This window comes from Spermophilus citellus (genome assembly GCF_964194105.1).
Source record: "Spermophilus citellus genome assembly, chromosome: 14".
Lineage (NCBI taxonomy): Eukaryota > Metazoa > Chordata > Mammalia > Rodentia > Sciuridae > Spermophilus > Spermophilus citellus.
The window spans coordinates 83247976-83320064 of NC_138194.1; the positions used below are offsets into that span (position 1 = coordinate 83247976).

Consider the following 72089-nt stretch of genomic DNA (forward strand, 5'->3'; position numbering starts at 1 on the left):
TCTTCAATAAATAGAGTTGGAAAAAATTGATGAGCACATACAGAATAATGAAATTGGACCTTTATCTTATACACAAAATCCAACTCAAAATATATTCAAGGCCTAAACATAAGAATTGAAGCTGTAGATTACTAGAAGAAAATACAAGGGAAACTCTTCATAATATTGATCTTGGCATTGATTTCTTGAATATGACACCAAAGGCATAGGCAACAAAACAAAAATTGAACAAACTAAACTACATAAATTGAAAATCCTCTGAATAATAAAGGACAATAGTCAAAAGAATGAAAAGGCCACCTATGGTACTCCCTACTATCATCACATTGTTGATTGGGTTTGCAGATACGAACTTTGGGAAGAAACAGTCAAACTTGTAACACCTATTATATCCTACAATATAGATAAGTCTTAAGAACATCATGTTAAGTGAAATAACCTGGTCTCAAAATGACAACTACTGCATCATTCCACTTGTATGATATATCTAAAATAGATCCATAGAAGCAGAAAGTAGAGTAAGTTACTAGGAGCTATGATTGGGGGGGAAATGGTGCTATGGTTTGATTGGATGTTGTTTGTTCCTCAAAGGTTCTTCTATTGGAAACCAGGTCTCCTGCCTGGTGATGTTGAGAAGTGTTGGGAGCTTCAAGAGGTGGGGCCTAGTGGGGCTTGTTATTGTATCATTAGGAGTGTTGTCCTTGGAAGAGATTAAGGGAGTTTCTTATGGGGCTGTGAGTTTATTCCTGTGAGAGGGGTTGCTATGAAAGAGCAAAGTCCTGGACTTTGGCTTTGTGTCTCATCACATGATCCCTTTTCCACATGTGCCTCCACCTTGATGTCACCCACCATGATGGAAGCAGCCAGGGGGCCCCTCACCAGAGCTGGCAACATCCTGTTTGGACTATCAATCTCTAAAACAGTGAGTTAAATAGAACTTTTCTCTTCATACTTTATCTAGCCTCAGGTTTTTGTTATAGTAAATAGAAAACAGAGTAATACAAATTTCCATTTAAACTTAAACTTCCATTTAAGTAAAATTAATATGTTCTAGAAGTCTGATGTCCAATATTGTGCTTATACTTATCAATACTATCCACTTAAAAAACTTAAGGAGGTAGATCTCATGTTATGTGTTCTTGCCAAAATGAAACAAAAAGATGAAATGTAAGGTGTTCTTAAAGTATCATCTATGATGTGTAGAATTTTACTGAAATCAAAACCAGGATATTAGAGTGATAATTTACAACTGATACTGTTTTACTGGATATTTACAGTCAAGCTAATTACTTATTAGTAACTAGAGCTTAGAAGCAATGATAACGGTGGATTTTGCATGGCCTATAGAAACTTACTGTAATTGGTTTACAGTAGGAATTTATGTGGGAATATGAGATTAAGAGATCTACTTGCAGCTGTAATGATTAGGCCTGACATCCTTAGTAATGTTAACATGTCTTGATAGCTTGTGGAGTGTTAAGCAATATTCTAAGCATGGTTCATATGTTGCATGTAATAATTACAACAATCCAGTACATTAGATATTATTACAATTGTCTACCTTTTGTACATAAGGAAATTAAACAAGACACTTTCCAAAGTTACCTACTCATAAATAGCAGAGTTCAGATTCAAGCCCAGACCATCTTTCCCCAAGGTTTGTACTCTTAACCACAAGCATATGTCTCATTATTTAAACTCTACAGTTTCCAACAGCTGAACTCACCATCTAATGTGGCCTCAGACGATCCCATAGTTGAAGCAATTTTAAACATGTTCACACTCTCTTTTGGTTGTACCTGGGAATGGGCTCTACACCATACAGAAGATCTCCCCCATTGAGATCTATGTTTCTTTTCTTGCAAGTAAGGATCTTATGGCCTCTTTTTGTCTCCTTGTTGATCACCATGTGCTTTCTTTATTTTACAGAGTATGTCAGTCTCTGCTTTGCTGTCTGTTTTTGCTTCTCTTTTTAGAAATCCTTGAGTCAGTTGCTCCCCAAGTCACGTTAGAGCTTGTTGTGGTCTGTGACACTGAACTGGACATTCCCTGTACCATTAGTCTATATACCCCAGTGGAGGGAATCCTGTTAGATTTATCAACCATTGTTGCTTCAGCACCAAGCATGTTGCTCAGCACAGAGTAGCATTCAGCCAATGTGCATTGAGTGAATTAATCCAAAGTTTCTCCATCCTAAGGAGGGCAGACTTCAGGCCAGTCTTCATTTCCCTCACCTGCACTATTTGCTCTTTGCCACTGGGAAATTAAACAGCCTCTTCTGGGCCCAAGTTTTAATATATAACAACAGACAGGCTGTGCCAACATTTAAACTTTCTCATTTACTCAGATGACACAGACTAAAGGTGTATTCCCTGACCAGAAGAGTTCATGTTTTAAAAATGTGACCTAGCTGATTTGATGCAATGCATGAAGAGACTTCAGAATAAGACTAATGGATGACATTTGCATAAACAGGCTATCAATATTAAAATAACATGATGGAAACTTTAAATGTAACATTAATTAGAAACCTGAACTAATTTCATTATTAGCCATTAATACCCTTGGAACATGATCACATTTCTTGAAGTACTGAAATGAAAGTTTATTTGGCATCTTTTATGTGCAGCATAATGTGACGATTTCATAACATAAAGCAATATTTTATTTTAAAATTTGTACTTTGTTTTTAAAGCACATTTCACATTGCCATTTTTATAGCTTTATTCAGGTATAATTTACATACAACAAAAGTTCCCTTGTTTTAAGGGTACAATCCAATGATTTTTAGTAAATTCACAGAATTGTGCAGTATCACCACATTATAATTTTAGAACATAAGGTGTTATTCCTGATGTGCTTCACATACAAGGTTCTTACTTACCTTAATTTCTCAATTCATTAATGAGCCACAGAAAGGACCCTGAGATATTAGGTATCACTGATGAGGAAATTGAACAAAGAACTTTCATTTGGTATTGGCTGATACAACTAGCTGTGAGGAAACCTCAATTCTCACACCTGTTGGGTGCACATCTTCATTATATTCTTGACAAGCAAGTGCCTGGTTAATTTCAGCTTGATAGAAAATGTTCAAGGTAGAGGCAAAGCCATGGAGGGATAGGGATGGGTGTAAAGACCAACTGGTTCTCATGAGCACATTTCCCCACAATGGTGTCTTTGCAGGCACTGAGACTCACAGAGAACATTGTCAGAGGATAGACCTGATTTGAATACTCACTTCCCTTACAGTAAGGTCTGGTATAAGAGGGAATTGCAATCTTTGGCCACAAGATGAGCAGAGAAAGGGATTGTGCTAATCTTTTACCATAAAAATATCATATTAGTTAGGAGAGGCTAGTTCAGATCTCAGATGCTTACATCAATAAAGATTTGCTCTCTCTCATGTTAGGTCAGTGAAGAGATATCATTGATATCATTCAGGTACCCAGGCTGATGCTGGCTCAGTTTCTACTTATAGCAAGGGGGTCTCAAATTGATATTTAAATACCTCAACCAGAAAGTAATTTATGTGACTTTCATTTCTAAAACCACTGGGCAGAATTAGCACCATGATCATATCCAATGTCCAATCTCAAGGAGGCAGAAAATTTTTCCTGTGTTCATAAAGAAAAGAAAAAAAAGAATTGAAAATCAGTAAATAATTGTAAAGATTGCCATATATGTAGCACTATTTAATGAAACGAGGAAAATAATAAATCGGGATAACAACATTCTAATGTCAGAATTGTTTTTAGTGAGAGAATTCTTCATTTGAGAAACTACCTTGATAGACATCTCAATGAGAGTTTTGAGAACTAACACACAGGGCAACAGAAGATTATCAAGAAATTATTCCAAGGATCTAAGTTTAAAATTTTGTTATGGTTTTTAGAGGGAGAAAAGAGAAGAAAATAAAAAGAATAAAGGAGTAGAAGTTGGCAAGATGGCAAGACTAAGATAAGCTGAGTGTGAACCTTAAATGTATTAATAAAAATGACTGAAATGCTTTTCCAAAATAGTGATGTCACATGGTTGCAATCTTACCCCTCATTGGTTTTTGCTCCCAGCCTTTGGTAAGTCGGCTTCATTCACCAACACACTGTGTGCATAGACTTCTGTTGTGAAGATATGAAGAAGAGTTTCTTTCTGGCACAATCTAATGCTAAATGAAGGTAACTTACATAAAATTGGACCCTGGAAGCAGGCAAATTCCTTCCTCTTCTGCCCCTTTTTATTCTCCATGAAAGTTGCAAAGATACAGGAAAAGCAAGATTTCCACAGGCTCTGGAATTTAAAGTTAAAACCTGGTGTCTTGAGGAGCTAGGAGGTCATTAGATGGTTTAATAAGACTACATCCAGGATTTTTATGAATTTTTGTTCTTTTCTTTTTAACTTCCCTGTGCTTTTTAAATTTTTTTTACCATTCTTTCTATATTCATATGAATAGACACCAGCCCAGATTTGCATGACTCTAATGTTGTGAGTGGAGGAGGAATCAGGCAATGATGCCACCAATTTCAGACAACGTGTGAATTTTGGGAATATTTTTTCAGTTTAAGGAAAAAAATCTATGAAATGCTTTGAATGGAAGTGTGCATGGGAAATATGCTATCATTGGGAGTGGCACTGGGGAGAATAAAGCTCTTTATCAGCAACTGTTCTTGAGGCTTAGAAAATCAATGTGGCCAGGCTGCTGGGAAATGAAAGCCCTCCCACTTCATATTTTGCCAGGTGATTGTGCCCTTTTTACTAATTTCAACTGCAATTATAAGGACGATAAAATGGAAAAATAAATATTTGTGCAATGACTGAGAAAAGACAATTAGTTTTGCACCAATGAGGAAAACTGCAGAACTTTTGGTGTCCTATAATATTGGCTTTCTCCACATGTATCTTAAAATGCATGCTTACTGCACAAATGTACTTAGAAATTAAAGCAGCACAGTGTAAAGTAACAGAAATGAGACCACAAAACATCAGTATTTCAAGAATAAAAAAAAATTAAATAAGATCTGGTGTGTAATAATTTCTCTAGTAAATATCAGAGTTGTTGTTTTTGTTTTTCCAAACAAAAATATCTCTAGTAAATATCAGAGTTGTTGTTTTTGTTTTTCATCCGCTTCAGCTATCTTCTCTCCTGAGCTGTCTCTTTCCTGCCTCAAGGTGAGCATGAGTTTTGAGTAGGCAGTGCAATTTCAGGCTTAATATCCCTGACACTTCCAAATATTATTACTTTTTCAGAGACATGAAAGTCCTGTCTGGGTAGCTTTTTTCCCATGTTACTGGTCTTGACAACTGGAGCTGAAAGTACCTTTGATGATGATGATGATGATGATATAACAGACCACTTGATGTATTAATTTTAATAGCTTTTATTTATTGATCAATGACTATGAGTTTTATATGTGATATGTACTTTGTATAAATTATAGCATTTAATTTTTATAACAGAGAAATTAGGGTCAGAGAAAAATCTACTTATCCCCATTTTGCCGATAAAAAAAAAACAGGTTCAGAAAGATGACAATTCAGCTGGTGATGCTAAGTCAACCTGACTTCGAAGTCTTTACTCTCAATCACCATGTAATACATTCTTAGCAGTATATTCCCTCCATCCATCATCAATCCATTCATTGATTCATATATATATATATATATATATATATATATATATATATATATGCTATTCCCCCACGGTGTGCTAGATACTCTACAGGTACCAAGAACAGGTGATAACTAGTATGAAAAGAGCCCAAACAAGCAGACAAACAGAACCAGAGAAGACCTCAGAAAGAGCAATGAGGGCTCTGAAAAGAAGCAAAGTACAGAATGAGACAGAAATAGGGAGGTGGCCAAGATCACGCTGCCCTTCACAGGGAGATCTGAGAAGGGCTCTGTGAGGAAGTGCTGACTGGCAGGATGAGAAGACACCATCCAAGTGCATAGAAAGGCAACTGGTCCAGGCAGAGAAGGCATTCAGGGTCTAACAGGACCATTTACACATAAATGAAGCTCACTCTTTGGAGTGCTAATTTTAAAAACAAGGCAACCAATGGAAATCATCTACAATTAATGATACATTATATATTTATATATATATATATATATATATATATATATATATATATATATATATATATATATATAAGCAAGGCCACTGGGGACGGGGCTGTAGCTTGGTGGTAGGGCACTTATCAAGCATGTACAAGGCATTGAACATGGGTTCAATCCCCAGCACCACAGATAAATAAATAAATAAATAAATAAATAAATAAATAAATAAATAAATAAATAAAATAAAAAAGAGGCTACCAGACATGTCCTTGGGTTTTTGTTAAATACACTGAGGTCACTATTATATCCACAGGTGCCATTTTAGCTCGGTAACTCTGAAGTCTAATTACTATGTGCAACATATTTGTTTTTGAAACTTAGGAAAGCAAATCTCATGCAAAAGTTCTTTCTGGGAAAGTGATGGGCAACCCATACTTCTAAGGAGTCTTTTCAGATTTTTTAATGTCTTAGTTAAGTTTCTCTTTTGGTAGCCTTCCCATTTCCTCTCATCTGCTGAATAATAAGTTGCTGAGTGTTTGTAAACACCATGCTGAAGAGTAATAACTGAAACTCTGTATGCAAAAGAATCTGCAATGCAGAGCGACAGGATAATTTTGCCCTTAGGGTGTTGGAAGAGATATTATTTTTTTGTGCACTGTCATCATTCCCACAATTAAACTAAGCCAGAAAGATTCACCTTCTTGTGACATTTCTCAGCAAGACAGGAAAATATTTGCATGCAAGTGACAAAGTAAATGTTTCATTTAAAACATCTAACTGTTCAGAACAATAAGTTTCACTGTCTGTAATTCGGGGTCTAGAGAATGAGTTTTTATTTTAAGCCACGAGAAACTACAAGATCATATGTGATGTGTAATATTGTTTTTGACTGACAGAGTCAGCCCCAATAATCCAAGAAGAATCCTTTTCCTAATTTTCATTGTTGACACTGAGGGTGACTGGGAGAACAATATTCACTTTTGTTCTTCCTTATTTTTTGTCCAGGCTTTGCTAATAAATATTACAGAATTTAAGGATAAACTATTGGCAGTGCTGGTTTGTGGGTTTGTTATTGCTATGGCCTATCGCCCACTACCAAGAGTATTGGTCTTCAAGGGCAGTTCTTTCTTGCATTATAAATTCTCAGAGAGCAGAAGTTACAGCTGTCTAAATTGCAAAAGCTCAGCATGGACTTGGAGCTTCATCATGAGACATGGGGGTTGGGAGGAAGAGGAGGATGGAGCTGAGATGGTAGTCATTGGGAGAGCACTGAGCTCAGTTGTCTCCCAAGGCTCCTTGCTCTCACCCTTCACTTTTGTCCAGTGAAAAGCAACTTCTGTGCACTTCAGCCTTTTCCTTTGCTAGTAAACAAGACAGGAGGTGGGAAGTAGCATTGTCCTTGCTAATTCACAGGGTGTTATGGAATAGCAGCCACAAGCATCAAACCTCCCTGTCCCAGGGGGTAGAGGACAGACCTGGAAGTCTCTCAGAAACAGCCACAGTATAATTAATATGCACCAATAAAAGCTGTTCATATTGTTTATCACATTGACTTCTTTTGCATAAATAACACTTAAAATAGGATAACATTGTCATTGTGTCTTGGGGTTTTTTGTGGTAGCTTAATATGAACATTCATAATGATTAAAATGAAACTTTCATTTCTTGAATGATGAAGTATCCCATCTCTGGTGAAGACACAGAATAATATGACTCTGGATGTTCAAAGGGAATATTATTCTAGGCACATGAAGCTTTTAAGAAATCTATTGCTAAATACAATATTTTCAACGAAGTTTTGTGTTTGCCATGATTAAATATTTGTTCTCTTTCAGAGTTAACTGACTGCAAAGAAAATGCAAGCCCTGTCATCTGTTGCCTGGCCAACATCTGGGTGATTGGGTGGAGAGCTTAGGTTTGCACTAGGTAATATAACGCCTCACTTGTCTTCGCTGGATGCAAACTCAAAGAATCACGCTTTGCTGATGGTGGTGATTTACTACAATTGGATTAACAGCATTTTCAAATGTACACTCACTGGAAGCAAATTCACTAATATCAAAAGAAGACATGAATTAGTTGCAATGCCTTATGGTTGTGCTTCCAAGCAGAAAAGACAGCTGCTGTCCCTTGCTGCATTTTGGATTCCATGTGACAAGCAGTCTTTCAAGGGGAAAACTCTGAGGAGGCTTTTGTCTTGTCTCAGGGACTATCTCCTGAGAGGCAGTCCTGTCAGCCAGGAGTCAAATAAATTCAGGCTTCGAGACTCAGAGGAGGAGATGAGCTGTGCATTTGCTCTCTTGGCACGCATCCTGGGCTCTCTGTGAAGATCTTTCTCCTTAAGACAAATTATGGGCCCCTAAGACCTTTCACTAAAGGAAACATTACTCATGCAAATTTAATAGTGCATTCTAGATGGGGTGAGAGGTCTCTATTACTAGTATTTTTTTTTTTAATTTAGGAACTTAGGCCTTGAGTTTTCAGTGAAGCTCTGTGCTATTTATAGACTATAGAGCTGGAATATTAGACACTATGCATTTGTCTACCTTTTGCATTCCAATGCTTTGTAATCACGGTTTAGGTCTTTGTAATCCTTGCCTGCTGATATAAATAAGAGAGACAGACGCTGTTATGAGATTGTGAACAAAAACCCTGTTGCATTAAAGTTTGTAAGACATATTCAACCATGTCTAGCCTAATGAGTGATTTTTAAGGGTTAATTAGTTCAAATTTACAGAGTGCTTGGAAAAGAAAGTGTGGTATACAGAAACTAATTAATAAAATATACACTTCATAAACATGTCAACCATCTCACCCTAATCTTCCCCTCTCCAAAATATTGCTAGTTTATTTTTGTATTATGTATTTGCCTTTATGAGACCCAATAAAATATTTCTCTTATTGTTTCAATATCAATATTTTATCAAGTATTTCTTTTCTCAATAAATACAAATTGCACTTTCTTGGAATATTTCTACAGCTCAATCTCTTTAAAAATAAAAATGGTAAAATGAAAAGTTATATAGTCCTCATTAATCAAGAAGAAAATAAAATCAGATGGCTTTCAGTCCATTTTCCAGTAATGTATGAAATATTGGAAATGGTGGGTGTTTTATATATGTTTACTTTAGATTTAAATGAAATTTTTATAGTGCTGTCTAAAATACAACCCAATTAAATTTCCAATGTCTTTGTTTTCACATGTCTGAATAAAACATTTGAAAAACTTATTCTGTAGTAGTACAATCACCTTGCTAAGGAAATTCTGCAGGAGTTGGAAATGGTATCTTTCTTGTCTGTGTGGGGGTACATAAGTCTAGACTCTTTAGTAGAGAGTTGCTCTGGTTGAGTTTGAAATTCTTCCCCTGTTCTCCCAATGGCACTCTACAGGTAAGGGGGTGTTATGGACAGGCGTAGAGCTATCATTTCAGAAAGTTGAATCCAGAGAATTTGAGAGAGCTACTTAAACCATGCAGCCAATGGTAGGTTAAAGTTCCCAGGACTTCTTTTCTATAACCTCTACTTCATTAATGGATAGTTCCATTCATGGGTAATTATGGGTAATTCTTAGCTTTTTTGCCAAGACTGGGGACAATTTCTCAGAAGCAGCCAAGATAATTTACTTAGACATAGCAACACAGCTATGTAAAGGTGACTACAGGAGAGACTAGACTAAGACCAGTTTGTACATATCACCTCCTTTCTCTTCACAGGAACTCTGGAAGATTCTGTTACAGCTTACATTTTATAGATGGGAAATTGAATAACTCAGAGGTCACTTAACTTATATCTAGGAAGTTGTCAAACCACAAAAGGGGGAAAGAAGTAAATGGGATGAAAGTCCACATTGTTATTTTAAAACAGGCATACTTTGTGTCTCTTTTGATAAGAGTCGTAGGCAAACAGTGGCATCAAGAAACATTTTTGAAATGTGGGTTTAAGTTTTCGAAGCATGAATAGTAAGAACTTGGCACTCATGTCTAGGGATGATCACAGTCGCTTTGCATAAATACATACATCCTTTCTGCCAGTGAAATATAGAACAATGCTTAAGACACTTGGGCAAATTATTTTCACCCAAGTATTAGCTACTGTTTATAAAATCCTGTGAAGACACCGTTGCTGACAAGAGTTAGCACTGGGGAGCCAAACCGGTCCTTCCCTTATGTCAGTGATGTTCTTGTGGCTGACAGAATACTTATTCCTGGAGGTAACTGTTCTAAATTGTGCTTTGCCCCTTCCATTGTTACAAACTTGTGATGGAGAGTGGGTGGGAAGGACAACCTGTAATTCAGGGTGGTTTGGAAGCCAGTTGCCTAGGAAACTGAGATGAGCAGCATAATGCTCACCCAAACCAACTGTCAACAAAAGAGGGGATTTTCTGATTTGATCCAAGCTGCTTTCCAAATATATATACCTTGTGCCTCTTGTGGAGCCTATAGGGTCGTTGGCCCTTGGTGAGCATGCGGGAGTGGGCCACAAGCTAGTGGATAGGAAATTTTTCATCAACTGTGCTGACAAAATATTTGGGAGGGGGCATTATGCTGCCCTTAAAATGAGTTTGTAAGAGGATAAGGTGATCAAGTGAAGAAGAATTTACATAGCATAACATACAGGCAATTGGTGATCATAACTTATGTGCATCCACATTTATAGCAGCAATGCTTACCTTTTTTTTAACATAAAAGTTTCATTTGCTGCAATCCACTGCTCCCTGCTCTTACGCTACGCACACCAGATGCTTTGGTTTATAGTAATTATCTTCAAGAGTAGCATAAATCCTTGATGAAAGTGGTATCTAATTTCTCAAAACTTTTAAATGATGCATATTTAATTTTTAATCTGGAATGTTATCATACATGTTCACACATATATTTTGTAAGTCTGTATGTACATATTTTAGTTGAACCATTTTAAATTGCTGATATTAGAGACTGTGACAATAATAGCAATTTTGTATAGTTCAACTCATAAATACATAGAAGAAGTTATAGAATAAGATTTTTTAAAGTTTTTTACCCCAATTTTTCATGGATCTCCTAATCCCTCTTTCCCTTCTCTACTTCATACTTCCCTGTATCCTATCCTATCCTACCCTCACTCTCTTTTTGCCCCAGAGACAATCCACATTATGACCAACTATATAACTTCTACACTCATTGTTATAATTTGGGTCTGGAATGTTCCCCAAAGGCTAATGTGTTTAAGACTTTGATGCCCAATGCAACATTACTCAGAGATGGGGCTTTGGGGACGTTGCTGGGTATGAGAGCTCTGATCTCATCAGTGGATTAATCCATTCAAGGATTCATAACTGAATGGATTATTGGGAGGCGGTGGAACCTACCTGGAGGGAGTAGGTCCTTGAGGGCTTACTCTTGGTGACTATGCTTGTCCCTGGCCCCTTCCTTTCTCTCTGTTTCTCTGCTATGTGAAGTGAACAGCCTTCTTCAGCCATGCCCTTCCACCATGATGTTCTGTCTCACTCAGGCTCAAAGCAATGAAGTCAGCCAACCATGTTGAAGCCTCTGAAACTGAGCCAAATAAGGCTTTCCTTCTTTAAGTTGTTTTGTCAGGTACTTTTCACACTGATGGAAAGCTGATTCACACACTCACAGACTCAGATAAATATATGTCTATGTATCCATGTTCATACTAGTGACAAAAACTGTGGTATGGAATCTCTGATTCCCAGATTGATTTGGGGGTTTGTTTGTTTTGCCTGTTATCTATAGCTAGATATTCTTTTTCCTACATATGAATATTGCTCCTCTTTCCTCCTATCCTTAATGGACTTCAGCCTGTTTTTTAAATATTCCCCTTATTGTTTTTTTAACATTAATTCACTTGAATTCTAATTCTCTTATATGTGCTAAAAACTACTTACAAATGATTCAAGCTGTAAAGCATGGTACCATTTCACACAAGTGGGTTCATTCTTCTTTTCTGGTTTCCTAATTTTGCCTCCACAGCGTAACCCATTATTTTGCAAAGTTAAGGATAAGCACTTTGAGAAGGAAATACTTTGGTGGGTCTTCTGTAAAAGACCCAAAATTTCATGCCATTTCCCTCAAGGACAGATGGCCTCCCCAGAGTTATCTCTCTGGTTCCCCACCATCAACAGAAAGTTAAAAGTCAGTTAGGCAATAGGGCCATATGATTACACCTGGTGATTTAGGTCACACGTGATGGTCTTTGAAGCCTTATGATTTGTAAGAGGTGCAGTTCCACCACAGAAGTGACAGGAGCTCTTACATTCTTCCTCTTAGCCAAGGGCAGCTTCTCTTCTCACTGCCAACTTCCATTACGATTGAGCCCCATTCTTCTGATAGGGGATGATATTTATCTTCTTAGGCCATGGTGAGAGATCTTCACTCAACAAGATGGGAAGTTTTCTGTGACACTGGGCCACAGGGTTATTCTGGGACTAAACCACTGTTTTCAACAGAGGGAGAAGGCAAGGAGGGCTCAGGGTCAGGGGCTCACTGCTTTTTCCATTCCGCCCTAACTTACCTCTCTATGCATCTGTGCAAGTCTGTGGTCACATACAAATACCGGCTGTTGACCTAGCGCTTGTCAGTGGGTTATAGCTCCCTCTCCTGTGTGGAAACGAAGCGTTTTGTAATGAAGTAGAATGTCAATTACCAGGAGCTGTGAATCGAAGGTCTCTTGGGAGCAGCTCAGAAAGCTCCGTTCCTGAGAGCTGTGATTGGTATGCCTGATAGGGTTTCCTGGGTGAGTCATTTATCCTCAGTAGTGTGCACCCTGGCCAGGGAGAACACGATTCACTCCAGTTCTCCTGTGAGTGAGGGATGTTATTTACTTGAAAGCAGAGTCTACCCTTCTTCTGCCTGTCAAAGGGTTTCAAAGCTGCTGTACCAGGAACAGGTTCAGCACACAGACTTCAGTAACTAGTGACCCTTGTCCTCCTCTTCAGTAGAAAAAATTCCTAAATAGTCCTAGGGGAAAAGAAGCAAATCCTGACAACTGCTTGCAGATCATCTTAGAACTCAATCCCAGAAGAAGTGTTTTTAGGTAGGAGGAAAGAGTGAGGCAAAAAAAAAAAAAAAAGGAAAATAAAATTTAAAAAGCCAAGAGACTGGTGTACAGAAGGGTAGCTATTTGTAGCTCACTCAGGTGTGCTCTGAAAGTCAAATCCCTATATCAGCATTTAGTAGGAAACCCTTAAGCTTCTCTACCTTTTAGAAAGCACAATTTAATCTCTCCCTCCTCTCTCTCTCTCTCAAACACACACACACACACACACACACACACACACACACACACACACACTTCATATGATCCCACCTGCAAGTCTCCCAGGGAGGCAGTTTGTATGGCCAGGTGATGTTCCAAGGAGGCTGTAATTTCATAAATCTACTAAGAAGATTGACGTGGGAGGCTCCTTAATTTAAGTCCTGGAAGGCTTTTTCTATTTTCCTTGGGAATTGTGTGAATAATTGCAGTGCGGCTTTGCGTCCAAAACTGGACAGTGAATCAAACAACAACGTCGACAACAACAGCTCTTATCCGGGCCACCATGGAGTTTCTTGAACGAACTTCCCTGGTGAATGACAAAGCCCCTAAGATGTACGCCTTCACACTAGACAGGTAACATACATCTCTGTCTGCTTCTTCACTTTCCATGCCTTAAATATTCAACAAATGCCCTGATGCTGTTGCTTCTGAGTGTTTTGCAACTTGGGGGCATTTGGGAACATTTAGAAGCAACTGATTGACTCATATAATACATACTCTGAAAAGTGCAATCCTCTATATAGTTGATTTGATTCCTTAAATATCCATTAAGTGAATGAAGAAAACATTTTTAGTAAAGCATTTTTTTCTCTAGATTTTTTATTTTACAGAAAATAGACATACAATCTAATATGTTTGCTTTTCCTTCTCTCAATTACTCTCCAATTTTAGATCATAAAATGTATTAGTTATATTTAGAAACAATTAAGTCTTTACTACAATGGAGGAAATTATGGTTATATTGGTCATAAAATTAATTATTTTATATCAATAGATATGTTATAGCAAACATTGCAAAATTTAATGTTCTACAGTTTCAACTCCTTTTATTGACTCCCACAGAGCTATATGCAATAGATTTGTTCATTTTTTATACATATTCAACAAATATTGATTGGATATACCTGTGCTAAATTTTGGATGTATGATAGAAAAGAAAATATTCCTGGTCCTAGGTTTCTGTCCTCTTGAAACTTTAGAGTCTATTGTAGAATACACATAATAAAGGGTAAATTAAAAATAGCATGCTGGGGGCATTTGATGAGACTACATCAAGACAATCTAGGTCTTGGTTGAACTTCAGTTTCAGAGAACTTTTTTTTCCTCCAGAAGTTAACAGTCTGAAGATTAGACAATAAAATGGAATTGGAGTAAGTTTGGGGGTCCCTGCATAGAATTCAGGATCAGAGAATGTATATCAGATTGAGACCACGGCACAGTAAAGAGAGAAACATATAAGAAAGAGATCTTGGCGTGTTTGGGAAGATCAATCAGAATGGGGACTTACGAGACACACTCAGTATATACAAATAAATGAATTAACATCTGAAATGAATTCACCTTGGGAACAGAATTTAAGAGAATACTTATTCATAAATAGCATATGTAAATATGTAATGCTTTTGTTTGTTTCCTGGAACCAAATTAATATTATAAAGAATAGCAATATATGTTTGATAGCATCAAATATTTTAGTAACTGCAAAGCAATTTTTTTCTAAAGGACATTTATAAGTTTGCTTTTTAAAAAACTATATAACAAAGAATCTAGCACTTGTATTATCTCATATTGGAAGAGCTATTTCTTAGACAATAAGATGAGATGTAATTTATTTTGGTCATGAACACCAAAAACAAAGCCTTACGTTAAGTCAGGTAGAAATTTTGGGTGACAAATTTTTAACACTAAGGACATTGCTAACAGAGCATCTCTATGTCATTGAAACCACAGTATTTCTTTTCTTGTTAAAATAGACTATTAGCACTCTGTGGCATGCACGTGCGCACACATACATACACACACACTCACACAGCCATTTATTGTTATAGTTCTCATTCACCTCATCAATGGGCATGGTTTTCAAGACATAGTATTTTTTGAAGTCATCTTTATTTGCTGGTCAAATAAAAAGATTAAATCTGGAGATGATTTACCCTGCTCCTTCTTTTTACTAGGTAGGCAATGAGTACCAGAGATAGCAAATGCTTTGTTTAAGGTCAGATGGTTCAGTCTGGCACAGCTGAGATGCAGACCCAGGCCTTCTGTTTGTCAGCCCAGGACTCCCCTTTCATCTGCACCTGCACCTCCATCACGTGCCCTCTGCATCCTTCACCTAGCTCCTCCTGAGGTCATGTACACCTCAGTTCCTCTGCTCATTTCCTTTCTATACCTCCTCCATTTCCTTTGTCGTATATTTTGCCCTGTCTCTATTTCATAAATGACTTTGTTCCTTCATATTCCTTCTCTTTTCTCCTCCATTTCTTTTCTTCTACTCCTCACTAGATTGCTATTTAAAGTTTTACCTACTGTTAATTAATCTGGAGGAAACCTTACCCTGTAATTCCACAAAGGGAGTGTTTCATGTATCTGTTGTTATCCAACAAACTATTCCCAAACATCGTGGCTTGAGCAACATTTCATTTTACTACTCATGATTCTGTAGTTTGGAATCTGGGTGGGACTCTATGTGGAATCTCTTGGCTTTGCCCAGGAGGCTGCATTCTACTGGTGTCTGAGCTGGGCAGCAAGGTCCAAGATGGCTCCACCTGCATGCCTGGGGTCTAGGTGCTGGCCTTTGCCTATGGTCTTGTTCTTCTTCCCATGGCTTCTTTCTCTTTATGGTGACTCATTTTATCAGGTTAGCCTGGAATTCTTTATATGGCAGTGCAGGGTAGCAAGAAAGCAGCTGTGGACACTGACAGCTCTCAGATAGGCTAAGCCCAACCCTGGCAGAGCATCATTTTTGCCACCCTTAATAGATTAGAGCAAGTCTCAAGATTCAGATTCCAGAGGTGGGGCAAAAGATTCCAACTATTGATGGCATGTATAGATAGGATGAAAAGTCATTGGAGTTCATTTTATACACATTTTTACTACAAGAAATCTTAATAGTGGGCCCTGTAGGTACCATGACCACTATTGTGCACTCTTCACTTTCTTCTCAATTCCTGTTTCAGTAATGGGATTCATGGTAGCAAAATGATATTTGTGTAAAATTGACATACACAATTGATATGTTTTCTTGGCCCTGGGTGCCAAGAAAGCAATGCAAGGAAGCTAGGGCAGGGACAGCTGGTAGGGATGAACTGCTGGAATCTTTTCAACAATGATTTAACTGGTAAATATTCACATCATTTATCTGTCTTATTTATCTATCTTAAAGACATGCAGAAAATTGAATATTACTTATTCAAGAAAACCCACCAAGTCTCAGTGAGAAGTGAGTCAGGGCCATTTAAGTCGAGACCTGTCTATTACCTCCTCCCTTCCAAAAGTGCATGTGATGGTAGCTGTGCTTTGAATAGTTGTAGCCAAAAGACAGAGATACCTCTCCTCCCAGCTTCTAATTGAAGGCTATAGTTCATTCTTGCTGGAAAAAGCATTTTGAATCACTTATTGCTCAAGATTCATGTTTCAGAACGTCTGTGCAACATGTATGTGGCAAAAAGGAAGAAGCTTCCCTTTCTTCACCCAACCCACACTCATAGGGTAAAATGTCTACTCAGTAAGGTTCAGAATACTCCTGTCCCAGCTTGCTCATAAAATAGAAGTTCTGTTTTAGGCAGAACAAGCAAAGAAAACCAGGGGTTAACATCTTCATTTAGCACTCTACTTACAGAGTAAGTGTCACTCCAGGAGAACGAGGTCACTCTCCAACCCATCTGCTCTTGGTGAATGGTGCAAAAATAAGGCACAAGAATAAAGAACCAGGTATCTTTCCATTAGATGATTGATGGTACACAAGTTGAAATAATACTGGAACAAAGAATAGGGATTTTCAAGCATAAGAGTGCTGCTATTGAAAACAACAAAGACTTTTCTGGTGAACAATTATGAATAGGCTGATTGCTCCATTATAGTAACAAGTTAAAGGTAGAAGCGATAGATATTTAACAGAAGTAGATAAGGTAGGACAAAGGTAAGAAGAGCCCTTCTGGACTTGGTGCTAGCCTCAAAAGTTAGCCTCAAATACCCTTAAAATAGTCTGTTATTAACTAAATGTTTAAGCTCTCCCTAAATTCATATGTTGAAGCCTGAATGACCAATGGGACTAAATTGGAGATGGGGCTCCTAAAGAATGGATTAAGGTTAAATAAGGTTGTAAGAGTGGGGCCTTCATCTGAGAAGATTAGTGTTCTTATAAGAAGAGAAACCAGAGAGATCATTTTTTTTCTCTCTGTGCATGTATACTGAGGAAAATCTCTGTTGAGAATATAATCAAAAAGTAGATATCTATAAGCTATCAAGAGATACCTTCTGCAGAAACTGAATTTGCTAGTACCTTGATCATGAGGTTTCAGCATCCAGAACTTTGAGAAAATAAAATAAGTCACCCAATCTATGGTATTTTATTATAGCAGCTCAGGCTGACTAATGCAGGGCACAAATTTATTGGAACATTTTGTGTCTCAAGGCATTGTTGAAAACTGTGGAGTAGTCATCAAGCAATTAAAGAGGCCAGAATCTGAGAATAATACCAATATAGGCAGAGTAATCAGAAGCTTAATATTGAGGCCATGAAAAGAAGCAGTCAAAATGAACACAACCAAAATAGTCTCCATCCTCAAGGGATGAAAGAAGGATAAGGATGACTGCATGTGGTCAACAATGTATCTAAGAGGCATGACAACAGAGTCTGCACATAGAATAAAGCCAGATAAAATAGATTCCACTATACTAGACAAGCCAAGTCACTAAACAAATAAATAAGTAAGCAATAATAAAAAGTCAACAAGGAGGCTGGGGTTGTGGCTCAGTGGTAGAGTACTTGCCTAGCATGTGAGAGGCACTGGGTTTGCTTCTCAGCACCACATATAAATAAATAAAATAAAGGTCCATTGACAACTAAAGAAAATGTTTTAAAAAAGCCATCGAGGAATCAGTATTCAGAATTACCACAACGTACTATATAAAATTTCCAGTTTTCAACAAAATTTCATGAGATGCAAAAAACAGGAAAGAACAACCTATATTTGGTAAAAAGCTAAGCAACAGAAACTGCCTTTAAGGAGGCCCAGATATTAGACTTGGAATTCAATGATTTAAAACAAATATTATAAATACACTAAAACCATTAAAGGAAATAATGTTTAAGGCATTAAAGATAGATGTGATCACAATGTTACATCAAATGGAGGATATCAATTCATAGAATATATTAATTTTAAAAAATATATAAAAATGTAAATTCTAGGATTTACATGTATAATAAATGAAATTTTATAAAATTGATGAAGGGGCCTAACAGTAGAACTCTTCTACTGGCAGGATGCAACAGAGAAAAAGAATCAATAATCTTGAAAATAGAGCAATAGATACTATGCAACAAAGAGAACAAAGAATAAAGATTGAAAAGAAGTTAGTATAAACTCAGGGAAATGTGGTATGGAATCTAACACATTAACATAAGCATAATAGGAATGCAAGAAGGAAAGTGAGAAAGGAGAAGAAAAATATTCAAAGAAATAATGGCTGAAAGCTTTTAAAATTGGGTTATGTCATAGTTTCTTACTACAAATCCAAACCATAGGTGACAACATAAAATTTATACAAATAGGAAAGGATTGAAATAAAATATTTCATTCTACAAATAATACCATCAAGAAAAATCAGCCATGGGTTAGGAGAAAATATTTGTTAATTATCAGATTAAGGCTGTGTATCAGAATAAATAAAAGATTATTATAATTTAATATTTTAAAGATAAATAAATGAACTTAAAAATGCGTGAAGAATTCAGATAGACATTATACATTTATTAAATAAATAAATGTATAATAAGCATGTTAAAACACATTAAATATGCTCAATATCATTAGTCATCAGGGAAATAATAATCAAAATCACAGTGAGATAACTACTTCATAACCACTAGGATGTTTACACTAAAGAAAAAATAAAATAAAACAATAACAAGTGTTGGCAAGGATATGAAAAAATAGGAGTTCTCATATGTTGTGTGTGGGAATGTAAAATGGTACAGTGCTTTGAAAGACAGTCTGGTAGTTTCACAAGGTGTTCAACATAGTTACGTTATGACACAAGAATTCCATCCCTAGGTATTTATTCAAGAGAAATAAATAACTTGCATAAAAATTTCATAGAAGTATTATTCATAATTATTCCCCTGAACCACCAAAGGAAACAATTAACAAATATATGAAATATTATATATACATTCCAGGGAGTATTACTCGGAAATAAAAATAATGAAATATTGATGTAGTGATTTGCTATATCATGGATGAACCATGAACACATTATGCTGAATGAAAGAAGCAATTCACTCCATTTATGTAAAACGCAAATGTATAAAGACAGAATGTAATTAGTGGTTGCCTGAAGAGATGAATGTCAGGAGACTGGAAAATTACTGCTAATGGATAAAGCGTTTCTTCTTTTGGGTGCTGACCATCCAACTCTGAATATGCTAAAAATCATTATGTTATATATATTAAATGGGTCGTTCCTTTGCATGGTAGGTGAATTTTATCTTAATAAAACTGCTAAAAGGTGGATGATTGGTTAATTTCCAGGATAAGAAGTTACATCTAATTATGTGAACATGTCTGTCCCCCTGTTTCCCCTAAACTACTACTTTCTCTCCTCAAACTGCTTCTTTCACATCACTCATTTATTTCACAAACATTAAGTGAGATAGAATCCCAACACATATGTACTGGACATCTACTATGTTTGAGAAAGGCTTCCATGCTCTGAAAATGCAGGATTATCTCAAGGATTATCTCAGGGAAGACAAGGAGAGTAGTTAAACAGGGGAGGCAGAAACCAAGATACGCTAAGGAATTATAGAAATGTTCTCTCCCGCTGTGACATTTATTCTTCTTTAGGAATAGAGAGTCCATCTCCAATCTTGTTGTCACTGGAGTAAGCTAGAATAAAGAGTGCAGTCAAAGGGACAACCAAAAAAGTTTTGTTTTTTGATTATTCAAGGATGTTTGAGTCAGCTTTTTCGCTGCTGTGACTGAAAGAATTGTAGAGGAGGAAAAGTTTATTTGGAGACTCACGGTTTCAGAGGTCCCAGTCCATTGATAACCACCTCCATCCTTAGGGGCTTGAAGTGAGGCAGACAGAACATCACTACAGAAGAGTGTGGTGGAGAGAAGCAGCTCACATGATAATCAGAAAGCAGGGAGATCCCACTTTCCAGATATAAACTATGTACCCCAAAGGCTCGCCCCCAATGCTCCACCTCCTCCAGCTGCATACTTCCTGTCTTCAGTTCCCACTCAGTTAATCCTATCATGGGATTAATTTGTTGATCAGATTAAGGTTCTCATAGCCCAAACACTTCACTTCTAAGTTTTTATGCTTTGTCTCATACATGAGCTTTTTGGGGACCCCTCACATCCAAACTGTAATAAAGGCTTAATTATAAAAGTGCTTATTCCAAAAGTTGTTTTCAAATATACTTTATTCTTTTGGAAGAACAATGGCAATAATAAAATTCAGTTCCATTATTTAAGAACAACTTTAAAAAAATGTGCACTTATCTTGTTCCAGACACATTTGAAGTATTTATATGAACTAGCTACATATCACAGCTACCCTAGATATGCTATCATGAGGAAATTAAAGCACAGAGAGGTTAAGTAATTATCCCACAGTTATAAGATTAGTGAATGGTAAGACTGGATGGGAGTTCATCTTAGGTGATGGGATGCCAGCACCCAAGTCCTCAGCCTCCACACTATTGTCATCTACTTAACCCCATCTCAGGAATCTGTATGCCCATCTTCTTGATGCTCTAAATAGAAACTTATGAGACATCTTTAAGTCCCTCCCTTCTCTTGTTCCCTTTAACTGACATTGTAGATTAGCAAGACCTGTTGATTGTATCTCCTAAATATCACTCAACTATGTCTATTTTGCATTTTCATTGTCTCCACATGGTCTGAACTGCCAGTGTCTGGGCTGTAGTCATCTCCTAAAGGATCTTCATGGTTTGCCCCTCTATACTCCAGCCACCCAAGAAGTACCCTAAAGTGCTTTAGAAATGCAAACCACATAAAGGTACTTCCCTGCTCAAAATTTTCCATTTGGCCTCTTCCCACTTCCCTCTCTCTGCTTCCTGACCACCACAAGCAGAAAAGCATCATTCCATAACACCCTTCTGCCATGATATTCTTCCTCATCTTGGGCCCAGAGCTAAGGTATTGGCTGAACATGACTGAACCTCTGAAACTATGAGCCAAAATAAACTTTTTCTTCTCTATGTTGTTCTTGATAGGTATTTTGGTCATAGTGATGCAAAGGTGACCAATACAATGCTGTAGGAGTCAATGGTGTCTTTTCCTTTCTGTTCAAGCTAACCTTTTGAGCAAGAGAGTATCTTTCTTGCCTTTGTGCATCTGTAGCAATGACACCCTCTTCTGGTGATATTTTTTGTTCACATAAATCTTCTGATCATCCTGTAACTTGCTGATAAGACATCACCTCTATAGAGGGGCCTTTCTTTACCTCTTCTTCTTGAGTAGCTATTGCATGGAAGTTGACTACAGATAACAACCGATAACAACTGTGTAATGTATTTCTAAAAGCTATTAGAAAGGATTTTGAATGTTTTCAACATAAAGAAAGAATAAAAGTTTGAGGAGATAGTTATATTTAACCTGATTTAAACATTATAAAATGTATTCAAGTATCAAAACATCATGTTGGCCCAATAATATGAATAATTTTTTTAATTATAAGTTAAAAATATATTTAATTAAAAAACCAAGTGTCTTCCTCTTCACTCTCCCAGTCCCTGTCCATTATACATAGCCTCTGTTACCATTGATGCAGTTGCTGTTTGTCTCTATTTTCTGGATATAAACTCTTACATCAGAATCTTTGCTTGTTTCATAGGATACAGTATCATCAATCCCTCTGAGAGTGAGGGTGCATCTTAAGCATGCAACAAGAGTCACTGAATGAATGAATGAAGTGTTGGGAAATGCATGGTGAGATCAAGGCCTTTGTTGCCTTTTCTAACAGGAATAGTGATTTGAGGTTCTTGGGAGAAGTATTATGAAAATTAAAAAGCAGGTGTAGTTATATCGCATATTCTCCATATATGGAATGAGAGAGTAAAACATAACATTGCCAACTCCATTTCAGAGATATAAAAGCAAAGGGCTTAACTTCTATCACCAAACAAAATAAAATAAAAAATAAAAATAAAAACATACCTAAGATTATACAAATAAAGCTTCATTTTCTAAATCCCATTTAAACAGATTAATTCAGTTCAAGACTACTTGCATAAAATTTCTAATGTTTCTTTTATCTTTGCTCCTCTATCTTTTCTTCTTGATGCACTTCGGCCTATTATTCCGACTCTTCAAAGTTTTGACCACATTTGAATGCATGAGAATCTATTGGGTTTTATTCATTAATAGCAAATTCATATTTCATTTTTTGATGCCTCATAGCATTTACTATTTTTATAACCCTTTAAAATAATACTTCTTAGAATTCCCATTGTTTTTTAGATCCAGAGCCTGTTCTGCATCTAGAGACATTTAGATCATGTTGCTTTAATGAAGTGATGAGGAATGTATTTTAACTTTGTTTTTTAACTTCTTGTGGGGTCATGGACCCTTTTGGGAACCACTGAAGACTGTTAGCTAGTGTCTCCCAATGAATACACACAGAGACACATATAAATATCATATCCAATGCTAAATCCAACCAGGCTGACTCTGATAGCTGAGAATAGGGTAAATTCTACCCAAAACCACGTGATTGCAACTCAGTGGATATGAATGACAGGATCACAGCAGGATCCTAACAGAGGATCCTGATTCCTAGTTCTACATAGTTACAATCTTATCAGTGTTAAATCTTCTATATCATTACTTTTAACTTTATATTTAATATAGAGTGTCATGTAAAATAAGCTCCTCCTTTCCTTCTCACTCCTACAGTTAGAGACCATGAATTCAAATCTAAACTACTGGTATGATTACCAGCAATTTTTCTCTTGGTTTTGTGCTTTTTTGTGAGTCTAGATTTTCTATAATGAATATGTCTGCCTATCTATCTATCTATCTATCTATTGCTTATTCATTCCAAAAATATGATATAATGTTAGAGACCACATAATAATAATCAGCTAAACTCAAACCATCAGGTTTTTAATGGTAATAAGCCAAATGAAATCACTTCTCAAGCAGAAGCTAATTTATTGCCCTGTTCTTTCTTTCATTTTTCTTTCTCCTTCCTTCCTTCCTTCACTGACCCCCCCCTTCTTTTTTTCCTTTCAGATCTAGAACTGTGAGGTTCTTAATTCCAATAATCTCATTAATATTTTCAAATAAGTTTATTTTAAAATTTAAAAATCTTATTAGTTTAAGATCCTTGGACACTGATATCTCCATGAGTAAAAATGGGTTTTAGGCATACTGATACTGAGATAGGGAAGCAGCACATGGAATGGTAGAAGGACAATGGGTTGGCCTTTCTGCCCTATCATTTCCTCACCATTGAACCTCCACCAGTTACTTAACCTCTCTGAACCTCAGTTACTTCAGCTGAGAAATTCTGCAGTTGGATTAAATGCTGTCTACAATCTTTCTATTTATGAAATTCTAGGATTTCATGAATGGCTCTAAATCACACTTTATGCTCTGGCAGAACTGATACTCACTGCCTACTTTGAGAAGGGTGAGCAGGTTTCACTCTCAGCATGACGTTGATTGGTAGAGTTTGTCTACCAAATAGTGGTGGTAAGAAAGTTTTTGAAGGTCCCTACGGACTCAGAAGGACAAATAGTAACCCGGGCTGTCATGTGCCTGAATCCTCAGTCAAGCTCACATAAACATAGCATGCAATGTCCCCTGGTAGATTTTATTATCGCCCAGTTCCAAGTGAAATAACTGGAGAAGTCTTGCATTAAAGTCGATCTTCCTCTTTTTTCTGCTCTTTGATGTCTCTTAATCATTGGTTGATATGGATAAGAAAATGTTTTCGCTGAAGCACTGTGGATACAGAAGGGAATGCCTTGCTTGCTCCAAACACTCGATACTTTCTTGTAGCGGGATCTGTGAACTAAAACTTCCGGGCTGGTTAGCAAACTTCCTAACAGCAGCTCTGCGAGGGGTTTGCAATGATGCTCACTTCTTGCTTCTGTCAAACCCAACCACAGTGCAGAACTCCAACAGAAACCTGTGAATAAAGATCAATGTCTTGGAGAGAAGCCAGAGGCACCTGAGGCAGGAGGCATTTATCACTGCCACAGTAACTCCAAGGCCACCGAGAGCAGGGTGAAGGAGCAAGCGCACGCCAAGTGGAAACTCTGCGCGGCCTCGGCGATATGCTTCATCTTCATGATTGCGGAGGTCGTGGGTGAGTACTGCCCGGGAATGCTCCCCCGGCTAACCCAGCAAACAAACGGAATCCTGCATCATTAGGGGAGGGTTGCCTAAGTTCTTCCTTAAGCGTAAGATTTAATATTTTCTGTAAGAATAAACTAACAATATGCTTACCACAGATAAGTTGGAAAATAGAAGAAAGCAAAACAAAATCATTATTTAACCCATTTGAGTGTTAACCTCAATAACATTACTGAATATTTTGTGCAAAATATTTTTTTTTTTATGCCTGGCTCACAGGTTGTTTCTTTTACATAATGGAGAGCATATTGAACGCCTTTCACTGTGCTTTCACATACTGCTCCAAAACATTTTTATGCCTGAACAATATTCTATAATATGCTCACTGTAATTTACATAACCATTTCTCTGTTGTTAGACACTTAGGGAGTTTTTTCTTCCTTGTGGACAAGACTGCAATGAAAAATCTTGAATAAACTCTGCCTGCCTTTCTGTTAATCCTTTCAAAGCCATTTCTTGAAGTAGAAATCATTTGTTGAAGGCCATTGTTTTAAATCAGCTTTTTCACTGCTGTGGCCAAAAGACCTGACAAGAATAATGTTGAGGAGGGAAAGTTTATTTGGGGCCCATGGTTTCAGAGGCCTCAGACCACAGATGTTCAATTCATGGTCACTTGGAGCCATCCTTTCCTGGCTTTTCATGAGGCAGAACATCATGGAGGAGAGCACACTGCTTACCTCATGGCAGTTGGGAAGAAGAGAGGAGAGAAAGAGAGAGAATATGAATATGAACAAAATCCACTCTTCAAGGGCTTGCCTCCTGGGATCTATTTCCTCCATCTAGACTCCTCCCCACCAAAATTCTACCACCTCCCAACAGTCCATCAAATTATGAATACTAATCCACTGATAAGGTTAGAACCCTCATGTTCCAATCACTGCCCAAAGGTACCCCCTCTGAACTTTACTGCCTGGGGAACTAAGCCTTCCACACATTAGCTCCTGGAATCAACATGAGATTCCAGATCCAAAGCATAGGTGTCTTTTACCTTTTAATTTTTGCTTTGCCTTCTTAAAGTTTTAAATTTTACATAGGTAGTATATAAAACTTCTCATTCTGATTTCTTTTACTATATTAATGTTTAATAGCCCTTCCCCTTTGATTGAGAAGATAAATGACATGTTTTAATAGTTGTTCAAATTTTAGCATTTAATTTTTAAATCAATGTGAAAGTAAAGTGGATTGAAAATTCTTTTTTTTTTAAATAGCTAACAGTTCTTAGCCTAACATATGGTAAAATAATTTTCCTCATTCATATTTGATTGTTTATTATCTATCAAACTTTTATAAATAATAAAATATATATCTAAGGTCATTCATTTATCTGAGTTCCTATTCTCTCAATAACATAATTGATGTAGAATTTTTATATTATAAGATATGTTGTATCCTCCTATTTTTAAGAGGAAAAAATAACAGCTATTTATTCCTGTTTGTTATTCTAATTAAACATGCATCATTTCTTTCAGTTCTCCCACAAATCTAATTATGATTTTATTGAATATGAGTTAATTTAAGAATACAAATATTAGTTGAATAATTAAAATTTAACTATAGTTTTCTCTTTGTTGTTCTTTTCCTAGGTTTTTAAATTTTAAAATTATGTGTGCTAAAATGGAAAACAATTTTAATAATTTTCCATCCATAAAGAAACCAGACAACTTTCAAAATATTATGGTTATCTCTTTCTTTTTAGATAACACCATATATATATATATATATGTATATATAAATATATGTATTTCATAACTGTGGACAATATTCAATTGCTCATGTAAGAGATGACAAAATGTAAACTAAGCTCCTCCTTTCCTTCTCACTCCTACAGTTAGAGACCATGAATTCAAATCTAACCTACCTAGAGTCAGAAGTTTGTCAGTAGGGGAATGACATGGGTACTGACAATTATCTGGATTTTGAAGGTATTGATATTAAGCTAATTTTCCTAAAACATTGCTCTTATCATATTATTACTGTCTTCAAAATTCTCCAAGTGGCTTCGCTTCGTCTAGTTCAGTGGTTCAGACTTTTCCCTGTTTCCGCAAACAGAGGGAATTTTGCTGAACACTGGCCTAAACTGATAAGGGTGCTTATAGCTGGAACAGACTGGTTTACAAGCTGCCACTGCGTTAGATCTCACTTGGCATACCCAAGTAAAAAGAAATCAATATATTGGAAAGCTCTGGCATCTAGAACAAAATGAAAAATTCTTTCTTTGGTTTCTCAGACATTCTACAATCTTTCTGCCAAACTGAAATATTAATTCTTACCCCATCCTTACCTGACTACTCTGTTTTAGTCAGGGCACGTATTCATTCTCTTCAAAATACCTATAGTACCTTGGAGTCCCAATAGCTTTTGCTTTAGTTGTTGTTGAATGCAAAAAATCCTATTCTTATTCTCTACGGTAGTTGAAATCCTGGTCATAATTCAGGACTTCGATCCACAGTTCACCTCCTCTCCAAAGCTGTTCTTGACCCTATTCGAGAAAGTAATTATTACTTTACAGACCACTTTTGGGAATCCAGGAAGTCTTTCTGCAGGATGTAAGCTTTGAGAAAGCCCTGGGTAGAGACTGAAATGTGGACAAACATAAGATAAGAAGTGTTTTTCAGATGGAAAGGCCTGAATAAACAGTACCCTATTTACTAATGTAGTCTAAGAGGTGATAAATATGAGACCTTACCTTGAAAGATTTCTAGTGGATAGGTGGGAAAGAGGACAGGGAATGATGTGTTAGAAATGTGGGTGCCATTGTTTGAAATAGACCAGCATTTCCAGTTTATCAAGCCTTCTCATCCCCTTTATTCTGGTTGTAATTCTGGTCCTTTTGGCTTGAGTACTTCTTGCTCACAGGAAGGACTGTGGGATGCCAAACTTGCTTAGTCAATCTCTGGGTCTTCATAAAGGAAGGCTGAGTAAAAACTCTCTGCCTTTCTTCTATGACCACTAAGCTAAAGATATAGAGACCTGGAGCTTCCAGAGACCCACCTTTCCCATGGAAAGGGAGGAAGTCTGTCTATTTTAGCACAGTTAAAGGTAACAACTGGAGACAGGGCAGAGTCCTAATGACATATTTTGAATCTTAAGAGATGGCTATATCTGATCTGATCCCACACAGATTTTTTTTCTCATTTAGGTGAGCCAATAATTATGATATCACTGTTTTTTTAAGTTTGTTTGGATTAGCACCTATCTAAAGGCAGTGTTAAGTGCAGTAGTTACTGGAGGGTATAAACAGAATGGTAGTTGGAGGGTCAAGAAAAATTGAGGCCCAGCTGGGGAATGAAATTTATCCTATAAGCCTCAGGGAGAAATTGACATTTAGAACAAGGATAAGTAAGTCATTGAGCTATGTTTAGGAAGATCACTTTCACAGGGTATAAAGCAGAAGGAAGAAAGAACTAAGAAGGGAAGGATTTGAGCATAATATGTCCACTCTTCATGGGCCTTTGAACTTTTTGAGTCAGGGCTGTTTTTGGTTACTTGTAAAATTCCTCACTGTAGAAAAGACATAAGAAGGAGTTATGCTGCAGATGGAAACTCATATCTCTAAAAAGATGAACACCCAGGCACTGAGAACTCAGAAAAATAACCTCAAGTATGTCATTGCTGGAAAAAAAATGAGGATGGTCAGGGAGAGGCGTCAGAAGCAGGCCTATTCAGGGCTGAACAGGGTAGAGAAAACAAGAGATAACATGACAGGAATACAGAGCTGAGAGCATGCTGGGGAAGATGATAAGTATCTGAGAGCAAAAAAATTTCTCACTTACTAAGAGAAAGATATAGCTGGGTGGGATGAGAAACAACATGCTTTTGGATAAGGGTACAGCCAGGGTGTCTCAGTGGCTCAGGTCACAAATATTTTTCAGGGTTCTTAAAAACTTAAGAAATGTTAAAACATGGCTATAAAATCTGTGGTAGATTTTAAATACTTGTTAAACAATAACTCAATGAGATTTTGATATAGTATATTATATAGTACAGTATAATACTTCTATCCATAAGATAATTAAAATAGATTTTAAAATGTCAATTAATAGTATGCAATGGTGTAGCCCAATAATGTTGTCAGATAAATAGTCACCTTTTACAGTCCTGTCAGTCCTTTTACAGTCAGTCACCTTTTACAGTCCTCTGTTCTCCATGGAAAATATTATGGGCTCTATTATTAAGAGATTATCTATATTTTTCCCATGTACTGAGGCTTTATGTGAGGCTGAAGTTAAAAGCAATAAACTTCTCAATTTGGCATAAGAAATTTCTAGGTAGCATAGCATTCAGACAGTAGCATGGATATTGCTGGCAGTTTTTCGTGAAGTTTACTGTGCTAATCAGGAGCAGAAACAGCAGAAAGATTTGGAAAACTTGCAGTTTGGCTAGAAAACTGTGAGTACAACTGGCGTTAAAGAAGCTGTGATAGTTAAAAAAAAAAGAAAAGAAAAAGAAAAGAAGATAGCCACTAAAGAGATGCTGCTAAGTACTCTACCCAGAAAAAATAGAAAAGATGGCATGAGAGCATCTCAGGAATTGGGAAGACCACACCCTTCTCTGGATCAATAATATAAAAGTAAAAGTTCCTTTGAGAAGAGACCAGTGGGACATACTGCTTATACAGGAGGGCCTAGGAAGTTGTATCACCCTGCTCAGCCATCCAGGCACCCAAAGGCTGCTGCAGAGGCTGCTGTAGCCAGACCAGGGGTTGGCTACTTCTCAAGGTGGCAGCAGACCTTGGCATCAACCAGGTGGTAGTGGTTCTTCAGGAATATAGGATGCTGGACTTTGGGGGTCATGGAAATTTCCACCAAGATTTCAAAGGAAGGCTTGGGAGGACAGGCAAAGTGTAGCAGAGTTGGAGTTCCTGCAGGAGGCACCTGAGAGTGATGGGTGAAGTGAGAAGGATGCTGATGCTACAGTGGATACCGCTGAGATTAGGAGATTCCAGTACCATGGGATGTCTGCTGAGGATAACTGCAGGAATTGAGCAGAAATAAGCTGGGAAGGATACCACTGTGGGCCACAGCCAGCAAGATTATAGGGGAGAGCTATTCAAGCTCTGTGAAGAGAACATCATGATGCCACGTGCCCCGGATGCTGGATAAGGAGCTATAGGCTTTGCTTTCCCAGCTAGATTTCAATCTTGTTTTGGTCCCATCTTTTCTTTTGATGCTCCTATTTCTCCCTTTTTGAATGGAAATGTTTATTCTGTGCTTTTATATACTGGATATATGTAACTTGTTTTAATTTTTACAGGAACTCACACTTTCTCAGTGGAGGTGTTGGACTTGGACTTTGGGGAAATACAGAAACTGTTAGACTTTGAGGGATTTGAAAATGGACTAAATGTATTTTGTGTTGTGAGGTGGGCATGAGATTTGGGGGCCAAGGGCAAAATGTTGTGGTTTACACATGAGGTGAGACAATGCAAGAAAATTCAGAGGTAAAATTCCTCCCTTGCCTTGTTATAAGTGCACTATTCTGCATGTCTTACTAAGAATTCCATAAATATGACTGCTACAGCCTTAGTTTATGCCTTTATCCTATTTTTCTGTGGCTTTTCCTGTAGCATTTTAACCTCTAGCTCATATCTCTGAAAAGTCTCTCCAGTCATGAGAAGTTTAACCTAATCAGTGCATTAATTTCATTGATAGGGATTGACTGGGTGATCACTGCAGGTAGGTAGGGTATGGCTGGAGGAGGTATGTCATTGCGAGTGTGCCTTTGAGGTTTATATTTGGTCCCTGATGAGTGAGTATTCTCTGTTTCCTGATTGTTATGTCCTGATCTGCTTTCTTCTGTCATGCATTCTGCCTTGATGTTCTGCTTCAGGTTGGGCCCAGAGCAATGGAGCTGGCCATCTGTGGACTGAGACCTATGAAATCATCATGAATGACAAATAAACTTTTTCTCTTCTAAAATTGTTCTTTTCAAGTCTTTGATTCATAGTGTTAAAAACAAACAAACAAACAACAACAACAAAAAAAAACCAGACTAAAACATGTCTTGTCAAGAATTCCATAAATATGATTGTGACAGCCTTAGTTCATGCCTTTATCATATTTTTCTGTGGCTATTACTTTAACATTTTAACCTCCAGCTCCTTAGCCCTTCAGTCATCTTCCATATTCCATATTTGTTGCAAAGATATCTCCCAAATTTCAAGTGCAATCATGTAACAACCTTGGCTCAAAATCTGAAGTAGATCCTATTATCCCATTGAATAACATTCAACTTCTTTAGCATGACATATAGTACCCCACACAAGTATCCCTGACCTGCCTTTCAAGTCCCATTTATAGTCTTGCCAATACTTCATATCAACTGATTTCCACAAATATGCCACATTCTTTCATCTCTGTATCTGTGTCCCTGTTCTTGTCTCTTCCTGAAAAATGCTTTTCTTCTTGCTAATGCTTATTTCTCTCTTCTGTCTAAAGTTCCTCAATATTTCGAGTGCTCTCTAGTCTCCTGACTCTTTAGAAGGTCTTCAGTGCACTGAATGTTAGATCACTGAAGAGAGGTGATTTATTTATCTTTGTGCACTCTGTCCCTGGTATCATGCACAGTAAGGCCCAATAAATACTGGCTGGAAGATTGAATTAATTGTCAATAACCTCCCATGCTTTCAGGAGCAAGTGCAAGTGCACTCATAAACTTCGTCTTGCAAACAATTTGCTCTATTGGATTCAGCAGTGGTTGTCCAGTTTTCTGGATGGTTCTCATAAGCAGCTCTGATTGTTGCAAAATGATTCTCATTCCCAGGCTTTCATATTAACATGCTTCTTCCAAAGCAACACTTCTTTCTCATTGTCTCCTGACTCCGCACAGCCTGTTGAAGAATTCCTATAGGACCATCTCCTTGACTTAGACTACAATTTCTGTGCAGCACATAGGATCATCATCATTCATTGCTGAGACTGCAGCATGCTGCTTATCTGCATGGAGTCATTCTCCAGGCAAGAAATAATGCATTATTAACACAGCTTTATTATCAGGACCAAGTTTGGCAGATAGAGCAACATTAGAGGATAATTGGAAGGACAGCTGATTTGTTAGCAAAATGTTGCCTTTTGGCTAATGAATCATTCCGATTTTTGCACTGACAGCTCAGTAACAAGCTTGAAGACTACTTTGCTTCAGACCATTAAACTTTGACAAACCAGTTATTAAGTACAGCTAGAGCCAACGGTCTGTGGGGATTATTGCAATTATGAGCTATCTCTGTAATTTTTTTTAATCATTAGGCAAGACAAGGTGAGTCTGATGAGGGCGGGCCTGATGACTGACAGTCCCTTGCTTTGTAGTACACAAGGCAATAAACAGCTGCAGGAGGACTAATCAGTCAGCAAAAGCTCTTTGCTGGGAAGATGTAGTAAGAGCAATAAAGGTTATTGCTCTCAAATGACAAATCCTGTTCAGGAAGAGAAGGACAAGGCTTTCCTTTAATTTCTAGTTTGGAGGCTGAGGTCTTTTCAAAGGAGAATTAGAGGGGTAAAGAGGAAACATCCCAAATGGAGAGAAAAATCAAGGCTGGACTCGTGCTGGGAGTCTTGCTGGGCTCAATTCCTATGCTATTTTGAACTCTTGTGGCATTCAACATGCCCATTGGACAGTACCCGCCCTTTTCCCATTCTGCTCCTCCCTATGTGTGAAAGGGATCTTGAACTCAGGTGGATAATAAAAAACCATTTGAACAAAAAGAAGTGGCAAGGACTATGGTAAAACTACAAGTCAATTAATTATACATCTGTGGGCCAGATGGCAGCATCTGGTCTGCAGATAGAGGTCCAGGTCCTCAGCGGGCACTTTGAGACCCTTTGAATCTGCCTATACCCCACAAGCATTACCTTTCTATATTCCCCTTTTTAGAATCTGTATGCTCCAGTCTAACTGGGATGTTCTCCACATGTGCCCTACACTTCCCAATATCAAATACTTTAATTTTCCCTTGAAATTCATTTTTATGTAATTGAATCGTATTGACTTTATGGGTCCATTTCTTTATCTGTCAAATTATGAAAAAGGAATAAATTAAAACAAGAGAAGATGCCTTTCTCTTCTAAAGTTGGGTGAGTCCGTAACATTTTTCATCAGCTATGATTAGAATTGCTGTGAATCTAGCTGCATTCTGGGCCTTATGATATTTTGCATTCCTTAGGTGGGCACATTGCTGGGAGCCTTGCTGTCGTCACGGATGCTGCCCATCTCTTAATTGACCTGACCAGTTTCCTGCTCAGTCTCTTTTCCTTGTGGTTGTCATCAAGGCCTCCCTCTAAGCGGCTGACGTTTGGGTGGCACCGAGCAGGTATAGTTCTTCACTTGAAAAATAACCAAGTGGCGCTACAGAGTCAAACTAAGGGTTAAAATGGAAGGTAAAGAGTGAAGCCTTGTTCAAAAGTCTCTTAGGGATACACATCTTTGTGCCCAGGATAAAATAGATATGGGAATGTATGTTGCTAATATTAATTCAACTAACAACCAGATGAATGGTGCTACCTCTTGTTTTATGGGACAATTGGAACACATGTGTCATTTTAGGAGCCACCCCAACACTAGGATCTCAGTATATGTTACAATGATAATGCTATTCATTTAACTACTTGTATTCCTGGAAGAGAGGATTAAGCTAAAGTTTCTGCCATATTGCAGAACAAGACTCAGAGAGCCTAAGAGAGTTGCAGAGATTGAAAAATTTCTCCCTAGGAAGTCAGGAACACATCATGGGCCTTCCTGCTCACAGAAAGCATTTAGTCATTGCTATGGTTTGAATGCTGCCTCCAAAATTCATGTTGCATTGTAATTGTCATTGTGACATTGTTAATAGGTGGAATCTTAAAGAGACGATTACATCATGAGGGTTCTGTTTTTAGTAGTGGATTAATGCCTTAATTGCAGGAGAGGGTTCCTGATGTAAGGATGAGTTTGGCCCATTCTCTCTGTCCTGTGCATGCTCTCTTGCCCTTCTATTATCCTGTGATGCAGCATGGAGGCCCTTGCCTGATGCTGACACCTTGCTCTTTGGACTTCCTAGCCTCCAGAACTGTGAGAAATAAATCTCCTCTCATGATAAATCACCCAGTGCTTTTTGTTAGCAGAAAAAAATGCACTAAGACAGTCATCAGAGAATGTCTGAATATATTGCTCAATCAGTCATCACCAACACAACAGAAGAAAAAAGAGGAGGAGGAGCAAGAAATGAAATTGCACTTTGGGGAGCTTTTTCTTCCACTGAGTAATTGCTTCCTTTTATTGAGGAACTGGCCTGGCTCATGGCAAAGGTTTACTTTCTGGGACCTTCTAATTTTGGCTCATTTTTATAAATTCATCTACCATTTCTTTCTCCCCAACAACTGCAATTCTACTTCTCCTCCTCTGTCCTGGGAACCAAAAGTTACAGCTCCATGTTTTTACATTGCTTGAGAAAATCAATATAAAGGAGAAGAGGGCAAAGCAAGGACACCCATGTTGCTAGCCTTCACTGAAGTGTGCCGGTGGATGAGGACCACAACTTCTAGACTAACTACAGACTGCAGGTTTTCAAGTTTAGAGTGATAGGAAGTTCTAATTTCATATTAAACAATTTACCATTGCAGATATTTTGGGATTGCTTTCCCTTTATATTCAGAGAGAGATGAGATAATAAAAGCAATAAAGAGTTTGTCACCGTATAATCTGAGAATGCTTCCACCGTTCCTGAACAGAGCCACACTTGAAAACCATGAACCCATCATTTGTCTATATAATTTTTTGCATGTATTTCATTCTTACCAATTCCATTGATCAGAGCTGTTTTGTAAATGTAAGTTAGTTTGTAAACACAGGATGGACTCAGAATTTAGGTCATTAATGCCCTTTGTCAACTTGGTCATGGAAATCCATGAAAGTTGATATTCCAGAAGACCAAGGCTGTTCAAAAGAACCCTCTGCTACAAGAGAAAATATTTAATAATTGAGTATAATATGGCTATTGAGAATTTTAAATGTGGTGGTACAACTGAAGAATAAGAGTGATTTTTATTTTAAACATTTTCATTTAAGTAGCCACACATGATGGATGGCTATCATGCTAAGTAGACATATAAGTGAGCCCATCCTAGTACACCCACAAACTGGTCTGACCAACCTGATGGCCTTACTCATCTCATGGTTTTCTTAGCAATCAGAGTACCATTTGTCAGTGGTTCCTGAGGTGCTTTTTAATTTAGTTTTATTTTAACTAGTTCCTTTTGGATTTCTGTCCTGTTGAGACCTGACTCTTGTTTCTTGGTGTTTGGGATTTACCATCCCAGCTCCTTGTCTCACTGTACCTCTCTGTTCCTGGCTTTAGAGTGAGACGTGCTCTATTTCCATATCCTGATTTGGATTCTTACAGATAGGATGTTTGCGACTTGATATCTCTGAATCCAATCTCTGTTTCCAGATAACCATAAATTCTTGAGTGTGGTCCTTATTAATTTCTGCAAAGGGAGTTTTAAATAGTCTGAGCAGACTAATAAAATAATAAATATTTTTTGAGTGTTTGCTATATGTCATATTGGTTTCTCAGAGTTCCCTTATCAAAGTGCTTCAAACTAGATGGCACAAATAAAAATTTTTCATCTCACAGTTCTAGAAAACAGAAAGCAAGGATCAAGACATCAGCAAGATTGGTTCCTTCAGACTGTGAGTGAAATCTTTCTCTCTGAGCTGCTGGGGTTCCTGGGTTTGTAGATCCCTGCTTTAATCTTTACATGTTATTTGTCCTGTGAGCATGTCTGTATCCAGATTTCCTCTTAGAATAGTTATAACAGTCATATAGGATTATGGGACTACAATATGGCCTCATCTTGACTAATTATATCTCAAGGACCCTATTTCTAATTTCATAGTATGAGGTACTAATAGTTAGCACTTCAATAGATGAGTTTTGGGGGGACACAATTCAACCCATAGCATATATGTTAGACATATATGGCATTATGTTTTTAATATTTATTTTTTAGTTTAGGTGGATACAATATCTTTATTTTAATTCTATGTGGTGCTGAGGATCAAACGCAGTGCTTCATGCATGCTACCTGAATACTCTACCACTGAGTCACAACCCCAGCCCCATATATGGCATTATTTATAGATAAGGAAACTCAGGCTCAAATAGGTCAAGTGACTTGTACAAAGTCACATGGTCGGTCACTGACAGACCATCTGTATCTGATACTTGAACTCATGCCCTAAATACCTGCACCAGCCTTTCCCATAGTATGAGAAATATTCCGTGAATGGATGGATAGTAGATGATTTTAACTGTCATATGGACAATAATTACACATCCTAATATGCATCAGAAAATAAACTAGCACATCAAATTCATAATTTCATGGATAAATTTGTTTAGGAAGAAGCTGAGGGTGCAAAGTTGAATTTATTTGAAGAAAACGTGAAGTGACTAATGAGACAGGTGGCATGTGAATATGGAAAAAGCCGTAAAGGTTGTATGTAAATGACAGAGGTCTGGGAAATAATAGCTGCACACTGGGTAGCAGTGCTTTACCTCACCCAGACTACAGGGAACTGACATCTGAGATTAGTTTATAGCAGGTAAGGATGACAGTATGGAATGTACCTGACCAGTGATTCACAGAATATTTCTAGACCCCAGTGGGTCTTTGGAATCCACTAAAGAGGCTGAGTTAAAGATCAGGGTAGGTGTTCAGCCATGCCTAAGTAAGCAAAGGTACTTTCCTCCGTGGGTAGATTGAACACTATCTTACCTTTAATATTAATGTAACTGTCTCCATTCTGATGCTTCTTTTCCGTGCAGTAGCTCTTAAAAGGCAGTTAGGGTGTTGATAAGGCTCTGAGCTCGCCTTTGTGTTTACAATATGTCGGGTTGGCAAATGAAACTCATTTTCATCAAGTACGATTTTATTTCACTAAAGGTGCCGGTACTGGCAAGTTGTAAATGTTTTATGGTAAAATTAAGAGTTTCTAAACACATTTTACTCGTTGTGTCTCATTATTTCATCCCCTAATAAGTTTCGATCATTTTAGCACCTGTTTAAATTAAAATCCCTGAGGAAAACAGTGAGGGCAGGCAGCAATTAATATGTTCTAAAGATGCTAAAATTGCTTAGAAATGTGGCTCATAATGAACTCAGACACTGGTGTTTTACGAATGCAACATTATAGTGCCTCATGTCAGCTCTAAAATCCACCCACACTTTTGCTTCATGAATCACTGAGTGAACTAGTTTGAAGCTTCTTTCTCTAGGGAGAAAAGCAATCTTATGACTCGAGTATAAGTAGGTGATGTGTGGGTCATTTGTGAGGAGTGTCCTTGTGTGTTTACATCCCTAGAGATCCTTGGTGCCCTGCTGTCCATCCTTTGCATCTGGGTGGTGACTGGTGTGCTGGTGTACCTAGCCTGTGAGCGCCTGCTGTACACTGACTACCAGATCCAGGCGACCGTGATGATCGTCGTTTCAGGCTGCGCAGTTGTGGCCAATATTATGTAAGTCGCCCCCATGCTAAGAGCCCATATGGTTTATCATCAACCCTGTCTAGTTGAGGACTCTTTTGGAAACTCATCTACTTGTGAAGATGATAACAGATCTGTCACAGTGTTCCAATGGCTCTAAAAGTGACATTAAGGCTATAGACTAAAGAGATTTTAAATATTGGCTTCTATGACCTACCCATTTTGAAAGTTTCCACTGCACCGGAGACAGAGCCAGGATCTTTTGATACACATTATCTGGCTTAGGATTCACAGCACCCCAACTTCACTGATTAGGAAATTGCACTTCAGTGGATGAAATAGAGTGCCAGTTATGGAGAGTCAGTGTTTGAATCCAGAACCACAGACCCAGAATTGAGCTCCAAGCCATTCCGGGCATGTTGATAGTTCCATTGGGGATAATACTTTCTCCTCTTTAATTATTTTTGGCTGAAACAGATTATGAGTTCCCAGAAAGTTGAGTTAAAAGGCATCTTAGAGTTTATTCACTTCAATTATCCTTCTACTTTTTAATGCCCTTTTCCAATATCTCCATAAAATTGCCATTAGTTTTGTATATTATCACAGAACTAATAACAGGGAAGTTATTTTCCTCAAAACCAATATTTTTATCTTTGCTTCACTGTGCCTGCATGAAAATTCTTCAAGATACGTTAGCTAGACTCTCCCTTTAGTTTCTACCCATTCTCTCATCCAGGCAACCTTAAATCAATCTTATCAGAAATGATGATTGAAAATCTCTTGCATATAGGTTTGCTCTTCCCAAAGTTAACTACTGGATTACACATGACAGTGGAGTTTGGATCCCAGGGTTTTGATACTTTTGAGTTAATTTTCCCCTTCTTACTTGATGATCTAATTCTAAAACTATCTATCCATCCATCCATCCATTTATCTATCTACCAACAATCCACTACCTATCTACCTATCACCTGTAGAAGACAGAAAAATGACACTCCAAATATGCCCACATCCAAATCCCTGGAATTTCTGAACATGTTAATTTACATAGCAAAAATAATTTTGTAAATGTGAGTAGGACTCTCAGATGAGGAGATCATACTGAGTTTTCCACATGGTTGCATGTAGCCATGTGGGTCCTAAAATGAGGAAGGTAGAAGTTTAGAGAGAAGAGCAGATGCTACACTGCTACACTACTGGTGCTGACACTGAAGCTGGAGGGAGGGACCTGGGACCATGGGATAGAAGTGGCCTCTAGAAAACGGACAAGGCAAGAAAATAAATTCCTTCCCACAAATCTATCAGGAAGAATGCAGTCCTGCAACCCCACGTTAGACTTCTGATTCCCAGAACTAGAAGATAATAAATTTACATTGGTTTAAGGCATTAAGGGTTTGTGGTAATGTTACAGCATTAATAGGAGACTCATATACGGGTTGAACGTCCTAATCCCAAAACCCCAAATCTGAAATGTTCTAAATGCAGAAACTTCTTGAACACCAACATCTGCTCAAAGTTTCAGATTTTTGAGCATTTTGGATTTTCAGATTAGAGATGCTTAATTCATAAAGTCTATGCAAATATCCTAAGATATGACAAACTCAAAAAATCCAAAACGCTACTGGTGCCAAACATTTCTGGTATTCAACCACGACTACCTACTTGTCATCTAGCCATCTTGCAGTGCAGCTTGATACATGTCATGAGGTCAGTTTTTACATGGGAGTGAAGAAGACAGCAATGGAAGAATGGTGCTTTGAACACAGGATTCTAAGAGAGGGCACAATGGAATCTCTGGAATTCAGGGACAAGCTGAGCACATTTGGTTCACAAATTCTGCCTTGTATCACTAAGTCTTACATCCTGGGGCTGCGGTCCCCCACCTCTCAGTTCATGAACTATTGTTCCGTCTCAGAGCTAAACGATCAACAGAATAATGTTTAATCTGCCATCACTAGCTAGAGCCTCTCTCCTACCAGCTAACCTGAAACTGCATTTCACATTGGCACTGGAAGAAAGAGTGTGGGCAGATCAATGCAAATCTATCATTTTGAGGAGATAAATGCTCTAGAGCACATGTACTGCTGACTGGGGGTCAATAACATCATCTTTGCATAAGGAGAACAATATGTCCTCAAGGCAGCAGTAAGAATGAAAGTATTAATAATTTCCTGAGAGTCATATGTCACATAGGTTGTGTCAATGCTACACAAAGATGAAGGATATTCCTAGCCAACTGCCACATCAATCTGGGACTTTAATGATGGAGTTCGACTTTCAAAATAGATACCATCCAAGTTTTCTTTTTACTGCGACTGCTTTTGAACATTGACCTTAACCTTGCAAGTACTTTTCATTCTTAGAAAGACAAGGGAATTGAAAAGCCCTGCCTTCTTTGTGCAAACAGATAGTTATTTATGGATAAAGGTGCTGAGTGACTGTAATGTTTTCTCCAAGAACTGAGATCGCAGGTTGCAAATTCTGCAAGATATTGTAGTGATTGAATATGGAGAAATCAGAATTGCAATTTGCAAATAAATTTGGAATAAATCTATTCCTTGGGGACCCAAAATCCAGACAGAAAATTCTAGTAGAAGTGGTAAAGGGGTTCTGTGATGAAGGGTGTAGACAGAGCTTTAAGGCTATTGCAGGCTAATTTTTTCTGCCTAAAATATTCCTTCCTTTCATAACCTTTTAAATTCAGCTCACTTGCTATATCTCTCTAAGTCAGGCTCCTCTGTTGGCATTATCCAAAGCAGCAATTCTTAGTAACCATATTATAATTAGAAATTTCCATTTGTGTTAGTTTGTGTGTGCAGGCACGTGTGTGTGTGTGTGTGTGTGTGTGTGTGCATGTGTGTAAAATCTTTGCTGTCTCTAACACAGTTAAAGCTGCACTAGGGAGGGACTGCATATATTTTTATTCACTATATAACTGAAGTATTTAATAGCACTTGGGGCACGAGTTCTTAAGAAAGTTTTACCTTTTTAAATAAAACAAGTAAAAGGGTGAATGACACTGTGATGATCATATATGGTAAATCTGAAAGAGTGTCTGTTAGCTGCCAGTCACATTGGGCTGTCTAACTTTGAATTGTAACTCATAGCTAAGGTGTTTCTATCCAAACACAACAATCTGAAAACTGTGCCTTCTGTAATGATCACATTTTGGCACACAGCAGTCATTCCACCTTGTGGTGATGGCTTAAGACTTAACACTTTTACCTGCAAAAAGACTATGTATATATTGTCCCAAGCAATAAGAGGTTTTTAAAAAGTCTTTATTCCAGAATGTTCCAAAAGGGTATTTGGCAAAACATTCCTTGTTGACCATCAGTGAAACAATTCTCCTTTTATTTCTAGTATAAACTTTGTGAATGTTATAGATAAATAGAATCAGTTGCATAATTTTTAGTGACTACTACTTTATCACCTTGACTTGGACAAGAGATGCTACACTTTGCAATACATTGTATATGTATGTGTGTGTGCACGCGTGATGTACATAAACAAGTACTTTTACAATATATTAATGTATCTTTGCTTCTAGATAAATAACTGTATATACATACACAAAACACTCTCACCATATGCCATTAAGAAATTATTCAAATTTTAAATGCTCATAGAAATGAACAAAATTAAGTAAAATAAAAGTTTAAAAAAAATCCCATGATGAGATTCATTCACTATTATTTTGTTTTATCCCTTTCCATTGCTTTTTGCATTTGAAACCAGTACATTAAATCAAGCTCTCCCAAGCTCAGCTTTAAGTATAAATCAGTGGCTGACATTTAGTAGATAATGAAATTTTTCCTTTTTATTGTAAAATGTTTGATTTTGATCAAAGAAATGTTGCTTTCCCATTTTAATGTGAAAGAGAATAACATTAGGTGGATGAATGAGAAAACTGAGGTATATTTTTATAGTTTGTCCTTGTGTGAAAAATTTAAAACTCTGTGATACACCTGTATTCAAACATAACTCCAAAATGATACATTGTAAAGCATACTTTTTTTTTTAACTACCTGCCATTTTGAATAATGCATGCTATTGCCAGCTCCTTTGTTCTGCTGCCTAGGTTTGTAAGGGCTAATCTCACCTGTGCCAAGAACATTGTTGTCTTTCAGACTAGCTGTGGTTTTGCACCAGAGACACCTTGTCCACAATCACAATGAAGTACAAGCTAACGCCAGTGTCAGAGCAGCTTTTGTGCATGCCCTTGGAGATGTATTTCAGAGCATCAGTGTGTTAATCAGTGCTCTTATTATCTACTTTAAGGTGAGTGTAAGTGAATGTACCCATATTGTAGTAATTACATGCATTAGCACAGAGGCTGACCCTCCAATATTGCAAATACCAACAACCTTATCTGAGTTTACCTATACAAACTGCTTTGTGAGATTAAAACAAACACTCAAAGCCTGAAACCTGAGTCTTTCCCAAATTTCTAAGAACTATGTCTTTAACTATTGGGCTGCCAATCTTTCAAAAAAGCAGTTCCTTTTGCCATGCCGTTAAGGTAGACAACAATGAAACTATTAATACCTTAGAGTTCTTAGGTAGAAAGCAACAGAAAAGATCTCTGACTCATTTAAGAAAAAAATAAATAAATAAACACGTGTATTGGCTGAAATCTATTGACCGTATTTCAGGACGGAAATCAAGGTAGAAATATGGGCAAGTTTTGGTATCTAAATTTCATAAATAATAACAACTTCTGTCTCAGGCACCATGCTAAAATAAATGTGACTTGACCAATTTGTTTCTTCCTGCTCTTGTCGCTGCTGAGGATTTATATTTCTTGGATGGGGAGTCCAGTCGACCCTAGTTTGGGTCCTCTGCCTGCCACCTGGTTGGGGAAGATTAAGCACCTGATAATTCACCTGTCCTACCAATATTGCTCACAAGCAGAAGGGTTTGGTTCCCCCAAAGCAGGATTCTAATTCAAGAACCCTCTCACCCTGAACAAATAAATATGCTCTGCAGATTGCTATCTGTTAATATCAAGAATGAACAGGGGTGGGTAAGGGAGGGTGGGGAGGGAAAAGAAGGAAGGAAGCTTTTAGCTCTTACCTTTTGCGTCATGATGGTCCAATTTGCAGGGACTCTTTACTGTCTTTCCTAAGATATAAAAATATGTAAGCAAAATCACAGACATATATGAATTTGAGAAAATGTTCCTTGAAAACTTCAATACTAAGGCAGAAATATTTTAAACTTGGAAGAATTAGTGGAGTTTGAGAGACCCTTTACAAAGGTTAGGTTGATGCTGAGTTTCTTAGAGAGTGGAGCCTGGACTTGCCTGTGGCATTGAATTTCATCAAAGGAAGAACAGTAGGTGTTTTACCCCGAAGTTATGGGATCCAGTAGAGAGAGAGAGAGCAGGAGTGACACCTTTGCTTAGACCCTTAGGGCTGTGTCACAGATACCTATCTCAGAGTATGTGTAATAGAGGAGAAGGAAAGAAAGAGACTAACCCCAGTACACCAAGACCAAGGGCTGGTTGCACTTGGGACAAATGCAACCTCTCAGTAAATGATATCCTTTCTTGTCCTCATCATAATTAAGGCTGAACAGTCATTGCACATTGTGGGCATCTTTGTGCTTGTTTTTTACACATATAGAGAATTTAAATCAGACCTCTTAAGAATGTCTTTCACTTTCATTTTCGAATAGTCTCTACTCTTTGGTCACTGGTAATTTAGAGCTGAAAGGACAGATTGAGTCTTCAGGAAGGACATCTTGCCTTTGTGTTGGATGTCAAGTGTCAGGGGGACAAATGTGTGACTGGGAAAGACAGGAACAGGGAACTGCAGCTATTTTATTAATCAAGCTTTCTCCAAGAGAAATATGAATTCAGTTAACCAAAATTGCTGTTTTTTAGCCAGACTACAAAATAGCTGACCCAATCTGCACATTTATCTTCTCCATTCTGGTGCTGGCCAGCACTGTCATGATCTTAAAGGACTTCTTCTTCTTACTTATGGAAGGTAGGAGAGATCTCATGATTATTCCTAAGATCAATGCTTTTGTCCCCTATGATCACACAAGGGGATGGCTGCAAGGTGTGCTCACTATTAAATTTGTATTATGGGAAAAATTATAAAGCTGATAAGGAATTTTTTGTGAAAATGAATGTTTGATTTTTATTTATATGGGAACAGATAAAAAGTGGCTTCTACTTGTATCTCGAGCAACTGTTAAATATCCCACATCATAAATATGGTCAGTGTTTTCGCTGCTGTGACTAACAGATCTGACCAGAACAACTTATAGAGAAGGAAAGTTTATTTGAGGGCTCATGGGTTCAGAGGTCTTAGTCCATAGAAGGCTGGCTCCATTCCTCTGGGCTCTAAGAGAGGCTGAACATCATGGCAGAAAAGTGTGGCAGAGGGAAGCAGCTCACATTGTAATCAGAAAGTAGAGAGACTCCACTTGCCAGATAAAAAATATATATACCCCAAAGCCACACCCCAAATCCCACCTCCTCCAGCCACACCCTACCACTTCAGTTACCACTCAGTTAATCCCTACCAAGGGATTAAATCACTGATTGGGTTAAGACTCTTACAACCCAATTATTTTGCCTCTGAACCTTTTTGTACTGTCTGTCTCACATGTGAGCTTTTGGGAGACACCTCACATCCAAACCATAACAGTAAGTATAAACATTAACAGTGGAGAAAGATATTGCCAAAATATAATTATATTCCTAATTATACCTGGAGAAGACTTAAGAAAGACAATAAAAATCTACCTCTCAGGCAACATTATATCTGAACATTTATGTCTGATTGTGGTTTGAAGTACAAGAACACCAGGGTGACTTATTTGTCAAGTGCTTACTGAGCTCTGACTGCTGGATCATGTGCTCAAAACTAGAGCTACAGAGATGAGCTAAGATGAGACTTGTTTCTGTCTTCAAGAGTGAAACTTTAGTGAGGGGAGAAAGAGATAATTCAAATAATTACTCAGAAATGGAATTGAAGTGCTACTGAGAAATGGTGTGGGAATTTGAACAGCTGGGGGAGAGAGACAGGTGGTCCCCGGGGTGTGCTGAAGAGATGATATTTTTTTACTTGCTCTCCCCCTGGTAGGATCTCATGCTAATTAACCTCATTCAACACAGCCAGAGTCTAGTCCTGATGACTCTCCTGGCTGGTCTAGCTCCTTGGGTCTTCTAATTAGTCAGGAAGAGATGAAATGCCTTCACTGTCAAGAAATTTTTTGTATGACTAAAGCTTACTGGCCACCTCTCCTGACATTATGCATTTTGCTGATTTTCTTTTCCTTTGGCAAAAGTAGTTGAAGAACTGCTAGTTTTTGCCCTTTCCAGGCTACGTCTTTACTGACAGTTAGGTTGGAGAGAGATTGTGCAATTGAAAAGGTAGAATTGCAGAGACCTCAGTTCAAATCCTAGCCATGAAAGTTTCTAGCACTTAAGTTCAGGCTTAATTCTGAACTTCAGTTTTCACTTTGTAGTGCTGTTGAGAGGATTAGATGGATCTATGGCATCATTTCTGGAACACAGTGGGAACTGGGTATGTACAACTTCTTAGCTAGCTTTTTAGTTTGACTAGAATATAGGAACTATAAAGCTAGGTTGTGGAAATGAACCCTATACTGCATATTATTCTCACATCAAGAAAGTCCCAATTCTTGGCCACAAGCTGTGGCCATAGACCTGGTCAGTCATTGATACTAATGACCTCCAAAGAGCTAGATAAGAGAGTCTTGATCAGAATAAATTTATCTTTGTCACTGGAAAAACTATTTGATACTAGGTGAAATGGGGAGAGCTACTGACTCACAGTGATGTTATCTTAGTGTACAAGTTGAGTAGCCATTATCCAAAATACTTGGGACCAAAGTATTTCAGGCTTTAGAATTTATTTTTAACATTTGCATAATGAGATATCTTGGAGATGGAACTCAAGTCTAAATGTAAAATTCACTAATGTTTCACACACACCTTGTGAACACAGCCTGAGGTAATCTTATGCAATAGTTTTAGTGCTTCTGCATTTTGACTGAGACCCATTCTTGTGGCCTCATGTTGGTTCTGAAAAAATTTTGGATTTTGGAGGATTTCAGGTTTTGGGTTTTAATTAGGGAAGTTCAATGTACTAAAGTAAATTAGAGGCATAAGTCACTTGATTATATTTGCAAGGTGATTTATCATCATTACATTGACAGTTTGTAATGAACATAGATGATGTCATATTTTCTATTCTACCTATTAGAAAAACAGATATTACAGAGGATTTTGCTTAAAAAATCTTGATAGACTGAGCCAGCAGTTATCAAACTTTGGAGGCATCAAAATTACTTAGAGGTGTTATTGAAGTGCAGATCACTGGACCCAAACCCACAGCTCTTGGGTCAGTAGGTCTTGTGTGTGAGAAGGGGCTGAAAGAGCAAGAATATGAATTTCTGCCAAGATGTTGATGCTGCTGGTCCCAGCACCATACTTTGAGATTCCTCCATGAGGAGAAGGATGATGATAGCTCTGGGAATTATCTGGAAATCTCAATCAGATCTGGAGGTTTGCATCATATCAACTATCCAGATAATTAAAAGTATCCAAAACAAAAAGAACTTTTCTTTTTGTCCAGCTCATTTTGAGTCATGGTAGACCAAGTCCCAGAGTGCAGTCACCTTCAGTAACACTATTGAGTGCACATTTAAGAATTCTACTCCTAGTGGGCACCATCATTATTGGCAGATAGTGCTATGACACTAAAATGGATAATGGAGATGAACATTCACTACCCATTTTCTAAACTGAGTAACAAATGAACTTTCTGGCTTTGAACTTGAGAATATTTGGTCTATCAAATCACAGGTGCCTCTATTTTCTTTCCTGAGGGCCAAGTACTAAGCTTTAGCAATTGTCACTATTATGGAAATTACTGACTTACAGAAAGATCAGAGAAAAACTGAAGTACAATTTAAGATGATTGTTTTCCACCCCTCCTATCTCAGAAAAACTCTTCCCTGGAAATTATCTCTCTTAAATTTTTAAAGGAACAGTACAGAGTCTGGGCTATCTTAGCTAATTAATGAAAATGGCAGGTAACTCTTTACTGGAAGACGCCTAATTTTTTAAATTAATTCAATATAAAATAATTCCATACCTGGGAAAATTTTAAAATAATACAGAAAAGTATAAAATAATAAATTGTTTCCCCATATTTCCACCTCTAAATTCTCAATCCTGTGCTTCAGGGGTCACTTCTATTAATAAGTAAACATACATTCATACATCTTTCCCAAAACATTCATTCATTTGCTTGCCTTTTTTAAAAGTAAAATATGGGATTAAATGATGTTATTTATTTGTTCTATATCTTGCTATCCTTCACTTGGAGATATTTCATATTACCACATAAACAATACCCCATTTTTTTCATATCTGCAATTACTCCACTGTATGAATGAATGTTTTTCCTTACAGTTGGCATTACAAACAATGTTGTGGTTACCACTACTATATGTGCATGTTTTTAACACTTTGTATCAGTGGAATAATTCACAGAATTAGTATTTTTGTTTCAAAGTTATATGTATTTTAAAATTGGATAGATTGGCTACTTTTACCCAAGATACCACATCAATTTCTTTGCTACTAACAGCATGTGCAAACACTCACCTTTTCACATCCTCATCATCATTGAGTATTATCAAACTAGTGATTCTTTTCTCATTTGACAATTGAAGCATTATATATTATTGATTTCATATGTAATTCTTTAATTATTATGGCATTGAATGTTATTTTCAGTTATTTATTAGCCATGGAAGTTATCTTTTTAACATCTGTTTTGGATGTTTTCCTAGATACATTAATATTTTTTCAGACTTTTCCTCAATAAAAGAAGTTTCTAGGCTGTGCTGGAGCATCTGCATCATGAGGGATATGCCTCCTGCTTGACAACCTTATATCTTAGTATAAAATAAGTAATGGTGGCCTTTTGTTCTCCATAAAAGAAAAAAAGTAAATGTCAAATTATAATGACATCCTGACTTCAAGCGTCCTAGATGACAACAGGTCTTCACAGAGTCACCTGAAACTCCCCCAAAAAGATGACACACACTAGTCCTAAGAATGAAATTTTTTATTCCTTTGCCTAAACTCTTACCTTCGCTTGACATGTCAATGCTCAGAGATTCTGAGCTCTCTGTCACTTATCTGTGTGGCCTTAACAATGTTCTTAAGTTTTCTAACCCCTATTTCCTCAGTTAAGTGGGAACTACAACATTGACAATTAGCCCATAAATTTCTTAGGACTCTTAAATAAAATAATTGTTATAAATAAAGTGTTTAGCACAAACCTTATACATGATAGGTACTCAATAAAGACTTTTGTTATTTAGAAAATAAAAATTTGCCTTAAGACTTCATGCATACTCTATGATTCATCTGAGGCAAGAATTCCTTTAGTTTCATTCTAGTGCCCTGAGACTTTTGTTGCTCATAGAGTAAAAGGATATGTTGATCAGCTCTTCGTTACTTCCATGGTACAATAAAAATGGGGTTAAATCAAACTCAAGCCCTAGAAAACTTTGAGTTAGTTAATCAGGAGAAAATCCCCTATGAGAAGATTCTTAAATCTTGAAAAAGGTAGGTTAGGATTCCTTATTTGTTTAAATAGGTGGGTTTTGGCTCTAAATACTCATTATAATTATCTGATAAGTATTTTAAGAGACTTATATCCAGGCTCCAGAGAACTAGATTTAATTGTCTGGGGGAGCCTTGATATATTTTAACATACAGCAAGACTGAAAAACATGTGAGGTCATGCTACTCAGGGACTCACAGGTGTTAGTGTCATGGTTCTTAATCTCACCTGTGTAAAAGACTCACCTGATGAGCACTGAGGTTGGGTCTCCTCCCCAGAGAGCTGATTTCATGGGTCTTGGGAGTAACCTTGTCATCAGGATTTCTAAACTGTGCCAGTAATTTTGACGTGCACACAAGGTTCAGAACCACCCGAAGATCTGGAGATTTCAGAACCTCACCCATGGAGCTTTCCATTAGGGGGCCCGGAACGGAGCCAAATCTTTATTATTTTTAACAAACACCTCAGGTGTTTGCATTATGCATTATATAGAGTTGAAATAGAGGCTACAAATGAATCATTCTTAGACTTATATTCTACAGATCCTCTTTGGGTCATCTTTAGCTGACAGGGATTTTACTTAACATGAGATTTTACCATTGTTGTGCTGGTTGGATTGGTATTTTTCCAAAATTTTTTTTTGGAAAGTTTTTCCAAATTTTTTTTTTAAATTCTTAATAATATTGAGTTGATTTCTGTTTTCCTATTCCAACCAACCATTTCTTTCTCTCTCTGAAGTTAGTCAGAGAAACTGTCCTTACACGTTCATGTTCTGTCACCTTCTATATGACAGGTCTTGCAACATTTGAAAAAAGTGATCACACATCTCTTGGCCTTCTCTTCTCCAAATTAGAGACACCCAGTTCCTTTTCCCAAAAGAAGAGCTGGTTGACTGCCAGATTTCCCACCTTCCTGTATTCCCCACGTGGTTTCTTTAGACACAAAGATGACAGTCAAACTATTCCATATTCTGACCCAGCCATTGAATGCAGACTAATGTAGTAAACTAATGGAAAATTTACAAATAAAATCATAAGATGGTATTACAATGTTAGGATCCTCTATTAGCACAGTCCAGTATGTGACCTGGTAGATAACCAACATTTACGATTTACAAAGACCCGATATCTCTTGAAGGGCTCCTCAGAGAACTCTGTGATCTACAAATTGTTCTTATCATCCCTATTTTACTACAAATATGCTGAGGATCAGAGAAGCTTCATAATTGGAGTAAATTCACAATAGTTGTAGGCAGGATGCTAACCCAGGATTCATTGAATATCAAATCCCACGTCGCTTCATTTTGCTTTCCAGAGTGCACGAGGATAATTAGGAAAAGCACAATTAGTTTAATAATAGACTAAGGATGATTACTGTTGTTGATTGTTGCATAGTAAATCCTGCAAGGATTCTGCCTGTGAACTTCTGATTGATGGTAAACCTTTGGAAATAGTCGGATTTGTAAACATTTGAAGTAGGAAGCCAGAAAAGGGGAGGGCAAGTTGGCGAGGGCTTGGCAGCGCAGTTAGCCATCTCCAACAGTTGAGTAACGACGCCTCCCACTCCTTCCATCAGGTGTACCAAAGGGCCTGAATTACAATGTTGTGAAAGATCTCATCCTGGCAGTCGATGGCGTTGTCTCTGTGCACAGCCTGCACATCTGGTCTCTAACAACGAACCAAGTGATTCTCTCTGTTCATGTTGCCACAGGTCAGTGAGTTTTGTAAACACCCCTAGGCAAGATTCCATCCTTGTCCTGAAAAGTCAGTAATTTCTCTTCTTTTCTGAGGGCTGACCTTAGTATCCATTGCCTGTCAAAACAGCTGTCGAGTGGTTTGTACTTTGAAAACCCATCCGTTTATGGTGGTTGTCACAGCAACCATGATACCTCCAGGTATCATTCTCCAGGCTGATTTCAGTGCAATACAAAGACCCAAAATGCCTCCCAACTTCAAGGCCTTGGACTCTGAAAATTCCATTTCCACTTGTTTGGCTTGGTGTCTGACCACTAAAAATACAGAAAAGAATTTAGCAGTAAATCTTGATAGAACCTCTGCTGTGTATAAGATGCTCTGCTCAGTGTGGATGTTAGAGGAAGAGATTGAGGCTCCAACCATAAAATTCAAACAAACTAACAGATGTGCTGGGAGAATTAGGGCAGGTCCTTCCCTGGATGGTTAGAGATTCTGTGACCATGTGAGACGATTCTCAGGACATTATACTAATAGCTACTTTTTTTTTAGAGCAGAAGGTGATTTTGTCTCTGAAATGTCTCAGAGCTGGGAGAAATAGGAAGTGGGAGGTCTTTCACTGCCTCAGGAGAGAGCTTAGGCCAAGGATGATGAGTTAGGCTGCTAAAATATAGCTTAAGAAGTTACTTAGTGGCAGAGGGACAGGGACACCAGTGACCGTCATTTGAGGACCTTCTCATCTTCTCTGAGGGGCTCAGATCTGGCTTCGGGGAATTTACAGCATTCTCTACACCAATATTTCACTGCAAATGAAAGAATATAGTAAACAATCAGGTTACTGGGGAAGGGACTTTATAGCCTCCTGATACCATTTGGGACAGGAAAAAAGATGGCAGTGGGGGTAGCTGCTCTAAGAGAGGTCTGTGGGGAGCTCTGAATGCTTCCTGCTTCCTGTCACTTGCCTTGATATAAATTCTAATTAAATCCAAAACTGCAACCCAGAGATCCCTGGGGGCTGGTGAGCAGGACTGTGTAAGAAATAACAGTTCTATCTTGGCTCTTTCAGGGTTTGTCTCCCCTCCATACTCAGCTCCTGGGAGTGCCAGGCTCCAGAGGTAACTATGGGCAGAAGAGTTCCCATAGTGACAGGGCACTTTGCTGCACTTGAATGTCCCCTGCCTTGTCTGTGTGAACATAGCAGAGCCAAAGTGGCTTCCTCTGAGTGCTCTGCCTATGCTGCCCAGCTCCCCCAGACCCAAGACAAAGCATTTGAAGCTGAAGTCTTAGCCATGGCTCATGTGTGTAATCAATGCTAATCTCACCCTGGTTCTTTATCAACAGCAGCCAGCCGGGACAGCCAGATTGTCCGGAGAGGAATTGCTAGAGCTCTCAGCAATAGCTTTCCTGTGCATTCACTCACGATTCAGGTGGAGTCTCCAGTCGACCAGGACCCTGCCTGCCTTTTCTGTGAAGACCCCTGGGACTAGTTCAGTCACACTGTCAGCTTCCTCTGTTTGATAGACCACAACATGCTGCTAGGCAACTTCTGAAACATCAGAAATAAGTAACTAAAGGAAGAATTTTGAGAAAGTCACGATACAGTGTAATGCATGTTTTATTCTGAAGATGCATATAGATCCATCCGTCAATTGGCTTATATACTCACCAGTAGCAGAGTTCAATTATAGGAAGGGTGTAAAGGTTATTCTTAACTGGCACCAAGATAACAGCTGTTTGTAACCATCGGCAATAAAAGTTTTACCTCCCTCCAATAAAGCATCCTGAAAATGAGTAGGTAAATATGAATTGAAGAAAGTCTTATCTCTTCAGTGGAAGAGACAAATAGCCACAAAATTCCCCCCAAACCTCAGGGGTAAAAGGGAATCTAGAGTCATTAGAATTTGATTTGTCCACCATCCTTAGCTAAGGTGACCTGGGCAAACATCTTCTGCTCCCATCAACATCACAACTAAATGGGGTAGAAATTCCTTCTGTTAGTCTTGGATACAAATTATGTCGTTATGTGTCTGAAACTGTTGAATTGTATTTTACTTTTCTGCATAGAAGTCCTGGGCAAAAGAAAAATTGTGAAATTACTGCTTTTTGAGTGTTTTCATGTAGTATGACTTAATAATGCAAGAAAATGAGGAGACACAGAGAGGGAGAGTACTTGCCCAGGTCACATGGAAAGTAATTTGGTTAAGAATTAAGATCATAACTTTGAGATTTTGAAAAATATTGATGGAGTGCTAACTATCATTCAATTATTATATGAACTATTTAGATATATATGTCCATTGTTAATTTTTTCCTGACAATAACTTTGACAAGTTGGAATAAATGCCATTATCGTATTAAAAAGACACAAGACTCAAAAATGTTAAGCAACTTTCTAATGTTATTTATGCATTTATTCAAAAAATAGTTTTTCTATGCTTGCTATGAACTGAGACATTGGTGAATGTCTTAGTCTGTTTGCTATTGCTATAACTAAATTACACAGACTGGGTAGTTTATAAAGATAAGAGGTATATATGATTCATGGCTCTGAAGGCAGGGAAGTTTGAAGTCGGGTGAGTACATATGGTGAGATCCTTCTGCTGGCAGGAGCTCTCTGCAGAGTCCCAAGGCAATAGAGGGCATCCACAAGGGAGAGGTGATGAGCCTCCTAGCTCCGCTCTCTTCTCCTCTTATAAAGTCATAGTCCCATTAGGTTAGGGTTCCACATGTCTGGTCTCATTTTAACCTTAATTATCTCCCCAAAGTTTCACCTCTCAATACCACGGTTGGATTAAGATCTCACAAGAAGGATTCAACTTCAACAAGAGTTTCGGTGGCGGCTGTTCAAACATAGCTGTGACCTTTGCCCTCAAAGAATTCTTTTTCTTTTGTGGGGGAGATAGCCATTGCATGGATAAACACACCCAGGAGCATATTACAGGGAGCAGAGATGATATGAAAGAAGAGAGAATTATGTAGATTGAGGAAAGTCAACAGTTTCTCTGAGGAAATAGCATCTAAATTGAGAGCTGAATAAAAAATGTAGGTACTATTAAAGTCAATTATAAGAGGAAACAAGTTCTAGAAGAAGAAAGATATGAATAGACCCCCTGAAGAACTTGGTGCATTTGTGTACCTGAGAAAGGCCCTTGTAGCCAAGGGTACACTAGAGAAGGGGGTGAGTTAAAAAACATGAAGGACATGAAGCAGGAGAGATAAGTAAGGCCAGGTCAGAAAGTGGCTGGATCTATTTTGTCCTAAAGCCCATCCATACTTTCTTTGAACACTTTTTTTCTGTTTTTGTTTTGTTTTGTTTCCGACCTATAAATCGATGCCAACAATTAGTCATCGCTTCAGAAGTGTGTGAAAAATGTGTATGATTGTACATTCTTCAAAAGGATGGGATAAATACAATGTTAAATGTACAAGCTAAGGGATGACAATGTTTCCTTTATGTGTCCTGTCCATCACTGAATGTGATTCACAGGTAGCACTGGACTTGACCCTGTCTACACAACAAGTCTGGCTAAAGCAAGAGGTCACTGGGAGGAATCGGAAAGGTCATGAGCTGACCTTCCAAAAGGCCTTGCTCCCTAGATTTTGGGTTATATCATTAGCAGCAGGGCTCTGAAATAGAGGAGATGGAGTGGCATGGGTGGAATCTAAAACTACGGTGGAGGAATACACTTGACAGAGAATTAGAAAACACAGTTTCTATCCCTTTCTTCTTCCCCCCATGTGTCTACCCTTAAATTGGTTCTCAGTTCTCTCAGATTCTTCATTTGAAAACAGGGATTCCGTTTTCACCAGGGGATTTCGATCAGAATGACATGGGATAATAAACACAAAGAACAAGATTCTTTGTGTGGTAAATATTGAGTGCTCAGTAAGTGGTCCCTCCAGTCCGGGGTTTCTCAACCTCAGCACTCCTCCTTTTGGGGTCTGGATCTTTGTTGTGGAGGCTGCTCTGAGCATGACAGGAAGCTCAGCAACATCCCTGGGCCCTACCCACCAGCTACCAGTTATGCTCCCACCCCTAGTTGTAACAACCAAACAGATGCACAGACACACAGAGAGACTTCTGGGCTACAGGAAGAATGAGGGGTTGCTTTGATGGTAGAAATTTGGAACTTGAATGACAAGAACCAGAGCACAAGAAGAGGCAACTTTGGACTGATGCATAGGCGTGGTCACTGAGGATCCATGACATTAGGGTGACAGCCATGCTGGAGGTCTCTAGAGAGACCAAGAACAGAGCAATCCAGACAGAGAAAGGCTGTGCACAAGGCACATGTACATTTATTCTGCTAGTTTTTAATTTGAAAAGTGAAATACAAATGACGAAACACTGAACCCTGTGACTTTTAAAAGTATGTGATTCTTCGTGTGTGTGCGGTGCTGGAGATTGAACCCAAGGCCGTGTGCTTGGTGGGGGGGGGGAGGGGGGAAGCACTCTACCAACTGAGCTATATCCCCAGTCCTAAAAGTATATGATTTTTTGATGTAAAGTTTTTTGAGTTTTTTTTTTTATCCTGGATATTAATGCTCTGAGAAGCAGGTGGCAAAGATCCTCTCCCATTCTGTAGGTTCTCTCTTCATGCTTTTTTTTTCTGTGCTGAAGCTTTTTAATTTGATGCCCCCTCACTTATTGATTTTTGGTTTAATTTCCTGCATTTTAAGAGTCTTGTTAAGTAAATGGGCAAAATAACTAAACAGACACTTCTCAAAAAGAAGAGATAAAAATAGCCAACAAACACGAACAAATGTTCAACGTCTCTAGAAATTAGAGAAATGCAAATCAAAACTACCTTGAGATTTCATCTCACACCAGTCAGAAAGGCAATTATAAAGAATAAAAATAATGTGGATGTGCAACCGATGTGATTCTGCAATCTTTGTAATGTTTTGAATAACCAATAAAAAAATAAATTAAAAAAAGAATAAAAATAATAATAAGCATTGGCAAGGATGTGGGGGAAAGGTACACTCATACGTTGTTGGGACTAAAAACTAGTGTGACCACTCTGAAAAGGAGCATGGAGATTCTTCAAACTCTAGGAATGGAACCACCATATAATCCAGCTATCCCACTCCTCAGTATATATCTTAAAGTTCTAAAATCAGTATACTATAGAGATATAGCCAATCAATGTTTATAGTAACATAATTCACACTAGCCAAGATGCAGAACCAACCTAGGTACCCTTCAACAGATGAATGGATAAAGAAAATGTGGTGCATACACACAATTGAGTATTACTCATCCATAAAGAAGAATGAACTATGGCATTTGCTGGTAAATGGATGGAACTAGAGACTATCATGCTAAGTGAAATCAGACCCCAAAAGTCAAAAGTCAAATGTTTTATCTGACATGTGGAAGCTAGTCCAAAATAGGGTGTGGGGAAAAAAAAACAGAGAAAGGGAAAAAAAAAGGTGGTGTGTGTGTGTGTGTGTGTGTGTGTGTGTGTGTGTGTGTGAAATTCCACTGTGGACTAGAAGAAGGGTTTGAGGGGGCAGGAGGAGGGAGCAGGATAAGGGAAGAACAGTGGAATGATTCTGACCTAACTTTCTTATATACATAGATGAATATACCACAGTGAATCTCACCATCAAGTATATCTGCAAGACATTAACTAACTAACTAACTAAATAAGTAAATAACAGAGAGATCAGTAGAGTGGAGGGAAGGGAAGAGAGAGAGGGAGAAGGAAGGGGAAAGGGAATGGACTTGGGACTGAATTTTAGAGCAAATTATCTTCCTTGCTTTTGTAAGTATGTCAAAATGAATCCTAATGTCATGTATAACGAAAAAGAACCAAAAGAAAAGAAAAGAAAAATATATGTGATTTTTGCAACTTTATGGTGAGAACAGAAGTCATGTCTTGGATGATTTTTTGCACCATCATCAGCCTCTAGCAGGATGCTGGAGACCTAGCAGTCATTAATAATGGTCAAAGCAATGACTCTGAGGCTACCGGTGAGTCTTGTCATTATTTTTCATTTACATTGTGTTTTTCTAAAATTTCGAGGCCAAGAAAACATTGACTTTGACAGAGGAGGTCACATCTGTGCCATTTTGGCAGATCAGTCAGTGATGTCGAAGAGTCTACTTAGCATTCTGCTGACAACTCGCCCTGCTGGGCCGAGACAAATAGTCCCCCACCTCATCGAGCACATTCAGACAACCAGGGTTAGAGCTGCCACGTCTGCTCTCTGAGTAGTAGGCACAGTTCATGCCAAATCCTTTATTCAGTCTCAAGGGCCAACAAATGTTTCTGAATTTCCACGTTTTGTGCAGGACAGGACCTGAAGGCCAGGTGACCTGGCGACTGCACAAGTTGTAGTGCAATTGTTTGCTTTTATTTTCTCGTAAAAATCATCCGTTAGATTTGATTTTATGTCAGAAATGCACTGCCAGATAGTTATAAGGGTGGGGGAGACTGGTGTGTCCACCAAAGGAATTGTCCCATGACTTCTAGCTATTTCTGCTATTTCTCTGAAATTCTGCTTCAGTTGGCCTGGGTGAAAAATCTGGATGGTAAATGCAACAAGATAATCTTCAATGAGAGCTTCAAGAATTTTAAGATGAAAAATCAGATGCCACCAAGAACGTTAAGTACTATCCATCAGTTTTGACTCTCTGCCTCCCTTTTGTCCCTTCCTTGGCAGGATCAGAATTCTAGGTCATAGAAGTTAGTGGAGTAGGGTTATAGAATTATTTTTCTGTTGTTTGTTTGTTTTAATTTTTTTAAGCTGTTTATGGACCTTTATTTTACTTGTTTATACACAGTGCTAAGAATTGAACCCAGTGCCTCAGACCTGCTAGGCAAGCGCTCTGCCAGTGAGCCCCAGCCCCAGCCCTGTTCTAGAATTCTTTACTCTGAGCCACTGTGTTCTCTCAGCTGTCATAAAGGCAGGGACCTTTCCTGTCTTTCAAAGGAACATGTCTCCTTCTTCTGAGTATCAAAATCAGGTCAACTTCACTGCCCCTCTCTCTCTTTAGTATGCTTCTCCATCTTCCAGCACCCAGTTAAGATTTATCCAGAGCTCTCTGGTGATGTTAGGGCCTATAAAAGAAATTTATGTGTTCCATATGTTTGGTTACAGATGGGAAATGGGGATTCTGAAGGACGTGAAGGCGAAAATGTTTACACGTTGAACATCAGTTCTGAAGTTAGATAGCCTGAGTTTGAATCTTAGCTCTTCCCTTTATTAGCTCTGCGACCTCAAGTTAGTTACTCACACACTCTGGTCCTCTATTTCCTGAGCAACAAAACCTCCCTAGTGAGGCATGAACATGTGTAATAAATTGGGACACCTTAAAGGGATCGACCTGTGTGTAACCTGTAGTCAGCATCTGGTATGGATCAACCATTATTTACTATCAGATACAAAAGCCAGTCTTATGGGAGCACAGAGTTTTTCCATCATCTCAAATTCTAAGAGCTTTTCGGCTATCCACACAACTCCCACAAGAATGGCTGAATTGTTAGCGAGAATTAAACAGCCGGTTCTCTAGGACGGAGCAATTGAGACTTGCTGGGATAAAAAGTGTTGACGGAAAGAGTGAAAGTGTCATGGATTAATTTAAATAGCCCAGTCCTTTCTGACAGTCTCTGGACACTTCTACTTGTATTTTTCAAGTAAAAGCTGAATCAGTCACTCAAAGTACACTTATTAACAAAAGTACAACTGTCTAGTTCAGTGAGGGCAAAGTCATAGATCTACTGGGTCTTAAGCCATTCCTGTGAAATACCTGTTCCTTGGCTTTTTACTACTTCCTCCTCCTCCTCCTCCTCCTCCTCCTCTCCCTCCTCCTCCTCCTCTCCCTCCTCCTCCTCCTCTCCCTCCTCCTCCTCCTCTCCCTCCTCCTCCTCCTCCTCCTCCTCCTCCTCCTCCTCCATCATTCTCTCTTTCTCTCTCTCATGCAGTCCTAACTCACTCTAACCAGGTGTAGTTAGAGGAAGTGGAAATTTCCAGCACTTAATATCTGTTCAATTTTGTGAGCCAACAAAGACCTTTGGAATTCTGGTGTCAAAAGCAAAGGGATGTGCTCTCAGTCATACTTTTATAGATTCCTGGAGAATGCTGCTTCCCAGCTCCATCCCCTTCTAGGGAGATATGATCCAGAGAACCCTGCACAGAGACAAGTCTCATTCTCCACAATTAGCTCTGAAGTACCTTCAGGAAATTATTTTCTCAGCTCATCTCCCTGCATTCCCTGTTTTGGATCACAAGACAATCTGTTTAAATGACTAATTACAGCCATCACTAAAGACACGGAGCAAATGCTGTCTTTGACTACCCGCCTTCCCAAGTTTTACAGTTCTTGCTAGGCTTGACAGTGATGAAGCCATTTAACAGTCCAGTGCAGGCGGATGTTAAAAAAAAAAAAGTTTAAAAAAGTGACCATATGCGGTTCGGTTTCCTAACTTTCAAATTTCACACTTAACGTTTGTCATTCTGCTGGGCACCTGTTTAAATTCTATTTTAAAATGTTAATGTATGTTGTTTAGAATAAAATAAAAAAAGAGAAAGAGAGAGTTCAGGTTAAGTCGACATTTTTAATCCACCAAAATCAAGGCAGAAAATGTTTTTCTTGACACCTGCTGTGAGAATACACTCACCCATTCTGTTATTGGAAGAAAAAAACCCATTTGGGGAGCAGATTTTGAAATCATGGGGGAGGGGGATGGTGGTCAGAGGCAGGGGCAGTCCTTGAAGGTTATAGAAAGCAATCCTGTGCTTCTTCAACTATAAAGGCCAGGAAGTGATGACAGGTGTCAAGCTGAACTGCATCCCTCCCAGGGGTGTCAGTCAACATATCAATATAACTGCCCCATATTTCCCTCCTCAAAGGGTATCCACTTGCTAAAAACATAATTGTCCTATGTATGGCCATTAAAACCATATGGTTGCTATACGTAGTGCAGTGGTACCATCAAATGCTATTTTTCTAGTTCTATAGCATTTAGGAGTGCTTTGGGGGTACCGCAGAAGAAGAAAGGGACTGGTGTCCTGAAGCTACTGCAAACCATGTCAATTCACCTGCACAAAACAGTGAGAATCAGATGTAAATTTGGGGCCTCATTTGAAATTAAACTTTACCTTGAAATGGGAGTCAGTAAGGGTCTAATATACCATGCCTGTGTTGTTGTTGTTGTTGTTTTTCCCCATCCCTTACCCAATTTTTTTAGATGAAGAGGGGATTTTATTTGGCATGAGATGGACAAACAAGAATTTAGCACTATTTTTCCACTCTAAAATTGCCTCTGGTATCACAAAAGTCCAGGATCAGAAAACTATGAGCACCCTGAGTTGGCTTTTTTTTTTTTTTTAAAGAAGCATACTTCTTTCTTTTTTTTTTTTTTTTTTTTTAATTTTTTATTGATTATTTAAAGCATTACATAGCTCATGATATATCATCTTTCATACATTAGACTCAAATTGTGTTTTGAACTCCCATTTTCACTCTTTCTATGAATAATTAACAGCCGTGTAGGTTGAAGCCTTTGTTTCTGCTCCGACTTTCTCACGGTTTTCCAAGCCCTATAGCAATCTGGATGGAGAAAGGATAGTTCAGATTTCCCTGGCTCCTTAATTCATCAACAAGAAGCAGATTCCCTTCCATTCATTTTCCAATAATTTGTACACATAAAGTCACATACAGGGTTTTTTTTTCAGGATTGTAGATTAGATTCTCTTTCATGCTGAATAAAAAGAAAGTTCTGAGGGAAACACTGTGATCAAACACAGTTGATAAGAATATGTAAGTTTTCCTCTTCCTCTTTCTTATTCAGTGATTTTTAAATGCTATAGACTTTGCTATTTATGCACAATTATGGAGGGTTTTTTTTTTTTTTTCCGGAATTGGTGATTGAACCCGGGGAACTCAGACACAGAGCCACATCCCCAGCCCTTTTTATTATTTTTTTTTTTTATTTTGAGACAGGATCTTGTTGTTTATGGCTTCCCTAAGTTGCTGAGGCTGGCTTTGAACTTGCATTCCCCTGCCTTGACCTCTTGAGCCACTGGGATTATAGGCATGCACCCACTATGCCCAGCTAAATATGGAGGTCTTTTTACCTGAGTATAAATATTAGCACAACAGTAGAGTCACTTCATATATATGTGTGTGTGTGTGTGTGTGTGTGTGTGTGTGTGTGTGTGTGTATATATATATATATATATATATATATATATATATATATATATATATAAAGCTCTCTAATCTTGTACTCTGAGACTTTTCATTTATTCCATTTAGCTATTCGAATTATTACCTAACATTTATTGATCAACTACATGTCAAACACAGTGTCAGAGATTATACAATTGCTCTAGATACATTAATTTGGTGCAAAAGACTTGCTGTCAGATCATGACTTTAAAAAATTACTGAATACTAAATCCTAGGGGTCCTGAAAAAGGGGTCCATGTTTATGTGCTGTGCATTAACTATGAGAAGCAAACACACCTGCATTGCTTCTTCCTGGAAGAAGAGATTCCCCCAAGGGATTGCTCAAGTGCCATCAAATCATGAAATTAGTTACATTTCCTGTTTTTTTTCCAGTTCACTCACTTTCCTTTTCCAGTTTCTGTGATGTGGATATCTGCATTGTATAATAGCAAATAGTGGGTACTGGAAGCGTGTTATGTTAGGCTTGCAATGTCAGTGCTGGGAGAGGTCTCAGAATAGAGATGGGGAAAGTTAGAAGGGAGTATGTTTGTGGGGTAGAGCAAGATTATGAGCTTAGTATAAGGCAAGCTGAGTTATTGAATAAGCAATTAAGATGTTAAAAAGACAATTGTTTACATGAGTCTACATATAGATTCATATAAAGTAGTGAGTCTATATAGTCTATATAGGTTCTAAAAATGGGAGTCTTGTCAGCTCCACAGGATCACTCTAGTATCCAGGGTGAGAAAGGCTCTGCCCTTTTGCCCTTTTGTCAATCACAGCATCAGATAACAGTGGAAGACAAAAAAAAGGCAGAAAAAACACTGACTTTTAAGTGCATCTTATTCTTGTAAAATTTAATACCCTTTAAAAATATTTATACATATTTTAGTTGTAGATAGACACAAAATATTTATTTATTTATTTATTTATTTATTTATTTATTTATTTATTTATTTATTTATATGTGGTGCTGAGGATCGAACCCAGTGCCTCATACATGCAAGGCAAGTGCTCTACCACTGAGCTCCAAATTTACTACCTTTAAAACTGACACTGCTTAGAATCCACCGGCCAAACTAATCGCATAGCTTCAACATAACTGAAAGGGAATTGGGAAATCGAGGGAAGTACATGAGTTATTGGTGAATATTCACTGGCACTAACTCAGAGAGAGGAGAGAATGCTGAAGTAGTCCACAAGTAAGTCAGAGGGCAGGAATCTAGTGTGCAAGTAGAGGACTTGGCTCTAGAGGGGCCATTTATACACAAAGCAGAGCAAGTACAATAACGGAATCCTGCTGGTAGATGGTGGATGTGGCAGAGGCAATCCCACATCCTCTTCTGATGGCTTCATTTTTCCAAGTCAAGTTGGAAGCAAAGCCACTGACTGAATATGTCAACAAAGGAACAGGTATTGGGAATTTAACCAAGAGGAGCAAGAGAGAGAGTCATCTAGGAGAGCAGGGGTGAAGAGATGGTGGTAATTGAAGTCTGATGGCCTGATTGTGCCCAGGTTTAAGTGTTGTCTCCCATCCCCCAACTCTCTCATTTATACTTGCCTCCATGATGCTGGGGTGGGGATTGAGCTAACTATGGCTCTGCTCTGCTGGCTATTCCTTCTTAGGAGGCCCTAGTGGGAGATCAGAAGCCTCGATGGGCGAGAAGGGCACTTTGTTCCTTTACATTCTGCTTCATCCTCTTGCAATCAGTGTCACCCAAAAAAGCTGATTTACCTGGAAGCAGCAGCTCATCCTTGTCCTATGGTCCCATTTTGAGTTTGCAGTTTATTCTGCACTCAGAACCAGGCTCATCACACCTCCTTGGAGCAGAGCAGCAATTTGCTGTTCTCTGACCTCAAAGGTCCAGATCAGATGGCAGTTCCACATGGGCCTTTCTAGGCCATGACATCAGCGTCAATCAAGCAGTGCCCCCTTCTCAAAGGCTGGGCTTCAGCCTCAAGGAATTCTGTCAACTCCCCCAAACCCAAGAGTGGTAAATGTTTTCAGCAACCTTACTTCTACTATTTCAATGTTCTTTTTTGCATTTGAATTTTTTAATATCTGCTTCAAGTTTTTATATGAAGCATAAAATAGTATAAAAAAATGGGCTGTGCTCTCCTTGGAGCCTGTCTGATACAGTGGCTGTCTGAGTATCAGCAAAGGACAACCTGTGTAAGCCTTAGTTTTATTCTTGGTAAAGGAATTGGGAATACTTACTTTGGGGTCATTATGAAGATTTAATGAGAAGCTGTAGCTAAATTACTTTTCACAATGTACCACTCTTATGAACTTCTCAATAAATGCTAGTTATCATATTTTCAGTTTGCATAATTTGAAATCTTTCTCTGACATCCTATCCAATGCCCTCACTTCATCCTCAGTGCAAACTTCTCAATCACTTACTTTCTGGTGCTGTTAATTTTGTTGCTTTATGTCTGTTACATTTTTATCTCTTTTCCCTCCTGAACTATGAAATTCTATTTATCTTTGAATACCTAGCACAGGGACTTAGCAAAAAGTAGTATTCAATGAATGACTTTACCTAGAGTGACACACTCTTGTTTAGAACACCTTAATAATTATCAAAAAGATACTGAAGAATTTTAATTCTTTCATATGTTGTATTGTAAACACAGGCACCTACATTTAGACTCGAGCCTTAGACTCACTCCACCCTGAGCAGCTGTTTCTGATTCAGTACAACTTCTTTTGTGATGCCTGGTTTGGAAGCAAAGTTCACTTTCTTCACAATTAAATGGGGATAATGACAGCTATGTCATAAGCTGTTGTAATCATTGGATAGCTAACGTGGCCAGCACAGAGAGTGAACTGAGTGCAGGAAAACTTCTTTCTCTATGAAATACATCCCTGATCTTAACCATGAACTCAGGGAGCTCATGCATAGTATCATGGGAGATCTGGGTTTGTTACTTAAAAAGAAAGATTGATGGCCTTATTTGGAAAACCAAAAGATCAAAATATGCTATGGAAATTGTTCTGGTTTATATCAAAGGACCCTAAAATTAGATTTATTTTATTGAATGTGGAAGGTATTTTTAGAAATGAGTAGAAGGTGGGAAAGATAGGTAGAAAGGAAAAGGAGTTTTTATAGATGGGCATGGGTATGTGGGGAAGTTATAATTCAAATTTGTAGGACTTGGCAATATTTGGAGGATGTTTGTAGTAAATTGCACTCGGAGATAATATTTATGAAATGCTTAGTGTAGTGCCTAGAGTGCCAGGGAATCATCCCAGATAATAAGCTTAAATTGCTGCCTTGTCACTCAGAGAAAATAGGACAGAGAGGAATAGGGAAGAGAAGGGAGGGAGAAAAGGGTGCAGTTGAGAGAATGGTAAGGGGTTAGAAATAATATAATAAAACCAATTTACAAGTCGCATGTATCCCTCGATGAAGGACCTTGACATAATGGGATGAAAATGGAATGGCATGTGCATTTTCCTTCACACTTGGCAAAGTCAAGTAGAAATCAGAGTCTATGAAATACTGGTGCCAATGTAGAGCAGGATTGAAGTCACTTCAAACTGCCCCTGCTTTTTCATGAACATATTTATTTAATGATTGCCTATTTTGTGCCAGAGCCTGTAGTAAACATGGGAATTCAGGAGTGATAATAACAACAGCTTATGTTCCAGTTAGGGACATGGTCAAAAAACAAATACATATATAAATAAGACATTTACAGATAATTCTAAGCAGGAAGAAGAAAATGGTACTAGATAACACAGTCACCATTGGGTATGGGCTAGCGGAAGGCAAGAATATTTTCAATGTGGTTACAGAGTTTCTTTTGAAAAGGTGGCATTTGGGTTGAGCTAAATGTTGTAAAGGAGTCAGCTACTAAAAGTGGAGAAGGAAAAGGAAGGACAGCATTGCTGAGCAGCATGGAGTGAGCTGGGTTGGAATGAAGAAAAGCCCTGTAGGTTGTGGTTAAGAGCTACATACTGGGGATCTAAACCAGCCCTTGCATATAGTAGGCAAGAACTATATCACTGATCTGCATCCCCAGTCCTTTTTACATTTACTTTGAAACAGGGTCTTACTAAGTTGCTCAGACTGGCCTCAAACTTGCAACCCTCCTGCCTCAGCCTCCAGAGCAGCTGGAACTATAGGCATGTGCCACTGTGCTTTGTAGAAGCTGCAATTTTATTGTAAATGCAAAGCTCTTGACTGCATGGAACCAGCTTGGTTTCCTGAGATTCTCTAAGTTTGTATTGTTCTGGAAAACACATTTTCAAATAAATTCATCAAAGATTTACCAAGCACTAGAAAACTTCTTGTAAAGAAATGCTTCATTTAGTATTTATTACTTATTTAATATTTGTTGTTGAAATGCACAACAGAAAGCAGAGCACGCTACACAGGGAAATGACCCACAGCCTGTGTCAGAATCATCAGGCCTGACTGATGTGGGCTTCTGTATGTCATATGCCCCTTTAGGAGGAATTAGCATCTGAAGAGGGCTTGGAGAATATTGATGTTGAGGTGATTACAAGCCAAACCATTTGGTGTAGTTGGAGGCCCCGCAGGTTTCCTGGGAGTGCTGATTACACGGGGCCAGATGGTCTTTTTGGATATTCGGTTCTCAGCCACACATCCAGCCAGCTCCAGGTTCCCTGCTCAACTGAGACTAACAGACTGCCCCCATTTCTTTCTGCACACCCACAAGCACTGTAACATCTCAGCACTTGGTGCATATTAAATAACCAAAATGGCAATAATGACTTGAGCTTGGCATATCCCTTCAAAAGTCTTGGGCAAGAGACAGGAGATAACTGAACTGGGCTGCTGAAGGGTAAGAAGTATCCTATCCTGTCCTTGTTATAAATGATAAACACAACAGCAATATTTAAGTGACTTTCACAAAGCTTGTAAGTAATAAAAATAAGAATCAAACCTAGAGGTGTATCATTCCAAAACAGAGGCTCTAAAACTTTTTTCTCTGCTTCTTTTCTAGCTTGTTCCTCATGGTTGCTACATAAATGTCATGAAAAATAAGTTGGAGGGCACAAGAGAGCCTTCAGCTCCCTCATTTGGCACCACAGGAGCAAAGTTCCTCATTAGTAGTAGAAGGTGAGATGAGGAGTTGAAGGCTGCAACGGACAGACTGAAAATAAAGAAGGAAATTTAATGCTAGATATTTTGCAAATGTCTCCTAACTCACTACCCCCAAGGAATAGCAAATTTTGCCTCATTTGAGAAAGCCAATTATACTAATAATCATGGTGATAATGATGGCCACATAGCTTCAGAGAAATTTCTTCCCAGCTGTTGAATAATACTCAAAATATTATCAAGGTTCATTAGCTAAAGAATGGTAAAGGCAACTCCTACATGCTATATTCTAGAAACATCAAATGTCCTAAGAAATTATTGGTCTTGTGTGTGCCTTGATTTATTCTACTTAAAAATGGGAAACCAGAATTTTGTGCACCTCATTAGCTGTTGTTGAATTGGAAACTGAAACTACCTTATTTGAGAATGTCAACATCTTTCACATTCTCTTTTGATTTATCAAGCAAAACAAGTAGAATGGGGAAATTAAAGCCTTCATACTCCATTTTCAGTCACCGTATGAGGTAGACAGAATCCATTGATTGTAGCATATGCAGCAGCCTTCATCATTAGATAGAACTGAGCAAAGGAAGAACTGATTAGCACAGAGAGAAACCTGTAGAACACACATCTCACACACACAAAAACACATTCAAGACTGTCACCAAAATGAAGATCATCTCAATAGACACAGGTATGATATTTGACAAAAATCAAACATCCTTCCATGAACCACAAACAGTGGGTAAACTCTTCAACCTAATAGAGAACATCATAGTTCTATACCTAACATCATAGTTCATGGCGTAAGACCAAAAGCTGTGTATTTTAGCTAGGGCAACTGGGAAAGAGAAAGAATTTTAAAGACACTTAGATTAGAAAGGGAGAACTAAAACTATCTGTATTTGTCAATGATATGATCTCATATATAGAAACCCTAGGAAATAAATGAAATAACTACTAGGGGTAATAAATGAGTTCAGTAAGTTTATAATATGTAAGATCAATACACAATATTCAATAGTATTTCTACACAATGAACAATTCAAAAGTGAAATTGTTTCTTAATATTTTTTAATAATTTTTATTTAATGAAAATGTTTTTTTTAATTTATAATAACATGAAAAAGAATAAAATAGAAATAAACAAACAAGGGTTAATAAGACTTGTACACCCCAAACTGGAAAACACTATGATAGAAATTAAGAAAGGACTCCTGACATTTTTTTTTTTTTTTTTTTGCTTTAGTGAGTTATGGAAACTTATATTTACTTGTTTAGGAATTAATATTTGTATGGAACTTCAGTGTACTTTTCATTTTCATTTCAAAATCTGTTATAACTTTTTGCTTTGAAAGACCACAACATTATCTACACTTAAGGTATTCAATTCTTTTTTCTTCTAACTTGGATATAACTAGTGTCAAAAGAATGGCAGCACCTCACTCACATGGTGATACTGCAACAAAATGCTCTGTTCCCTAAGATACACCATGGAGCCCAGTATTCACACCTGTAGGGATGAGAAGGAGGCTTAGAGGTTCATCATGATTTCTCCCTATAGCCCTCTACCCCATGCATATGTTACATTGTGACACCAGTAACGGAGACGTACAAGAAGAGCATTTTCTGGGATTGAAGCTATGCCGCTATAGCTTCACACCAGAGTTGTTTCTCTGGCTCATGTTAAGGGAATGCCCAAGGTAACTGCATGGAAATACCTGTAAGAGATGCCTAAAATGAAAGGGATGGAAATTCAAATATCTCATGTGAAACCAATTAGAGAGAGAAGATAATGATGAATGGATATAAGACGCATTGAACTAGCAGCTTGCCCTACTCCTTTCTGACCCCATCTTATGTAATTACATCATCATATTTAGACACTGAATTTTTAGGTACAACACCAAAAATACAAACAACACAAGAAAAAAAAATAGACAACATTTACTTCAACAAATTTAAAACATGTGTTGGTGAAAATGATACCACCAAGAGCAAAGGCAAACCCATAGAGTGTGAGAAAAATATTTTCAAATCATCTGTTAAATGATTTTTTAATCTGGAATTTATAAAGAATTCTTATAACTTTAATAAAAAGACAAATAACCCAATTTTATGTTGACAAAGGATCTGAATACACATCTCCAAACATTTACAGTTAGTCAATAAGACATGAAAAGATGCTGAGCATCAGTACTCATTAGGGAAATGAAAGTGAAAACCATGAGGTACCACCCAACAGATGCTGATGGCTATAATAAAAAAGATAGACAATAACCTCATACATTGCTTGTGGGAATATAAAATGGTTCAAAAACAATTTGGCAGTTCCCTAAAAGGTTAACCACAGAGTTACCCATAAAAGCCTGCAATTCCAATCATATGTGTGTACCCAAGAAAAATAAAACCCTTTGGGACTGGAGATGTGGCTCAAGCGGTAGCGCGCTCGCCTGGCATGCGTGAGGCCCGGGTTTGATCCTCAGCACCACGTACAAACAAAGATGTTATGTCCGCTGAAAACTAAAAAATAAATATTAAAAATTCTCTCTCTCTCTCTCTCTCTCTCTCTCTCTCTCTCTTAAAAAAAAAAAGAAAAATAAAACCCACTTCCACTCAAATCCTTGAACACAAATGCTGCATTATTTATAGTAGCCAAAAATTAGAAATAACCTGAATGCCCATTAGCTGGTGAATGTCTATAAAATGTGCTGTGTCTATATGATGGAATATTTTCACCAGCAAACAGAATAAAGTACATGCAACAACATGGTGAATCTTGAAAACATTATACTAGGTGAAAGAAGCCAGTCCCCCAAAACCATATTGTGTTTGATTCCATTTAAATTAAAGGTCTAGAATAGGCAAATATATAGAAGTAGAAAATATATTAATATTTCTTTGGATGAAGGAAGGAGAGTTTGGGGTAGTGAAATGAGAATTTTACTATTTATAGATATTAAGTTTCTTGGGGGAGGGTGATGAAAATATTCAACAATTAGATTTTAGTCATGTTATTCAATTCTGTGAATATAACAAAAACATTGGATTGTAAATTTGAAATAGTGAATTTATGATATGACATATTTCATCAAAGCTATTAAGAAAGTAAAAATTCCTCAATGTTGCTATAGTTTGGCTCTTGACTGTCTCCCATAGGCTCACGTGTTAAAGGCTTGGTTCCCAGGGTGGCATGATTGGGGAGGTGGCGAAACTTTCAGAAAATGGGGCCTAGTTTATGTAGACTTTTAGGAGAGGCACATGTGCTTGAAGGTCATTGTTACTGCTCCAATGCAAGGAAGGTCGTGGGGGGTTCTGGGGAAGCAGAGCTCAGTCTGTTTCTAGCCTTCATTAAAGGCAGGCCACAGTCACTGAATGATTCTGATCCACCCAAGGGGCCAAGATCTGGGTTTGACCTTGTGCATCTCATATTAAAATTAAATTATTAGACTGTGATATCAGGAGCAGTCGTCCGGGTAGGTGAGAGGAGAAATCTTTCACAAAGTGAAGATTTTATTAATCGGAGGCTTGCCATATGGAAGGAAGTGTGGTGAGGGCCTATGACAGCTTAATGGAAGTTGCTGAAATATGGACGGCCTCCCACTTGGCAGAGGCTTTTAAGTACAAAATGTCTAATAGGTGCAGAAAGCATTTCTAGAAGGCAGTGATGCTTCCATTTGTCAAAGGCCTTTGCCAGTTGTATGCACCCAAGGCAGAGAGATGCCCTGTGATTTCTTCTTGAACTCAGTTTGCTTTTGTTCACTGACAGTCAACTGATGAAATATGTGTGGAACACGCTTTCCAATCCACTGTCCTCTGGAACACAAAGCTACTCATTAGAGTCGGTGTCCGGTGGAAGTTGAGCTGGGTTCTGGGGCCCGAGTGCCTGGGTGTGGATCCCAGGTCAGCTTTTGGCTGGTTGCCTGGCATCCATTTCTAAACCTATCTAATGTTGAACTTTCCTATTTGTATAATGGGTATGATCAGATTACCCACCTGGTAGAGTTGTACAGTTAACAAGGGTAAAGCGCCCAGAATAATTTCTTGCTCATTATTATTATGTCATTCTCCAGCTTAAAAGGCTTCATGTGACTTCTTGGTGCCCTTGGAACAAAATTTCACCTGCGAAATAGGCTGACGGTGTTTTTCCCTCATGATCCAACTCTCTGACCTCCTCAGCTCCTCTCTTCCTTCCCTCTATCCTTCCTCTAGCTCCATTCCCCTTCATTCAAGTCCCAACTTTCTCCTTCAGGAACTTGGCATATGTTGTCTTCTTTCTGTAAGAGTCTCATCTTCATCCATGGAGAACAGAGCTAAATTCCCATCTAAGTCCTTATTTAAATGCCACAGAATTAGGTCAGGCTGAGACCTCCTATGTGGCACCCCCACAACATGCTGAACTTGCCCTTTGTGGCACTAATTGCATTTACAATCAAACATTTATTTCTGCATTTTTAAAATCATCTCCCCACTCTGTATACATGGTGAGTGCATGTCCAGGAATGACATTTAATAGAGACGAAAGAAATATTGGCTAAATGAATGAAAGTCTGTGGAACATGGGACAATACTAGCATGGTTTGTTACACGTCCCAGTAGCTGCTTCTGAACTTACCTTCTGACTAGATTCCATTGTCCTCCAAGTCAAAAGCTGATGGTTGAAACATTTGGAATCTGATACAAAGTCTGTAGAAAACATTTAGTTAAGAAAAAAAAAAAAAAAAGAAGATAGGCTATTCTGTGATCCACACAGCCACCTGGCCTGGTGAACCCCAGAGTCACTAGTGTATTCCACAATACAAATGAACTCACCTGGAGATTGGTGCTTGGGAGGAGCTGTTACTCACAGTTAATCTGAGTGCTGATAATGCCCAAGGTCATGAGTGCAGCTCCTGACCTGTCTGTGCTACATTTCAGATAAGCCATTCTGCCTGCTACTGCATGTCACCTGTCACTTTGTTTTGCTCCTTTGCACCAGTGCTGTCAAAGTGCTTTCTGATCAGAATTAGCCTATCTCACGTTACGACATATGCCAGGGTATCTTTCTGCCATGAGAGAATCTCAGCTGCATTATGCAGCTTTAGCCAGGTCTATAGCTCTCCTGTATCAGAGCTCCAGCCTGCCCTGTCCACTGCTGGTTTCTTGGAAGCCATGGCTTGAGCATCTGCAGGTGAAGCCACTCATATTCCTGGTCCAGTGGTATTAAAGCCATTCTTGCTTGACATGCAAATTACCATGATTTTAGTCTCTCTAGAAATAACACAGAGAAGTAGTTGAGAATGTGATCTTTGGGGTGGAAAGAACCTGAGTTCAATCCTGCTTCTGCTGTGTATTAACTATGTGGTTTTGATAAACTGAGTCAGTTTTTTTTTTCAGCTTTTAAGAGTAGCTTACAGTTGTCAGGAGAATTTAGTGAAGCAGTATATGATCAACACGGTGACTATTTCTATTACCGCTGTTAGTACTATGACTCCTGCTAATAGTACTATACTTCAACTACTACTATTATAATTATGATGATTATTTCAGGTCACCCCTGAGCTGATTGAATTTCACCAGTCCACACTATCTATGGCAGATGTCCAGAGACTGTTGTCCTACATTTAAAATTACCTGAAAATGTCCAGGTAGGCGATTCTGTTCTTTTTAGGAAGCCTGTAGGCAATTCTTCATAATCTTCAAACTGGTGGAACAGCTGAGGTTCAAATAATGTTGAAGGGAGGAAGGGCAGATGAAAAGTGAGGACAGACAAAAGACTTGTAAATTGAAAGGTAGACTTGAGAATCACATGGAAGACCTTGCTATCCATTTTGCAAATTAGTTTGCTTTTTAATTTTCCAAAGAGCTGAGCTTTGCTAACTGGAAATTCAGTAGGAAGCAAGACTTTTGTGAATTTCTCATGCATACTGAATATTTATAATAATGAATTTCATAATATATCTAAAACACGGTGTAATATATCCCTATGTGCAAATAGCTAGGCTCTTTTGACAGGCTTTGATTTTTCAAAATTACTATGGGTACTAGATGACTCTGCCCCTTGACTACTGGGGATGAGGGAGAACAAAGGCAGAGGCCCGGTGGGCTCTGTGCAGATGGTGTCTACCCCCACGCTATCTGGCATCCTCCCCTGGGTGCTGGGTTGTGCACAGGCAGGACTTCAGGCTCAATTGTAGATCCAGGTATCAGACCCAGGGCAGAGTCATATATGAAGCTTCCTCATTTCCCTTCTTTGGACTTGGGGGCCACTACCATGATTTTCACTTACAGATAAATTTTATGACAATAGTTTCAGCTTGAAACTTACATTTACCAATATCTACCACTACCTTAAGTAATTTACAGAGATGAACTTACGATACTTGTAAATATGGATTTGCATGACACTATAGGCACACCAAGTGTCTTTATATCTGTGCACATGCAAATGTAGCACACATACGTGAAGCATGGATACATGCATGTCTGTGTGTACAGACGTCCAGTGTGGATAAATTTATACAGCTTTTGTACACTTTATAAATTTTATAACTCACAATATTTCTCAACCAGTTCAGAGAGGAGGGATTCCACAGACAGCCTCGTATGCCACGGCACCTAACCTTTCAAATTTTGTGTATATGACAATTCACATGTCTATGTAAATCATATTTATCACACTGTGATGACAATCCTAATGCAAGTGTCAGAGGCCTCCCATCATCACAGAGGAGACTCAGGTGTCCACTTAACCCGGCTTCTCAGGCTTATCCCTTGGGGGTGTCCTGGGAGCAGAGGCGAGACACGTTTTCCACTCGTAGGGAACGTGGCACCTCTGAGGTTGCAATCTGTTCTCTGTGTACTTCTTCCTCCCGGCTTACTGGCTTTTCCTGGCTATCAGGATTGTTTTCTCAACCCCAGCAGCCTTCTGTGGATTGATGCTTAGAAGCTTCCAGCATGCTGAATGTGAATCTGCTGTCTTTGCTCTTTTGACACCAGGCAAAGTCAACATGTTTGAGACCAGATGGTGTCTGTTCAACCCCCGGCACTTAATGTAGCGTGGTACCCCAGTGTTGACCCAATGTAGTTAATGGGTGCTTTCCGAGATTTGTCTTTGGAAAGGAAAATGAAGCATTTGGGGAAAACATATTTGTAGAAGTATGAAAATCTGACCCAAGATTTGTTTTTCTAGACTGACATAAAATATATGAATATTGTCGTTTGAACAATATTAGTCATTTATTAAAAACATAAAATGTGTCATAGGGTGTATTTGGATGTTTTATACGTGCTTGTAATCCTTAAGTTACCGACTCTTTGCCAAGTTCTGTATGGTATTGCATTCTGGCTTCTGTTGACCTCTACA

The 72089-nt window shown here is 38.2% G+C and overlaps 1 protein-coding gene across 1 annotated transcript; it reads left to right on the top strand.

Moving 5' to 3' along the window:
- Positions 1 to 13597: 13597 nt before the first annotated feature.
- SLC30A8 (solute carrier family 30 member 8) lies at positions 13598 to 50973 on the top strand (the record flags this gene model as incomplete). Its single annotated transcript, XM_081266397.1, has 8 exons — positions 13598 to 13668; positions 24467 to 24666; positions 32872 to 33018; positions 37050 to 37203; positions 41301 to 41451; positions 43058 to 43163; positions 49371 to 49505; positions 50828 to 50973. 8 exons carry the CDS (start codon positions 13598 to 13600, stop codon positions 50971 to 50973), a joined length of 1110 nt encoding a protein of 369 aa, XP_081122523.1.
- Positions 50974 to 72089: the final 21116 nt, after the last annotated feature.